The following is a 60000-nucleotide window of genomic DNA, read 5'->3' as shown; positions in this document are numbered from 1 at the left end:
CATAGACAAGTCTTTTCTGTGTTAGAGTTTTACTCGCTACAGGGTGTCTGTTGACTGTCTTTCTAGTAGCTCTGTAGCCCCATCCACGAGTAACGTTTCCACGTCAGGTATTATGTATGCTAGCAGCAACACACGGAGTTAACTCAATTATACAAACATGGGTTAAAGATTAGAGGCAACTATCGTATAACTATGAGGTGATACTGTGGCGCTGATCTTGTTTCTAAGATATATAAATTCTGGTGAGAACATGGCGTCCGTATACAAGATGGCAACTATGCGACGTCGGAGCTCCGTAAAAAAAAAGCTGTCTCTGCCGCCTGACGCTCTATTTGATACCATCTTCATATCTTTGGAGTAATTATACCGTTTTTGTTGAACAGAAATATTGTTTTCTGGCATCACTTTGACATGTTACGGGGGAAATCTGCATTTTGGTACGAGGGCGCACGCCGAGTGTAAGAGGGAGCAGCGCCCCTGTTATCCCTTTTTTTGGGGTATTATTATTTATTTGAACGTTTATAAATACTTTGTAACTGTAATCTGGTGTTTTGTTATCAAGAGTGGCTTTGAAACATATGTCCAGATGAAAGAAAGGGCAGAGACTCTGTTAAGTAAACAAAAGGTTACTAAATAACATGATTTCAGTCCACCTTATTCATATAAATGAGAAGAAACACATTACATCCAATCAGCACAAAGGAGCACCTGGTGTTACAATGACACCTGCTGGTGACCAGAGGAACTGCAGACACATACCTGAGAGTGTAACAGTCAGTGTGTGTGTGTGTGTGTGTGTGTGTGTGTGTGTGTGTCAGAGACGTGTGTGTCAGAGACTCACCGACAGCTCTGAACAGACACGCTCCGTCCTCCTTCATCTTCTTGATGACGAAGCCCTTCTTCTCCCCCAGAGATTTTTCAAACCAGTGCTCCTGCTGAACAAACACACACACATGTTATGGAAAAGCTGCCATTTCCCCTTCAAACACTAAAATGAAAACATTAAACAGATGGGGACCAAATGCAATAAACCCATTAAGTCAGACTTTAGCTGACTTGATAGAAAGTTTGTGAAAATATCATTTGATTTATATTTTTGTATTGAATCTAAGAGCCTGATTTCATTGATTTTTTATTATGTTTCCATGAAAACCTTCTTAAGTTCAACTGTAAATAGATGAAGCTGAATATAGAGTAGAAATATGGCCACTTTCTGGTTAAAACTGTAATTTCTGACCCTGAAAATGTCAGAAATTAATTCAGCCTCCTCCAATTCCACACCAAAAACCAATTCAAAACTGTCCAAATCGGCCAAGCCATTTTTTAACTGTTGTCTGCATATGCCAATTATTGCAACTTGTGCTAATTGTGGAAATTACCCAACATATGCAGGTTAGCATCCGGGAGTTTCTATGCACTAATATACATTTCTAACATTAAAGGTCACCTATTATGCAAAATCCACTTCTCCATGTCTCTTCTACATCAACATGTGTCCCCTCTTCTTCATGTCTCTTCTACATCAACATGTGTCCCCTCTTCTCCATGTCTCTTCTACATCACCATGTGTCCCCTCTTCTTCATGTCTCTTCTACATCAACATGTGTCCCCTCTTCTTCATGTCTCTTCTACATCAACATGTGTCTCCTCTTCTTCATGTCTCTTCTACATCAACATGTGTCCCCTCTTCTTCATGTCTCTTCTACATCAACATGTGTCCCCTCTTCTTCATGTCTCTTCTACATCAACATGTGTCCCCTCTTCTTCATGTCTCTTCTACATCAACATGTGTCTCCTCTTCTTCATGTCTCTTCTACATCAACATGTGTCCCCTCTTCTTCATGTCTCTTCTACATCAACATGTGTCCCCACTTCTTCATGTCTCTTCTACATCAACATGTGTCCCCTCTTCTTCATGTCTCTTCTACATCAACATGTGTCCCCCTCTTCTTCATGTCTCTTCTACATCAACATGTGTCCCCTCTTCTTCATGTCTCTTCTACATCAACATGTGTCCCCTCTTCTTCATGTCTCTTCTACATCAACATGTGTCCCCTCTTCTTCATGTCTCTTCTACATCAGCATGTGTCCCCTCTGTGGAAAGAGACTCTGAAAGTTTCAGGAACAAAGATTCTCTCTCTTTTTGTCCTGATCCATTTTTATAAAAACCTGTCTGAAAATGAGCTGATCAGATTTTGGACACTCTATGATGTCATAACGATGTTTTGGCTTGAGTAGCCATTAGCCAATCAGCAACCAAGGTAACCCCCCCCCCCCACCTTATCACCTGAATCTCCTCCTAGAGCACCATTGTGTTCTTTGTAACCAAATCTCTCTCATACCCCTTTCACACCAACGGTGTTTCAGGGCCGGTTCGGTGCTGGTGCTTGAAAAGCACCGGGTTTTCCTCTTCACACCGCAGCGGAGCAGCGTCATAGCTCCGGAATCCGGTTCGTTTCGAGCACCAAAAAGTTGTCCGTCTAGAAGCAAGAACCGCATACGTCACGCTTACGTCGGAGGAGGGCGAGATTAACCTGAGCTAACACTTAAGGCGAGTACGGCAAATAAAAGTTGTAACAAGCAGTAGTGCTGAGCAAAGTGACTAGAACGCAACCACACACTTGTTAAAAAAAACACACTTTATAAAGTCAGGCAACACTAACGTGTGATTCTGTTTATTTGTACCTTACTTTGACCATCCGTTCGCTGTTATTGATCATTGTGGAGAGCAGGCAGACGTTTTGTTTGTTATTATAGCAGCTATCGGATGGAATCAATACATGGGCTGCACAGGTTGTCATGTCCGACTATCACAAGTAGAATCATAATGAAAAATACGTCGGTAAAAAGTGCCTGTAGAAAACTGCTTAGCAAGTAGTCAGTTTAGCTTCGGTTGCTATGCTAACATCACCCATGTTATACCAGAGACACTTTCATAACAGCGTTGTGATGCCAAACAGCGTCAATTCAGACTGACACCAAACAGCGTCAATTCAGACTGACACACATTCACTTAAGGGGAACTGGGGATATGTATCAGCTGCTTGTGTGACAGTCAGACAGTGAATACTTTAGAGCCGTGTGAGCTAACCCGGAGCTAACGGGAGAATACTCCCGTTGAAGAGCAGCCGGCCAGCACTGCAGCGGTCGGTAAATGCCGCTGAAACACATTAATAAACAATGAACCACGGCACTCTGGAGAAAAGTATAAGGTTGGAGAAGTCGTTATTTAATTTAATCTGGCTTCGTATGATTAAAAGCAACGCAGTCCCCGGCCCGTTGTTGTTGTGAGGTGAGCTCCGGCGTTGGGAAGAAACTCAGCGACGTAAACTGTGACGTCATGACGCAGCAGCGGCAGCACCAGTCGGGCTCTGAGCGGTGTGAAAAGAGCCGGCGCTAAACCGAAGAACCGGTTCTGAACCAGAAAAGCTCTAGCACGGAGCTTGAACCGGAGTTGCGTTGGTGTGAAAGGGGCATCAGAGGGGCGTGGGGAGGGGCTCCTTATTTTCATCTCAAGTAACAGACAGAGAATCAGCACTTTGGAAACAGGGCTGAAACAGAGGGGATTATGGGATGCTGCAATGATCTGTTTGGTGTTTCAGCCAATCAGAGACAGGTTCTGTATATATCTGAGACCTATAATATATTGATGAAAAACAGTATAATAGGGGACCTTTAAACTCTGGGGTACTCAACATGTCCGGGTTCACAGTGCTGCATACGAGACTGTTACAATTGCGACTCGGTCTGTGTGGACACGGCTTGTATCTCACATTCGCTCTGCAACATCTTAATCCATCTTGTTTAAACAAAAATAAAAAAGTAAATTGTTTAGCAGATATTGAGAATACCCCGCTAAAATCTGCGTTTGAAAAATCTATTCTGATCATTGAAATGCTTTGTATGAAGTCATTACTGCTTCAAATGTGTGTATGCATGCACTTACCAATCAAAACAAATGTAACAGGAGATGTAAAAGCATTTTCTCATATAATCAATAACTTTGGCAAAAAGAACATAACCGATGGCAGTGAAGTTATATAGATAAATAAATGTACATTTTCAAAATCAAATAACCGGTTTTCATTAGATTGTAGAGAAATGTACGTTTATATAAACTCGTAAAGGAAAGCTTGATTGTGTATCTCAATAGCTTGTTAAATGATAAGATGGAACTAAAAAGCAACCCCCCCCCCCCCCTCCCCTCTGTTAGGCGCTACAGACATCGAACTACCAGAAACTGATGAAGAGTTAAATCACACGATCAATATCCCCATCTCTACTCTCTACCCTCCCTCCCTCCCTCCCTCCCTCCCTCCACAGCGGTGCGGACCTCGGCAGTCACTTCAGACTGACAGACAGCAGCACCTCCCACCTTACAGTCACTTCAGACCGACAGGTGTAAGCACCTCCCACCGTACAGTCACTTCAGACAGACAGGTAGCAGCACCTCCCACCTTACAGTCCCTTCAGACAGACAGGTAGCAGCACCTCCCACCTTACAGTCCCTTCAGACAGACAGGTGTAAGCACCTCCCACCTTACAGGCCCTTCAGACAGACAGGTGTAAGCACCTCCCACCGTACAGTCACTTCAGACAGACAGGTAGCAGCACCTCCCACCGTACAGTCCCTTCAGACAGACAGGTAGCAGCACCTCCCACCTTACAGTCCCTTCAGACAGACAGGTGTAAGCACCTCCCACCTTACAGTCACTTCAGACAGACAGGTGTAAGCACCTCCCACCTTACAGTCCCTTCAGACAGACAGGTGTAAGCACCTCCCACCTTACAGTCCCTTCAGACAGACAGGTGTAAGCACCTCCCACCTTACAGTCACTTCAGACAGACAGGTGTAAGCACCTCCCACCTTACAGTCCCTTCAGACAGACAGGTGTAAGCACCTCCCACCTTACAGTCACTTCAGACAGACAGGTGTAAGCACCTCCCACCTTACAGTCCCTTCAGACAGACAGGTGTAAGCACCTCCCACCTTACAGTCACTTCAGACAGACAGGTGTAAGCACCTCCCACCTTACAGTCCCTTCAGACAGACAGACAGCAGCACCTCCCACCTTACAGTCCCTTCAGACAGACAGACAGCAGCACCTCCCACCTTACAGTCCCTTCAGACAGACAGACAGCAGCACCTCCCACCTTACAGTCCCTTCAGACAGACAGACAGCAGCACCTCCCACCTTACAGTCCCTTCAGACAGACAGGTAGCAGCACCTCCCACCTTACAGTCCCTTCAGACAGACAGACAGCAGCACCTCCCACCTTACAGTCCCTTCAGACAGACAGACAGCAGCACCTCCCACCTTACAGTCCCTTCAGACAGACAGGTAGCAGCACCTCCCACCTTACAGTCCCTTCAGACAGACAGGTAGCAGCACCTCCCACCTTACAGTCCCTTCAGACAGACAGGTGTAAGCACCTCCCACCTTACAGTCCCTTCAGACAGACAGGTAGCAGCACCTCCCACCTTACAGTCCCTTCAGACAGACAGGTAGCAGCACCTCCCACCTTACAGTCCCTTCAGACAGACAGGTAGCAGCACCTCCCACCTTACAGTCCCTTCAGACAGACAGGTAGCAGCACCTCCCACCTTACAGTCCCTTCAGACAGACAGGTAGCAGCACCTCCCAGAGAGATGAACAAATGACTAAGCTGCCAGTGCCTCGAGTTTACAGCTAATTAGCCAAAAGCCAAAAACAAATAGGCATTACCGGTGAAAAGGATAAAACTAAAAACAAATAAAGAAACACATCACCTCACAACTTCCCCAGATAGTTACTTGCGTCAAGTCAGTATTTTCCCCTGAAATGTTATGTTTAAATGCAGATTAGCTTTAAATCTATAGAAGAATTCAGACGAACACCATTTATTTGTGTTTCTTTGAAGTTTTCTTTCCATTAGAGTGAAAGAAAACATGGAAGCAAAACAGACCAAAGACATGAAAAAACGATCTTTTTGCCTGTAATGTCCTTAAACAGTAACTTCATCATTTTGATTGTTGGCTGCTCATTTAATAACTATTCATTTGACTAGTTTGTTGTCTGCTCTTGTGCGTAGTGAATACTAAAGAAGACCATTGACTCTGTGTTAACTGATTATTTTGTAGAATTCTGTTGAGTATTAAACAATTGCGTGAGTGTGAGGGTATTCAAATAAATTGGTCAGTAAGTCAGAGATGTGCATCTAGCCTATATTTAACTTTTTGCTTTAAAACGTTTATAAATGATTATGGGAAGTGCCCTTTTTCTCACTTGAGCTCCCGCCCCCCAAAATGTCTGTGCACGTCCCTGCTGCCAATATAAATCTAAATATAGACACACATATATATATATATATCACATGTATACAATCCATTAATTTAGCATGTATTTTTGTTTACGCGCAATTCTTAATAAAACGTACGCAACACTTGACTTTTATTTCTATATATATATATATATATATATATATGTGTTAATCTTGGTCCTTGCTGCTTTTATACATATGTATATATACCTATGTTTTGACACAGATATATATACAGGGTAAATGCAGGAATCCTGAAGTCAAATGTAAGACCTTTGAAGACCTTTTTTAAGACCCTTTCCATACATTTTAAGACCTCATCGCCACTTTGAGTTCTAACCGGTTACATTGGCGACACACTTTACCTCACATTGACTATATACAGTATTGATTGTCCTTCTTCCTTATCTTCCAACCATTTGGACGCAGACTTGCATTTCCCCATAACGATGTTGTTTAACAACCGGCGTAAACGGACCTACGCGCGCTATCAAGCAGTGAGCGTGCGATGTCCTGTTCAGATGACGTCAAATCCAACGGGATGCCATAAATAAAACTACACAGAATCACACAACACACCTACGCAATGATTACATTCAGGCAAACTGTAGAATACAACCTCTTTGGACAATTTATATACTTATTGAAAACAAGCTACCATATGTGATACCTTGGAAAATGCCGTTTAATACTTTTTAATAGCCTTAATTTTCGCTAAATTGATTTATCAACTTGTAATACTTTTTAAGACCCCGCGGACCCCCTGGTCTATTATTGACCTTTAGTTAACTACCAGGCATGTTTTAATACATTGAGAGCAATGCAAAAAAGACGTGATGTTTGTTTACATATTGGCCAATACAAGAAGTCATTATCCTATTATACCCATTTCCATTGTGGACTATTGAGTGCATTTGCCCACATCATTTTTATTTTAAGCTTCTTTTTTGACATGTTTGTGAGTTTTGAAAGAGGACTATCACATTAATAAACATTTAAAAAACACCCTGACCAGCTACAAAAGGCACGTTATGAAAGCTCTTGACATTTATAAAAAGAAATTGGCCTTTGTTTTAAATTGCCATATTGCAAAGCACATGTGTCAAACTCAAGGCCCGGGGGCCAAATCAGGCCCTTGGTGGATTTAATTTCGGCCCGCAGGATAATTTCTAATTACTATTAGATCTGTCCCGCCGGTATATTGCACGCACACCTTCGCTCCATCCTGAGGGTCTCCTCAGCTCAGAGCCTGAGCCCAAACATTGATGAACTTGCACCCAAGATGAGATGCCAAGTATCTGGCTTGAACTAGCATCACAGAGCAGCACACTGAGTTTCAATGGATGTTTCCTTCTGCACTTTTTCTCTCACGACAACAGGGCATGTTTGTTTTTTCTTTGAGGGAAATAGTTTTTTTGAAGCTGTTGTTGGCTTGTGGAAAAATGTAATCATAAGAAATGACTCCGGAAAAGCTGCAGATAGAGCCATAAGAAATGAATGCAACTGATTATTTAATGTTGTTTTTATAGGCAATAATTTAAGCTTTGTTAGTTCCAGGTTTAATATGTGCAATAAGTTATTTCAATACGTTTTGCAATAAACATTGAACCAGTCCCCTCGACGAGTACCGATTTTTAAATTTTGGCCCACAGTGTATTTGAGTTTGACACCCCTGCTGTAAAGTAATGAGAGCTGCAGCATTCTGAACGGTGCCGAACAAAAATAAAGTTATAGTTGTGAATCCTGAAAGATAATTTACTGTTTCGTGTAATGTTCGTTTACATAATTATTGGCCAATAAAAGTGATTTATTTTTTTACATATTTAAATCACTATTGAGTGTACTGTCCCCAGTTGTATTGACTTTTGGACTATTTTGACATTCAGGATTTTGTTTGTGAGTTTTGAATGAGGACTGTCACATTAATACACATTTAAAAGCAACCTGACCAGATACAAAAGGCACGTTATGAAAGCTCTTGGCATTTTAAAAAGGGAAATTAACAATGTTACCTACTTTTTCTACTACATTTTTTACTTTTACGCCTTTTTATAGTATATTCATTGTTTTTTTAATTGGCTTTTGTTTTAAATTGACACACCATAGAGACATTAAAGCTGCATTCTATATATAAAAGTTGCCAACAAAAAAGACTATGAATCCTGAAAGCTAATACAACCTGGCATGTACTGTTTCATGTGATGTTTGTTTACATAATGGACCAATACAAGTGATTATTTTAATTTATTTAAATCCCTTTTGAGTTGAATAAATGTAACTTATTGTTTTGTAACTATTTTGACATTCAGGATTATTGAGATTTGAATGAGTACTGTCTCATTAATGAACGTGATCACTTTTTATAGTATAATAATTCTGTTTTTATTCACTTTTTTCAATGTTGTTATTTTTAATTGCCTTTTGTTTCAAATAACCATACCGTAGAGACATGTTAGCTGCATTCTAACTATGAAAGGTACCGAAAAATAAATGTCTAGTTATGAATCCTGAAAGCTAATACAGCCGTTTAGTGTTTCATGTGATCCTTGTTTATATACCAGCTGTTTAGCCACATTAGCTTAGCACAGGCTCTAGCTTCTTTCTTGCTAAGCTACCGTTAGCTCCCTACCTGCTCCACCGTCGCCGGGTCCATCGATTGCAACCGGGCCGCGTTTTCGTACTCGTCCTCGCTGTTGTTCCCGGCTCCTTCCTCGGTGTCCTGGCCGCTGGTGCCCCCCCCTGGTCCGGTAACCCCCGGTTGGCCTCCTCCGGTGAGAGCCGCCACCACCCCGGCGGAGCAGCTGCCTTGTTGTGTCTGCCTTCTCCTCTTACTGAGCCCGGGCCCGGAGCAGCAGCTGCCACCAGAGCCGCCGGAAGACACCGCTAAGGAACCGGGCACCATGGGGCTGTCTGTCGGTCCTCCGGGAGACACGGAGCCAACGGGCGGCGGCGAGGCCTGTTGCGGCCGGGTGCTCGCCTCGATGCCCCGCCGGTCTGAGGGCGGAGCGGGCGGGTAGGACCAGGGCGGCGGAGAGGCTCTCTGCCGGGCTCCGGAGCGACCGGGGTGAGCGTCCGGACCGGTCCTACTGTCATCATCCGACACACCGACCCCAGAACTGGGCTTCTTCTTCGGGAGAATCGTCATGGTGTGTGTGTGTGTGTGAGTGTGTGTGTGTGTGTGTGTGTGTGTGTGTTGGGGGGGGGGGGGGGGGTCAGAGGGCGACGAGTCCTCCCTTTCTGGATCAAACTGTTCGGTGTGTTCGCCCTCCGGCCCGGCCGTTCGGTAAGAATTACCGAGTTAAGGCGATTAAAGAACCGGAACCGATCAGAGGACCGGCGACTCGGCTTCTTTTCGACGGTTTAGAGGAACAAAAACATCTTCCCGTTTCTCTCCAGCCGTTCGTCCAGTCCGCAAAACATCAACACAATCTGACGGAGGGCCGTGACGTCACTTCCTGGTCTCTACGGGATTTTTTTTCCCCTTTTTTTTACGTCAAGCCGTTAATCAGATCTTTATTTTGATTATTTCAGAATGCATTTGGTCAACAAAGAGTCTATTTATTTAGGATTAACACTTAAATGGATTCGTAAAAGCTATTGTTTCACATTATCGTAAAATGTAAACTTTCTATGTTAATATATATTTGTTTTGTTCATTGGATATTTTTAATTATTTAACTAATATATTAAGAAAAAAGACGACATTATATTTGTTAGGGTCTTAATTAGATGGATTGTAAGATGAGGTTTATATATTCATATTTTTTATATGTAGTGCGCAATGTATGTTTATATACATCTTTTGTTTTATTTGAATTCATTCATCACATCTTTAATTTGATGATTTCTCTGATTCCTTTAGAAACAAAGACTCTATTTAATTAAGATAATACTTGATATGGATTGTGAAATACTGTTTGATTAAGTTTGTATTCGACTTATAGTACATGGTGCACATTCTATGTTTATGTATTATGAATTATAAGGATTGTAAAATACAGTTTCATTTTTCATCTTTATTTTATATCGAGTGCAACGTAAATATTTTATGTTTATATAATTATATTATACTTATACATTATATTATTCAGGATTGGAATTTTTTACTGTATTGTAAAATATATATTTGTGTTTGTTTCTTTTGAGTGATTGGCACCTCCTTGTGGTCATTTTGATTTGTTTGTGTTTCTTTGTAGCAGTGGTGTTAAGTAACATTTACTCAAGTACTGTACTTAGGTAACATTTTGAGGTACTTGTACTTTACTTGAGTATTTCCATGTTTTGCTACGTTGTACTTCCACTCCACTACAGTTCAGAGGTAAATTGTGTACTTCTACTCCACTACATGTATTTAATACCTTTAGTTACTTTACAGATCTGGATTAATGATGTGAAATATAATCAAGTCTTAAAACTTTAGTTACAATGAATACTAACTATATTTTGATGCTAATACTTTTCTACTTTTACTTGAATAACATTTTGAATGCAGGACTTTTACTGAAACAGAGTATTCCTACACTCTGGTACTTCTACTTTTACTCAAGTACAAGATCTGAGTACTTCTGATTAACAGTAGTAAGAAAGTATAGCAGTGTATGATGATCTTGTACTTGTAACTAAAGTCTGATTTAAGACTTGATTATATTTCACATCATTAATCCAGATCTGTAAAGTAACTAAAGGTATTAAATAAATGTAGGGGAGTAGAAGTACACCATTTAACTCTGAACTGTAGTGGAGTAGAAGTAAGAAGCATAACATTGAAATACTCAAGTAAAGTACAAGTACCTCCAAATTGTACTTAAGTGCACTACTAGAGAACATGTACTTAGTTACTTTACACCTCTGCCATTAATACTGTGTTTATTCTATTTTTTTTTAAATATTTGTCATATGCAAGTACTTATACTAAACCTTACACATCACTTTATTACTTCATTTGTACTTCTAGTTAAATGCTAACTGTATTTAGTTGAATCTCTTCTAATCCAATCTATTTATTATAAGATTCCAATAGAGTTGTTTGACTTCTTTTAACTTAAGTGAAGGGTTTGGACGATTCTTCCACCTCTGAGCAGAAGTATTTACTGAAATTATTTGCATACTGAATTATTTCTTGCAGGTTCAACTAAACGTCCGACTGAACCAGTTTGTGGAGAGAATAACTTGACAGGAATTTGTGAGAACATCACGTATGTGTGTGTGTGTGTGTGTGTGTGTGTGTGTGTGTGTGTGTGTGTGTGTGTGTGTGTGTGCGTGCGTGCGTGCGTGCGTGCGTGTGCGTGTTTGTGTCTTTGTGTGTGTGTGTGTGTGTGTGTGTGTGTGCGTGCGTGCGTGCGTGCGTGCGTGCGTGTGCGTGTGCATGTTTGTGTCGGGGTGGGGACGTCAGGAGAGACATTTGTGTAAAACTCAAGAGACAGATAATCACTTGGTCTCCTCAGAGCAGCGTCTACTCATCGTCTGCGTAGAAACGGTTTCTCCTGAGCAGTAAGTATAATCAGGAAAATATAGATAAAGGTCATCTGTGATTGTATATATTATATATTTAGATTCATTACTCATGCGTTAATGTAAAAAGCAGGATTTGACTGCTGTAGTTGCTTCTGTAAGAGTGCATTTGATTCCTATTAGTAGAGTAATATTGTAAGAGGGTGCTAGAGTTGTGAATATCATGTATGTAAGAAAGTCGTGGACATATACATTATGCACTTATTGCAATGAACTACAAAACAGACAAAGGAAAGGAAAGATCCCTTTGTTGATGAAGAAGGCAGTGGACAGTAATTACAAGAGTTAATCAGTTTTACTGTTACCGTGTTTGCCTGTTTTTAATGTTTATTACAGAAAAATAGCTTTTAGTATATAATTATACAAACATTGCTTCAAAATAGTTAAAATCTAGCTAGTAGAGCCTCGCAGCGGCGAAACCGTGCCACGCCACACTAATTGCGCCGCATAACCGCTTAGGTGTGCCGCATTTTCGGCTAAGTTGAGGCACCCTCCGCAAGATGAGGCCCCCTCCGCGAGGTGAGGCCCCACGCAGTCTGCATGATCGGCCTGTAGGGAGGGACGGCCCTGTCTATATCAAATAAAAGCAATTAGGGATTAGGAGAAATACATTTAAAGACTTCAACGTGGATTTATTTAGAAACTGGGATGGACATTTTCACTACTTTATGAATTTCCTAGACCAAAGGCTTAATGGATAATGAGAATAATTCAGTGCCAATAATGTTTGTTTCCTCAGATCTGAGTTGATCATTATGTTGATCTGCAGCTCTTTATATTTAATATTATTAACATGTTGACGTCTCCTGCTTTCATGCAGAGCTTCATTTATTCGTGTAACACAGAATCAGATCTGGAAGGGGAGTTGTGATATTATATTTTTGGTAAACACAGAGAAAAACAGGCTGTGTGAACAAACTTCCTCTCTGCGGTGGAAAAACGCCAAAGGCTTAAAATCTAAGTGATGCTCGTCGGGCTCTTTAATTTGAGGAATCTGTCAGAATTGCCGAAAAGTACTCATGACCTTTACAGCAGAAATGACTGCAGGTGTTTTTAACCTGTTGAGCCTGTAAGTCTAAAAAAAAATCACAGGGTTTCAAAAATATTTCAGATTGTTTGAACTTTCTGCTGCTGTTCATACTTTTCACGTGTTTTAAAAAAAGTGAATACAAAATCTGTAATGCACTATAATAATAATACTCAAATAGGTTTAATAAAGAGAACATATTATAATATTTTCAATGCAATCATTAACTGCCATAAAAGTGCTGTAAAAAACACAATAAAGTTCACGATCAAGTGTTAAGTGTGGAAGGGAAGAGGGTTTTAATATTGAAAGACAGATGACGTTTTTTGTATCACATTTTTTCTCTGATTAACCTGTTTACGGGGTTCATGTAAATGTACTGAATGGGACGTTATCTTGAGCATGACTCTAGTATGACTTTAAAATGATGTTAGCATAACTTAAGCATGATGTGCGCATGGCTTCAGCATGACATTTGCATGTAAGATGTTAGTGTGACTTTAGCTTGATGTTAGCTTACTGTAAGCAGGACATTAGCTTGATGTTAGCTTACTGTAAGCAGGACATTAGCATGATAATCACATTACTTTAGCATGACTTAAGCACAAGGTTAAATCGACATTAGCATGTTGTTATCATAACTTTAGCAGGACATTTGTATGCATGATGTTAGTGACTTTAGCTTGATGTTAGCTTAATGTTAGCAAAACATTAGCATTACTTTTGAACAAGGAAGACTTTAGCATGACTTTAACATGTTGTTATCATGACTTCAACATGACATTTTCACGCATGATGTTAGTGTGACTTTAGCTTCATGTTAGCTTAATGTTGGCAAGACATTAGCATTAGTTTTCCATGAGCAAGACTTTAGCATGATGTTGGTACGAAGTTAGCATGATGATAGCACGACTTTAGCATTACTTTAACATGATGATAGCATGATGTTAGCATGACTTTAGCGTGACTTTAACATGATTTTGGTACGAAGTTAGCATGATGTTAGCATGATGTTAGCCTGACGCTCACATGTCGGCCTGTGCCTCCTCCAGCTCTCCGTCAGCTGACTTCCTCCAACATGTTCCGCTTCCTGCTCTTCCTGGCTGCTCTCAGTCAGCTGACAGGTAAACACACCTGACCTCATCTAACTCCACCCACAACGTCTAAACTCTGAGCACAGAAAATGTTTTATATAATAAGCACTTTTATCTTGAATTACTAGAAAAACCTTTTCATGTAAATATTATTACTATAAACTTTTTGCCTATAATCTCTTAATTTCATGACATTTCTGCAAATATTTATTATATTTGGAGCTTAATCATAATCTGTTTATGACATTTTAAAATATACATTTCAAAATCTTCATACCATAAATCTTCATACCATAAATGTCCTTAACATATTATTACTTTTGGGCATAAGATTAGCACTTTTTTTTATCCTGCCCAACATTTGAAGCTCTTCCTGCTTTTTTCTGTGTCTGCAGATGGGACCCCGAGACTCTGCACTGTGTCCGGCCCGTCTGTCATCGATTTCAACGGCGATATTGCCTTTGTCCGGGATCGCTGTGCGTACACTTTGTTATCCAGATCTGGCCTCGAGGTGATGGCCATCTTTAAGGAGCGCCGCCGTGAAGACGTCAGTTTCTTAGACCAAGTGATTCTGCGTTACAACGGCGTTGACTTTAACCTCGGACAAGGCGGGATAGTACAAGTAAGTTACCTCCAAAAAGTGACACCAATGTTTGAAACATTTTCAAGAATGTGTGACTGACTGTTCCCTGTTTGGAGAATAATGGAATCATGTAACCAACGTTTTGAAGGACGTTTAGATATAAAGAGTTATCATTTATACGTTCTGCCTTGGCTCCAAAAATCATTACCTCAGTTTTATCTTTGTTTAATTGGAGAAAGTTCTGACACATCCAGTCATTGATTTTTTCAATGCACTTACTCAGTGTTTGAATTGGAGCATAGTCTCCTGGTGAAATGGTTACGTAAATGTGGGTGTCATCCGCATAGCTATGGTTGCTTAATTTGTTGTTTTTCATTATCTGAGCCAGTGGTAGCATGTAGATGTTAAAACCAGTGCAACATCTTGCAAGAAACAGCGTCTCAGGGCTTCTTAACATTTAATAAACCATGAATGTGTCATATCCACTTAACGGGAAGAAACTCAGCTATCAGACAATATTAACCATTTTCACCTAAACGAAACACAAAATAACAAAGGCTCTGAATTATCCCTGAGCGAAAAAATGCTAACGCACTTAGCACAGAACTCACGGTAAAATACCCTTATTACTTATCGGATCTGCACAAATTAAATTAAATTAAAACAGATTAAAGCTGTGATTCCACAGATTCCAGAAATATAAGTATCATCACTGAGCGACCAGAACTCGCGGCATGGGAAGCAAAACCAGACATCACACAACGTAGCTTTAGGTAGCAAAAACAGGACGTTGTCTTACCTTTTGCTGTTTCTGATCAAAAGTTGTGTTCAATGGCATTAAAACGATGACACCGCTGCTGAAGGTTAATCCAATGTGTCTGTGTCACTTTGAAATGATTGCTGATAATCCATCTTCATATTTATGTCAATAACGGAGATTTCATATTAGCTGCTACGCGAGTGTATGATAGCTTCCGGTTTGGGGCATTCTGGCTACGCATCACTCATTCACCAATGGGTAATGTTTAGATGGATTTTTAGGAACTTCCCCTCGATGCTATTGGCTCTAACGGTTTAAAAGAGGTGTCAATCATCAAAATCGACCGAAGGGGGCCAGAGATATGGAAAATGCACCCAAATGACCCCAGAAGTGGGTTTATTTTCTAAATCTCTCTAAAAAGGTCAAATGTCACTTGTTTTGCATCAATCTTGATACAGGGTACTTATTATATGTTGTAGTTTGGATTCCTAAAGCTTTTAGTCTCCGATCCCATCATTCAAGGGTGGTTTTCACTATAAGTAATGGTTTATTTTTGGACGGACACTATAATTTACATTTTTTTACTATGTACAATCTGAATTTACTTTAAAATAAAACAAATTCTATATTAGGCGCGTTCACACCAAGTACTTTGCCGTATTTAGTGCCGGCACTTAGTGCCCTGGCACTTATTACCCCAGGGCACTTAGTACAGATCGCGTTCACACCGGAATAAATTCCCTGAGGGAAGATTACGCAAATGAGCCGCTGACGTCACTTCGTCTTCTTCTGCTTTGGGTTTACTGGCAGGCCGCAAACAACTTCACGGCGTATACTGCCACCCAAAGTCCCCGGCCAGAAGTCCCCGGAGTTGGGGACTGGCTTCAGTAGAAGCTGCTGGGACTCCCAGCAGCTTCTACTGAAGCCTTCCGAGTAAATCGCCAGAACGCCGACACCTCCTCATCTCCACCGCTCCCATGTTTTATTTTGTGTTGCCATAAGTTAGTCTCTCTGCGTTTGTGCGCTGGGCGAATGCTAATGCTAATAATGCTAATGCGAGGATAATAAAATGGCGGCTCTACAAAACATTTCAGAATTGTACGGGGCGTGGTTTGCAATTCGCCCAGCCAATCAGAACTGGGGCACTTTTTTCCCCCAGGAAAGTACCATCTCTCAGCAGGCACTAAAAATGGGGGTAAAAGTTCCCGAGATTAAGTGCTCTTTTTGGTGTGAACACGACATAAGGGGTACTAACGGAACTAAAGTACGGTGAAAAGTACTCCGGTGTGAACGCGGCTATTGATTCTGACTTTTCTACATCCAACTCACAGGTGTATCATTGCTTTGAGAAAAAGATTATTAATTTAACCCTTTTAGAAGTGAAGATATAGTCAATTGTTCTGGGAATGTCATTTTCAAGCCTGAGGCCTGAAAAACAGGCTCAGGGCTCAACAGGTTAAAGAGAAGAGGCCCCAAGATGGAGCCTTGAGGAACCCCACATGTCATATTTGTCAACTCAGATGTGTATTTACCTATAGAAACAAAGTTGTTTCTGTCCTTTAAGTAGGATTCAAACCAATTTAGAACTGTTGCCGAAAGTCCCACCCAGTTTTCTAGTCGGTCTAGTAATATGTTGTGGTCAACAGTGTCAAACGCAGCACTGAGATCTAATAATACTAACACTGAAGTTCTGCCACTGTCTGTGTTTAAGTGGATGTCATTGAAGACCTTTACAAGAGCAGTCTCAGTGCTGTGGTTTGGTCGAAAGCCTGACTGGAACACATCGAAACAGTTATTTAAATGCAAGAAATTACTCAACTGTTGAAAAACAACTTTTTCAATGATTTTACCTAGAAATGGCAGGTTTGATATGGGCCTGTAATTGTTCATTACTGAAGCATCTAGATTATTCTTTTTTAAGAGCGGTTTAATGACTGCAGTTTTCAGGGCCTGTGGAAATACACCTGAGTGAAGAGACTTGTTTACTATATGAAGTAGATCTGAGGCCATGCAATTAAAAACATCCTATACAAAAGGGTGTCTAGATTTAAAGAGGTATCATGATATAAGACAGGGACAACTGGGTGTCATCGGCATACAATCGAATCCACCAAAAACAAAGACAAAAAAAAGTCTACAGAGACCTAAACATCTACAAAGACACGTAAAACAAACACATACCGGCCAACAACGTCTACAACGATTTACTAGACGTAGAACGACCAGAAAAAACACAAGAAAACAACAAAAATAACAACAAAGGAACTACAGAACAAACAAAAAAGATGCAATTCGAACACAAAGAGATACAAAAATGCAGGCTTTATTCGAATACAAAGAGGTGCCACACAACCATAAAGATATTCAAAAAACTAAAGAGAGAGGCAAAGAACGACAACAAAATTAAAACTACCACAAAGAGATTCTCAAAGACACTTAAAAAGACGTAAAAGAGGTCTCGAAAAGTGTTTCTCGCCCTTTCTAAAGTTTTGACGGGATTCCTTGTTTTGATTCTGAGACGTTTCATAAACACAGGATCAAATTCAACTTTACAAAATGTTCAACAGTGTTTGTAATCTCTGATTCTGCAGCAGGACGGCACTACGCTGACTCTGAGCTCCACCCAGAAGACTGTGCAGGGCGTGAAGCTCTCAAAGGACGTGGACGGAGTCACCGCCGAAGTGCCAATCGGCAACAACGTCACCACCATCGTGTTCGACGGCACCACCGCACAGATCCTCCTGACAGGTGCAGAAAAAAGTGTTTGATTATGAGTGACAAATATATATGTCCTCCTGATTCAAACCAGGATTATAGTGACAGGCAGAGATGGTAAAAGTACACACATCCTTTACTCAAGTAGAAGTACAGATACTCATGTTTAAAAATACTCTGGTAAAGTAGAAGTACTGACTAAACTTCTTTATTCAAGTAAAAGTAAAGAAGTATGGGCTTTGAAATGTACTGAAGTAAAAAGTACCCATAACTACCAGCTGTTTTAAAGAGTAACTGACCTCCCTTTATATTAATAGAACAATAATGTCATTGTTAGCTAATGAATGTTTCCATGCTGAACAACGGAAAAGAAGACCAGGAAATGATGGATACACGGATCGTGTTCAAATCAATAGGCACGCAATGACTCTAAATAATAATGATCACGCCACCAAACACACATTCAAACTAAAGTAACCAGCCTGTTTGGAAAATGTAAGAAGTAGAAAGTACAGGTATTTGTGTTCAAAATGTAAGAAGTAGAAAGTACAGGTATTTGTGTTCAAAATGTAAGAAGTCAAAGTAAAAAGTCGTCAGAAATAAGTAGTGGAGTAAAGTACTGATACCAGAAAAATGTACTTAAGTACAGTAACGAAGTATTTGTACTCCACTACTTCCCACCTCTGGTGACAGGAGTGCATGTGTGGAAGTGCTAACAGACCTTTTATTTTCTGGACGCAGGAACGTCTCCCTCTCGGGGATTATGCTTGGAGGCAGACAGCACTCTGAGTCTCCTGAAGGTCTCCGAGTTCAGCCCAAGCAGGTGAGAGACCAAACCTGAAAATCCACTGATTGCTTCTTCTCAACGTACTGTACCATCACTACTGTTGGGAAAATACTGAATGTACTCTTCCAATATCAGAATACACATGATAACAAAGGTATCCCAACTGTAGCTGTGTGCATGACAGGATGTATGATTACCTAGAAGAGCATCAGGACTGTTTTAGGCATATGATAGCTATGTGATTAACATGATGATTCAGCCTCTATGGAGATAGACATGTGACAAGCATGATCATTTCTGATGTGGAGCTAATCTGAACTAAACATTGAATAGGCCTACTGCTTTGTATTCCTCCATCTTGTGACTGTGTAACTCCCTCTCTTGGATATCAGCATGTGAAGGACACTGTTCAGGAACTAGTTGATGCTCTGTATGTGATGAGTGCTTCCATTCTTGAGAGGATAATAAATACATGGATCCTGAGATTGAAGCTCAAGACGGTGACGAGTGATATTTGAGTGAACAACTACCATCTCTTTGGTGTTCTGATGTTTGTTTGTCGCCCCCTAGCTGTGAGACCCTGGTCAGTGAACCCGCTGACAGCCACATCAACTGCATCATAATGACTGATAGGTGAGCAGAACACAATGATGCACACATATTTTCTAGACCTGCCTTAATTATCTATCTCATACTACGCCTATTACATTCCCTAAAATCGCATGTATATGTTTTTATGTATTTTATTTGTATTTACTTGCACATCTCCAAACATTCTCTTGCACTGTTTTATCTGTTTTATGTGTACTATGTCCTACTGTATATATAGATATGTTGGAGGAGCCTGTGACTTCAGCTTTTCATTACCATATATACACTGTAGCTAATGTGCACATGACAATAAAGCCTTGAAACTTGAAACTTAATCTCAGCACAGAAGTTAGCATTGTAGGGAACGGTGGGGACCCATGACAAAACCAATGGGATTTCCTGTGGATTTTGGAATATTGCAGAAAATATAAGATCTGTGGTGCGGTATTAATGATGCTCCGTTTTCAACAGGATCATCTCCACATATTATCACCACTTTTAGAAAAGTTGAAGCGTAAATAAGAGGAGAAAATAGCTAAACTAATGCTATAAACAAACTACAATGTTGTCACTTTCCCACCCACCCTTTCCTTTTTCTCCTACAACAACAGGTGTAATCTCCTGAAAAAGGCGCCGTTCACTTCCTGTCACAGTCTCATCGACCCGGCGCCTTATATCACCGCCTGTATCGACATGTTGTGCAAATACCCGGCGCTCGATGGACTCAACTGCCAGTTCCTTCAGGCGTACGCTGAAGCGTGCAGTGTGCAAAACAATCACACCGTAACGGACTGGAGGACAGAAACCAGATGCTGTAAGAACATCATGACCAGTTTTATCTGTTTAATACCTCCCAGTAAACTTTATTCACTTTCTAAGCAGGATGTAATTCAACTGTTCTTATCAGTATGTCAGTGTCTCTACTTTAAAGAGTCCTCTCCTGCTGATGTTCAGGTGTATATCAGTATGTAGTGTCTCTACTTTAAAGAGTCCTCTCCTGCTGATGTTCAGGTGTATATCAGTATGTAGTGTCTCTACTTTAAAGAGTCCTCTCCTGCTGATGTTCAGGTGTATATCAGTATGTAGTGTCTCTACTTTAAAGAGTCCTCTCCTGCTGATGCTCAGGTGTATATCAGTATGTAGTGTCTCTACTTTAAAGAGTCCTCTCCTGCTGATGTTCAGGTGTATATCAGTATGTAGTGTCTCTACTTTAAAGAGTCCTCTCCTGCTGATGTTCAGGTGTATATCAGTATGTAGTGTCTCTACTTTAAAGAGTCCTCTCCTGCTGATGTTCAGGTGTATATCAGTATGTAGTGTATCTACTTTAAAGAGTCCTCTCCTGCTGATGTTCAGGTGTATATCAGTATGTAGTGTCTCTACTTTAAAGAGTCCTCTCTTGCTGATGTTCAGGTGTATATCAGTATGTAGTGTCTCTACTTTAAAGAGTCCTTTCCTGCTGATGTTCAGGTGTATATCAGTATGTAGTGTCTCTACTTTAAAGAGTCCTCTCCTGCTGATGTTAAGGTGTATATCAGTATGTAGTGTATCTACTTTAAAGAGTCCTCTCCTGCTGATGTTCAGGTGTATATCAGTATGTAGTGTCTCTACTTTAAAAAGTCCTCTCTTGCTGATGTTCAGGTGTATATCAGTATGTAGTGTCTCTACTTTAAAGAGTCCTTTCCTGCTGATGTTCAGGTGTATATCAGTATGTAGTGTCTCTACTTTAAAGAGTCCTCTCCTGCTGATGTTAAGGTGTATATCAGTATGTAGTGTCTCTACTTTAAAGAGTCCTCTCCTGCTGATGTTCAGGTGTATATCAGTATGTAGTGTCTCTACTTTAAAGAGTCCTCTCCTGCTGATGTTCAGGTGTATATCAGTATTTAGTACAAGTTAAGGCAAAGAAACTTGATGTTGTTTCGTGTTTATTGTGAGTAAACTGTCTCTCTGCAGCTGCTGATGAGGAGAGTCAGGGTTTGCTCTGCAGCGCTCATGAATTTGTCGGTATGGACATCAGCGGTGACCCCAGCTGTCTCTGTCGGGCGAGTTTTGCCAACGATAACAAATGGGAAGGTGTTTTGGGTAAGACTTTTTCAACATCACAGACCTCACAATTCATGTATTCCAACTTTCTTTGGGCAAAAAACTACTAATGAGAAGGACTCAGATCTTCTCCTTAGGGAAAAGAAGCAAAAGGTCATTGTATAAATACTTAATTTTAAAGTAAACGTTTTATTTGACTTAACCTTTGTGTTGTCTTACTATCCGCTGTGCATCTTTTGTCCTCCCGTTTTGACTGTTTATGAAGCATGAAGAACAACACATAACTTTTTGTAATTTTAAGCCAACTTAAAGGTAGGGTAGGTAAGTTTGAGAAACCGGCTCGAGATCGCTAGAATTTGAAAATACACAACCGGAGAAAATCTGCCACTTCCTTACAGAGCCCCTCCTCCAACACACACGAACGTGCACATGACCAATGAGGGCACGAGATAAGTTTGTGCACAGATGGAAGGCTGACAGGCAGGTAGGCCATCCAGTTATTTTAGCAGGGCCGGCTCAAATGATTGGTCGTGCTTTTTACAGTACTACGGCTTCCACAGATGATATTTTTTTATGGATTTTTTGTCAAAGCACTTAAGATATTCATTGCTATCGGGATGTTAAGAGCATTCCATGGAATATAACAAAAAGTGTATCTCGAGCCGGTTTCTCAAACGTACCTACCCTACCTTTAATTCTGACTTATTACCACAAGTTTGACTCTTCTTTTTTTTAATTCATGGCCAAAAGAACACATTTACACACAATGTAACCTAATGTAATAGTTAATAAAATGAAAAACAATCACAAAATGTACACAAAAAAACCCACAGATGCTATAAATTTGAAATAAATCACACCTTATTCAGTCAATGGATCAGTTTTACCTGCCGAAGAACCTAGTATATGGAACCATACATGTTATTTTTGTGGCTATAAAACGATATTAATCCCTTATTCCGATATAAAAAACCTTTGGAAACAGGACTAATCTGAGACAGAACGCTTACGTTTTTTGTGAATCAGCAGATAATATTCCCTGAGATATCTTGCTTGTTTATGTTTTTTCATAATCCTGTGTCTTCGCTGTTTTTTTTCAGAAAACCCGACAGTGTGCAGCCCGAACTCTGCCTCACTCACCCTGGCTGGTTGTCTCTTGAGGGCAAGAGGTGTGGACTACCGGGTTTTACACCTGAACGACAACACCTGCAAGGGTCAGATGGACGATACGACCCACATGGTGACCTTCAGCTTTAACAGCAGCACCCCCTGTGGGACGGAGATCCTGGTGAGTGTCTCTCTTTTCCTAAAGGTGTCCAACAAAGTGTCCAACAAAGTGTCCCATACAAAGTGTCCAACAAAGTGTCCTACACAGTTTCCAACAAAGTGTAAACAAAGTGCTTTTCAGAGTCTCGAGTCTCATGTCTTTGAATTTGGCAGGCAAGTTTTGCAACTCTCCAAAAATAGAAAATCTGACAATGAATCTCCCTTCAGGCAGTTTGAAAGTCTGCTTGCAAGAAAGTCAGATTTCAAGTTTTTTTTTTTTAGATACTTGTAGATTTAGAATCGCATTATTAACACATAATCAATACATCCTACATTCAACATTTCACTTAAAGAGTCCTCTCCTGCTGATGTTCAGGTGTATATCAGTATGTACTGTCTCTACTTTAAAGAGTCCTCTCCTGCTGATGTTCAGGTGTACATCAGTATGTAGTGTCTCTACTTTAAAGAGTCCTCTCCTGCTGATGTTCAGGTGTATATCAGTATGTAGTGTCTCTACTTTAAAGAGTCCTCTCCTGCTGATGTTCAGGTGTATATCATAGTGTCTCTACTTTAAAGAGTCCTCTCCTGCTGATGTTCAGGTGTATATCAGTATGTACTGTAGTGTCTCTACTTTAAAGAGTCCTCTCCTGCTGATGTTCAGGTGTATATCAGTATGTAGTGTCTCTACTTTAAAGAGTCCTCTCCTGCTGATGTTCAGGTGTATATCAGTATGTAGTGTCTCTACTTTAAAGAGTCCTCTCCTGCTGATGTTCAGGTGTATATCAGTATGTAGTGTCTCTACTGGGACATGTCTCCATGCTTTATTGTTCAAAAAGCTCTTTATTTTTCTCATACTGCCTGTGCTGCAGCACCTCTTTTCACCCTCTGTCTGAAAACAGAGCCCAGTCTGCTCTGATTGGTTAGCTGGCCGGCTCTGTTGTGATTGGTCAACTGCTTACAAATGACCCGCCCCTTAGCCTTTCACGTACAATGTGTTGGAGCGCTAGCCAATAGGAGTGTGAGTGTTACATAGGGATGTAAACAAAGGAGTCCAATGGAGGCGTTTCAGGCAGGGAGTGTGTAGGAGAGAAACTCCCTCTGGAGGGAACACAGGGATTTTAGACTTTGCAGACCATTTACACACTACAGGAGAGGGACACCCAAACAAACATAATAGGGCCTCTTTAAGACAAATGTTCTGAGTACTGAGTCCAACGCTGTTTGGTGTTTGATGTAATGCTATATCCATACAGTCAAAAATAATTGCAGTCCGATGACAACTTTATTTAAAGCAGCTTTATTAAGCCTAAAGCCTTCAAGATTAAAGTTTCCTGCTCTTCTGACAGCATGCAGCAAATACCACTGACTGAATACCTCTCTCTCTCTGCAGACCACAGACCAAAAGATCACCTACAAAAACGTCATCAAGATAGATGACAATGTCCCGTCCAGTAGGATTTCTCGCAGTGACTTGATTAATATGAACTTCTCCTGCTACTTCAACCAGCCGACACGCAAGTCCTTGAGCTTCAAATTGAAAGGAGGGTAAGGGTATACTCATCACAAAATTCACAAGGAAAGAATTAGACAAAACCTGCAACAAGCTTGTGTGTGTGTGTGTGTGTGTGTGTGTGTGTGTGTGTGTGTGTGTGTGTGTGTGTGGGTGTGTGTGTGTGTGCATGTATTACTGGTGTTGTGGGGAGGTATATTTGGTAACACAGTCACAGGGACTCACAGTCCTTATCGGGAAAAAATGCAAGTCCTTGTAACGTTCATTTTAGGGTGAAGTCTACAGAAAGACAAGTTAAATAAATATACGTCAATGTAATGTCCTCTTAGATACACGACTGTGTGTGTATAGGTATGTATTACTGACATTGTGGGGACATATATTTGTTTACACAGTCGCATTGTGGGGACTCGCAGTCCTTTAGATAGGTAGATAGATGGATAGATAGATAGATAGATAGATAGATAGATAGATAGATAGATAGATAGATAGATAGATAGATAGATACTGGTTTAATGTAGGGTTAGGATAAGTCAAAATGAGTGGTTATGGTTAAAAAAAAGTCAAGTGAAATCGCTGTAAGTCAATGTGATATATTAAAACACAGAGGTGGGAAGTAGTGGAGTACAAATACTTTGTTACTGTACTTAAGTACATTTTTCTGGTATCAGTACTTTACTCCACTACTTATTTTTCTGATGACTTTTTACTTTTACTTCTTACATTTTTAACACAAATACCTGTACTTTCTACTTCGTACATTTTCCAAACAGGCTGGTTACTTTAGTTTGAATGTGTGTTTGGTGGCGTGATCATTATTATTTAAAGTCATTGCGTGCCTATTGATTTGAACACGATTCGTGTATCCATCATTTCCTGGGGCCTATACTACGAAGCCGGATTTCCGCTTAGCCGGCTAACTTCAGGGAAAACTCGGGCTTTCCGGTCCTACGACGCTGGTTCTCTTTTTAGCGGGCTAGATCTCCATGGTAACTTATGCTGAGTGGCTAACCTCCTCGGGAGGAGGTTAGGTTGCAGGCTAAGAGATCAACTCAGTGAAAGCACCGCCTGCTGACCAATCAGAGCTCCGTGTGCAGAGTTTAAAGCGATCAAGTCATATTACAGGATAGAGGAAATACAGAAAAACTGCCGTTGCAGGAAAGACGGCCGGCAAAAATCAACTGACTGTGTGAACGTGAAAATTAATAGAATATCCCCTCCCATCTTCAGAGCAATCTGACTATTATAACATTAGCGTTAAGAAAGCTTACTTAAATATCTGCCACAACATAAGTAACCGGATCAGAGTAACATTAAGTACAGTCCGCGGCACTGTGAGTGCAGACGTCGATGTGTCCCATTATCATTCATATCATATCACATCATAATGTATCATATATTTCCTTATTTGAGTCAGCTTCTTGAGCCGTATCTGGCCGTGCAACACTCACAGTGTCACATACTGTATGCAGAAGTATTATTTTAAGCAACACATTAAGTTGACGAAACACTCGAGTGAAATGTAATTAAAGTCAGATCCACTCGTGTCTTGGACGGGGAAGTGATATCATAAACCTGTTAATGTACGCATTCAAACACTTTTTCTTTTACCAGCTGTATTCACCTTGCAGGTGCAGCTATGTGGCTTTTATCCTGGATAAAGTGTTTAAGTCATGGATGTTTAAAGTTTAACTTCTTCATATTTGACTAATATTAAAGTTCACTTTTCATTCAGGAAGTATGACGCTGCGCTGTCAGTACGCTTGTCCATGTTTGTGATTGGTCAAATGCTCCAAATACCACCCCTTTCATGTGAACGCGCACCTAACTAGATAGGACACGGCTGGCTTGAGCGATCCACTTGATAACCAGCGTCGTAGTACAGCTTAACGAGAGCGCGTATGTTTTGGATTGGGCCAACCGGCTAACTCAAACATATCCAGGTTAGGTTGAACCAGCTTCGTAGTACAGGCCTCTGGTCTTCTCTAAAGAAGAGGGACCAATGAAAACGTTGTCATGTTGCCGTTGTTCAGCATGGAAACATTCATTAGCTAACAATGACATTATTGTTCTATTAATATAAAGGGAGGTCAGGTACTCTTTAAAACAGCTGCTAGTTATGGGTACTTTTTACTTAAGTACATTTCAAAGCCCTCTTTACTTTGACTTGAGTAAAGAAGTTTAGTCAGTACTTCTACTTTTACCAGAGTATTTTTAAACACGAGTATCTGTACTTCTACTTGAGTAAAGGATGTGTGTACTTTTGCCATCTCTGTTAAAACTTGACTGTGTGTGTGATCTGCAGCTCAGCACTGCAGCAGATTCAGTCTGGATCCTGGAACTACACCCTGTCTATGACCATGTGTACGGACATCACGTGCACTGAAGAGTTTGACTTCTCTGGCGGGGTCCAGATGGATCAGACCATCTACATGAGCATGGACGCCGTAGGGCTGGACGGAAACATCCTCACCCTCGTCGTGGAGGAAGCCTTTGCGACCGATAACACCGGAGGCATAACTCAGAGATATGACCTTATCATAGACGGGTGAGTGGTGGTCTTTTTTTTAAATGAATGTAGCTTTAGCTTAACAAGGTTACTGCTAAAGTCAAAGTCAACTTTATTGTCAATCTTTCAGTTTGTGTGTACAGACAGAGAGATCGAAATACCGTTTCCCACAATCCCGAATTGACACGATGGGCTCACAGGAACTCAGATGCACGATTCAGTTTTAACTCAAAAATATATTTTATTTATATATAAGACTAAAGTTGCAAACTTAAGGCTACAAACAAAATCACTTAAAGGTAGGGTAGGTAATTTTGAGAAACCGGCTCGAGATACACTTTTTGTTATAATCCATGGAATGCTCTTAACATCCCGATAGCAATGAATATCTTAAGTGCTTTGACAAAAAATCCATAAAAAAATGTCATCTGTGGAAGCCGTAGTACTGTAAAAAGCACGACCAATCATTTTAGCCGGCCTGGCTAAAATAACTGGATGGCCTACCTGCCTGTCAGCCTTCCATCTGTGCACAGACTTATCTCGTGCCCTCATTGGTCATGTGCGCGTTCGTGTGTGTTGGAGGAGGGGCTCTGTAAGGAAGTGGCAGATTTTTTCCGGCTGTGTATTTTCAAATTCTAGCGCACTCGAGCTGGTTTCTCCAAAATGACCTACCCCACCTTTAATAGAATAGGAAAACTTCGATAATAAACAAAAGATCACTAGGTTCTACTAGGTTGCTCAAAAGACTCACTATGATTACAGACATGGACTCGACGTGGAGACAAGACGAACTGGCACAAGACAAAGGGAGACAAGGGCTATATATACACACAGACACATTAGGTAATGGGGCACAGGTGGAAACAATCAGGGGCAGGAACAACAATCAGGCTGACAGGTGACACACAGGGGCAGGAAGTGAAGACAACTGAAACGAGAGAGTCGAGTCATTTACCAAAATAAAACGGAAGGTGACAAGACTAGGAACACAAGACATTAAACTAAAAGGATTTGAACGCTGAAACCTTACACGACTATAACAACAAATATATATAAAGATATGTACGCAAATATGTATATCCTATATATATATACACACAATCAACAGACACATTTACATATGCACACATTAAGACCTAAATAAAACACAACAATCAATATACAAAAATAACAGTCACTTCAATATCTTTGACGTGTAAGTATAATGAAAATGTATTGGTTTTTATTTTCTGCAATATTCACGAATCCAATGCAATAATCCAATGGCTTTTTATCGAAGGAACCAAGCTTGATGCTATCTTCAGGGTTATCAGTCCTTACGGGGACAAAATCCAAGTCCTTGTCAGCCTACAAAAACAAACTGCACGACTCTATTTGTAGTTTTTCAGGAGGTCAAGCTTCTGTGTTTTCTTGCAGCTGCGGGAACCCGGAGGACAATACGGTGAAGACGGTGTTTAACGAAAACGGAGGAACTATTATAGCCTTCCAGATGTTTCAGTTCAAAGGAAGCAACAGCGGCCTGGACCTGGGCTTCAGGATGAAGCTGTGTCTGACGAGCGACAAAAAGTGCATGCCGGTAAAAAAAAAAAACACAAACAGACACATTAGCTTAGCTACACCAGCTAAAGACACATCTTTTTAGATTAGCTTTTTATTAGCAACCCCCCACTTTAAATGTTCTTTTAGTCTTTATTATTAACCTACCTTTATATTGTCTGTTTGTTCTTAACAAATAATCTGGGGGAATTTCTTGTTTGTTTCTAACTTGTGATGTGTCGCCATTTTGTAAAGCACTTTGAGCTGCATGAGTTGTAAGAAAAGTGCTATATAAATAAAGCTTTATTATTATTATTATTATTATTATTATTATTATTATTATTATTATTATAATAGCAATAGCCATTAGTTTTTATTACTCTTTGTCTAATTTGGATGTCAATTGTTTTAGCTTACATATTTATTAGCATTTAGTGCAGGTTTGCCCTATTAGCAGCTCCTGTGTAACCGGAGTGATAAATGTAGAACTATGAGTGGAATACTTTGCTGACGTGTAATGTAATGAAGTACATTTACTCAAGTATTGTAGTTAAGTGCAGTTTTGAATACTTCACTTGAACATTTCAATTTTATCCCAATTCTTTAAAGGGCACCTATCATGCAAAACGCACTTTTTGATGTCTTTTATACATAAATATATGTCCCCGGTGTGTCGGGGAACTCATGCAGCGTCAGAAAATAAAACCCTCTCTCTTTTCCTCCGTACCCACATCTTTTAAAAACGGGGGTACAGCGAGCGGATACAGATTTGCTGCCGATATTACGTAATTTCAGAAACAATGCCTGACGTGTTTTTGACGTAATATGGTATTTGTTTATATTAGCATCGCTAACACTCAGAGCTAACCTGTACTGGAGAGCACATGTGTTGAAAAAGCAGGAAATAAAAAAAAAGGAACTCACCTTGTGATAAACCCGCAAGAGAAAAATAATTTGAGCTCCATACTGTTTCAGAAATAATCCTTGATGTGGTTTAGAACAGGATGGCGTTTCATCACAGCAGAATTTAACTTTATCTCCGGTTGAATTCTGATCAGGCATTAGCTCCGCCTCCTCTGACTCAGAATCAGCGTTTCTCTAACAGCTGAAATAGAGGGATATGAGGGATTTCTAAAATGCATGATCTGTTTGTATTTTGAGCAAAACACATCATAGACATGTTTTTATATATTTGTATATATCTGAGACCCATAATATATGCCTAAAAATAGCATGATAGGACACCTTTAACATTTGGGATTTAAAAAAAAGAACGTGATAAACTACATTTTTAAAGCTCATATTGTATTTTCTACTCTCCTACATTTATCTGATAGCTTTAGTTACTTCACAGACTCAGATTATTAGCTTATCCAAAATATAATCAAACCAATAAATGATATATATTATTGTAGGTTAAGAAGATATCCAGCAGCATTATATAACGTAATTAAATGAGCTCGAAAAAAATGTGTATGCAATACTTTTGGACTTTTGATTGTGACTAAGTATTTTTACAATTTAGTACTACTACTTCTACTTAAAGTAATATATATATATATATATTTCTTCCAACCCCTTTACCTTTACACTGAACAACAACCTTACAAACTGTGTGTCTGTCTTTATCTTTAGCAATGCAGCAGTAAACGCAAAAGGAAAAGGAGATCTTCAAATTCTCAAAATAAAGAAGATGAGAACGTCATCTTGGTCTCTGTGGACTGGAACTAGGTAAGACCGTAAACACAAAGGCGGTAATATATCGCTATTTTATCATGATATGAGACTAGATATTGTACTAGATTTCGGATATCGTAATAAAACCGTACTGTTATTAATTCTAGTTTCTCCCTCTTAGATCGACTGATTGATCGGCCGTTGACCTCCTGACTTTTGCTTTGCCCCCGATCAAGATTCAAGTCGTAATTGTTCGTCCTGATGCAGAGAAGAGGATTATGTTTTATGTTTACCTTTCCACTTAAACTTAATTAAGTTGCATTGCAGCCACAAGCTTAACAATACATTGAATTGATATAGCACGCTTTAAAATACAGCAAAATCTCAAGGTGCTTTACGAAAGAAAGCAGAAACAATCATTGTGCGATTTGATAATACAAGTTAAAATAGGATAAATACAATTAAAGTTTAAAAGCATAACACCTAAGAGACAAAATAAAAACACAAAATATTAGATTTTAAAGGTCACCTATCATGCTATTTTTAGGCAATAGCATAGGTCTCAGATATATAAAAATATATAAAAAACATGTCTATGAAGTGTTTTGCTCAAAATACCAAACAGATCACCCATTCTAGCCATGCCTCATATCCCTCTATTTCACTTCCTGTTTCTAAAGTGCTGATTTGGGGTATAAAGCTTTAAAAAAAATTATAATAAAGAGGGGCGGAGCTTATGCGGGAGATTCTACCCGCAGCTACGGTCTAAATACTAAAACTAAATACTGCGGTGATGACACGCCATATCATGGATTATCAAGGATTGTTTCTGAAACAGTATGGAGCTCAAAGGCTTTCTCTCTTGCCGGTTATACCACAAGGTGAGTTCCTTTTTATTTCCTGCTTCTTCACACACATGCTCTCCAGTACAGGTTAGCTCTGAGTGTTAGCGATGCTAATGTAAACACAGAACATATTACGTCCAAAACAGTCGGGCATTGTTTCTGATAGCAACGTTTCTGATAGGGCCGTGGGTCCACATTTCAGATATTACGTCATATCGGACGCAAATCTGAATCAGCTCCGTTGTTCCCCCGTTTTTAGAGATTTGGGTACGGAGGAAAAGAGAGAGGGTTTTATTTTCTGACGCTGCGTGAGTTCCCCGACACACCAGGGACACATCTTTATGTATAAAAGACATCAAAAAGTGCATTTTGCATGATAGGTCCCCTTTAAAAAAGCGAATAAGTCCACGGCTCTTCGTCTTCTTTCCGTAATTTTTTTGTTTAAAATTTGACTATTTTCAATGTACAATTTAATTGATTTAGTTTTCTTGCAACTGCAATTTCTCTTCAGTTCTTTTGTGTTTTCTTCTGAGTTTCCTTTTCTACATGTCTGAGTTTCTGTCGGAGAGCACGCAGCCTGCCGGTCTTTATAACAGTCAGTTTTATCTCAGCTGTTAATGTCACTTTAGTTTCAATCAGTGCAAAAGAAACCTCATTCTTCAGATGTAAAAGAAGCTTTGTGATGAATGTTTAGATGAGAAAAAGTCCATCTCACTGACGACGGCTGGCTGCTGCTTATGTTTGTCTAGCACCAAAAAAATAAATAAAAAATGGGGATGTGGGTAAAAGACACACGAGTTTGAGTGATCTTTTTTGTTTTCAGCACTTTCAAACAGTCTGCAGTTTGGTCATTTTGTGTCCGTCTTATAAACATTAAACTACAAGGTTTTTAAATTGGATTTTTACATTTTGGAATTATGGGGAAAAGCCACTTGTGAGTTTGCATGTTTTTTTGGTGACATCACACATCATGAGTCGACCAAGACACTCTGGGGGCCCCAAGCAGAAGGGACATGACACCTCGCTCCGGCAACACCTCCGACAGCACCCCCCCACCCGGAGCGGAGCAGCGCCACTGACATTATGAGCTTTTGATGGCGCGCTATGCATGGGGACCCCTTGCAGTAAATTAAAGGGGGTTTCATGATGTGGTTGCTGTGGACCTTCTTAATCTACCTTCTTTGGGGGCCGAGAGAGGTTTTAGTTTGAAAATGTACCTGAAATCTGAGAAAATTGTAGATTTGAATGTGTACACACATGCTATAGGAAAAGTATCTTCATAAATAGTAAATGAATATGAATAATATACACGAGTTAACAATCAGACACCAGGCTGTTGAGTGACAAAGTGTGTATTTATATTATCTTCCCCCCCCCCACACACACACATCTTTAGTTACAGTTGGTGCTCAGTGTCGAGTAATCATAATAATAATATAAGCAATAGTTGTCTTCAAATATAGAGTGATACACTTTATACAAAATACCCTGCATATTAATGTCAAGTTTAATTAAGAATAAAAGTAATTTAAGTGACATGAGGAAAGAGTGATGTCATAGTTTCTGTGATCGCCACCAGGGGGCGCCACTCTGTTTTCACACTGCAGACCTAGTATCAATGAATCAAAATGACATTATTTATCAATTTATGTACTTTTTGGAGACTCAAATGTCTTAAAGCGAAAAGTGTCAAAACAGAAAAGCTCCTCACAGTGGAGAGACCAGAGAAACATCTTTATAACATCATAAAATGTAAATATATACAGAATATATTCTTTTGAAATGCCCATAGCATCCTTTGAGTGTTTGTTGTTCCTGAAGAGTTTTGGTTGACAGACGGTTGAGGGAATATTTGGCTAAAAGTCTGAACGACAAACCTGCAAACTGACGGGTCGACACACAGAAAGACTGCTTTTTAATGCCAGAAATTCAAATTAAATTCAGTTTTTTATCCCATACATTCCTAAATAAATTCGTTTTTGTATCCAAGAAAGTCAAATGTAATTAGGTTTGTTGTCATGTTCCTATCTGACGGTTTACATCTGACTTCCTCTCAAAGAAATGCAGCTCTTTTTCATTTAATAACAAAAAAACTGTCTCATAAACATTTGGATTTATGCATTTTCTTTGAATACTTATCCTTTTACTATTTGAGCATCTGTATCTCATCCTTACAAGAAAACTATATTACCATTGTGACATCGTTAACTTATTTTTAATTAAATACATTCCTTGTAAATATGAGATAACTAATTTGCAGAATTATAAAATATACTGACAAGTCTTAATTATGAGATTTCTTGTGTGTTTTTGTCTAGTGTGAATTCCCTGTCTAAATTCTTCCTGATGGACCCGAGCAGTTTGCAGGTCGTCACACAGACGTGGTTTCGTACAAACAGTCGTAAATATGAGTGCAAAGGCATGCAGCACCACCGCCTCCACCTCCCAGTGCAACGTCTGTAACAGCTAAAAAAAACAAAAAAAACTCTGAAGTGTTACAAGTTATAAAACAGAGATTATAACTCTGCATTTTGTGAACAAACGAAAAGCTAAAAAACCTTCATTCCATCCTGCTGCAGGACTGGAAGCAGGACCACGGTGTACAGAACAGAGATAATCAAATAGAAGAGTGATGCATTCATGCTGCGCTGGTAAAGACAGCGTGTCAAGTAAAGTGAAGTTTCTGGAAGATTAAAGGTCCCGGATTCAGAGAGGAAGTTTGGTTTGAAGCTGAACTGAAAGTGACTGAGCGTGCAGACTGAAGGCTGGAGAACAGATATATATATCACTGCATTAATGTGCACACTGAAGGCGTGTCGCGATGCTTTAATGTGCAGAAACGTGAAGTGTTTTTACAGAGGAACAGTGTGAGGTCGTGGATGGAGGTGGAGCAAAAGCATACAAAACTATACGTGTATATCTTATATCTTGTATTGAGTGGTGTTTGGTAATTACGAGTATCTGGGTCTGTACTTATTTGTATTTTTGTATTCTATTATATATGTTGCATTGTTAGAGGAGCTCATTGCCATTTCTACACTGTAGCTTATGTGCACATGACAATTAAACCTTTGAATCTTTTGAATCTAAGTATCAGGTCGCCTTCCAGTGGACTTTATCTGTGTGTAATGTGTATTAAATCAAAATGATTGCAACAAAAAGATGCAATTTAAGTATTAAGCAAAAGGTATATTCTTCCAGTATCGCTCATCTAACGCTCACTGAATGAAATGCTTTGTTGTAACATAAATATGTGCAATAATACAAATTTAAAGGGCCCATGTCATGCTTTCCCGGTTATTACCCGTCCCCTTGTGTGTTATGAAGCTTTTTCTGCATGTGAACGGTCTGCAGAGTCACAAATCCTCAAAGTACACTCTGTAGCGAGTAAAACTCTAACACAGAAAATACCTGTCTATGCTGCCCCAGAACGCCTCGTTGGAGATTTCTCTTTTTCCATTGTTTACTTCTTGGGTATAGTGACGTATTTCGGGTATAGTAACGTAACGTCCGCGGAGCCGTTACGTTTGGACCAATCCGCGGACTCGGCGGGACAGTGTGAGCCGGCTCACTGGTGTGGGGTCGGCGAGACAGCGAGACACCGCGGAACTCAGCCTGAGCACACACACAAACTCCCAGCCAGGCTGCGGGTGTGTGTGTGTGTGTGTTCGGGCTGGGTTTCGCTGTGTCTCGCTGTCTCGCAGACGGCCACTGGGCTCACAGGGAGGGGGGGAGGGGGGGGGGCAGGAGCTCCAACAAGCCGTGTAGGACAGAGAGTGAATACACATACTATACAGAGATGCTGTATGAGAAACCAATGTGAGTTTGGAACATTGAACAATATACATATATTTTAGTAGACCTCAACAATGGAATTATGATCAGTAGAAATGGCCATGACACGGGACCTTTAAGTGTAGGTGTGTAAAACGGCATATCTGCATACAGTTTGATTTGTGTTTGGAGTTTTGAATTACTCGGACGTTTGACCTCCAACTAACGGTTACATTAAAATATGTAGGGAAGGTGTTAACGTCTCTGTGCAGTGTGAAATGAATAACTAGTTTGATATTAGTTACTTTAAATAGTTTTAAAGTTGAATGTTATGTAAAGAAACGACAGATTTGAATACGGGACCTTTAAGTGCCACTCTGAAAACCTTCAGTGTGAGTTTCCACGTGGAATCTGCCTGTGCTGAGTGTTAGTGCTGCATTCATGTTCATCAGATGAACTTAGTTACAATAATTAGATTTCTTTCTTTTTTTAAAACAGTGCAGCTACTGTCAGTGTGCTTGGCAGAGACAAGAGTCGAGACAAAGAGAGGAAATCTGCAGAGTAGAAAACATTTAGACTCACTAAAAAGTCTCTTCAGATGCTGCTGGAGGAAAAAAATTAAACGTCCGGTTAAAATTGAGCAGACGGCTCGAGAACCGCCCCCCGACCCACAGTTTGAGAAACAGATCAAACTCTTCTGTTAAAGTCTTCTTCTGACAGATCTCTCCAGAGCAGCTGAGGTCCAACAGATTAACAACTGAAGGTGTGAGTTCATAAGAAACCTGTGCAATGGAAACAGAAGGAAAAGAAACATTCTGGTGTTTTTATATTCGAGCAAATTAACCACAAATCCTGTTAACTTCTAAATCTGTAGGTCCAATATTTAAATCTGGTGTTCTTTTAAGGTGTTGACCTTAACGGAGAAATGTGAAGTTAAAGAGGTCTTTTTTCAGGTGTATATCAGTATGTAGTGTCTCTACTTTAAAGAGTCCTCTCCTGCTGATGTTCAGGTGTATATCAGTGTGTAGTGTCTCTACTTTAAAGAGTCCTCTCCTGCTGATGTTCAGGTGTATATCAGTATGTAGTGTCTCTACTTTAAAGAGTCCTCTCCTGCTGATGTTCAGGTGTATATCAGTATGTAGTGTCTCTACTTTAAAGAGTCCTCTCCTGCTGATGTTCAGGTGTATATCAGTATGTAGTGTCTCTACTTTAAAGAGTCCTCTCCTGCTAATGTTCAGGTGTATATCAGTATGTAGTGTCTCTACTTTAAAGAGTCCTCTCCTGCTGATGTTCAGGTGTATATCAGTATGTAGTGTCTCTACTTTAAAGAGTCCTCTCCTGCTGATGTTCAGGTGTATATCAGTATGTAGTGTCTCTACTTTAAAGAGTCCTCTCCTGCTGATGTTCAGGTGTATATCAGTATGTAGTGTCTCTACTTTAAAGAGTCCTCTCCTGCTGATGTTCAGGTGTATATCAGTATGTAGTGTCTCTACTTTAAAGAGTCCTCTCCTGATGATGTTCAGGTGTATATCAGTATGTAGTGTCTCTACTTTAAAGAGTCCTCTCCTGCTGATGTTCAGGTGTATATCAGTATGTAGTGTCTCTACTTTAAAGAGTCCTCTCCTGCTGATGTTCAGGTGTATATCAGTATGTAGTGTCTCTACTTTAAAGAGTCCTCTCCTGCTGATGTTCAGGTGTATATCAGTATGTAATGTCTCTACTTTAAAGAGTCCTCTCCTGCTGATGGTCAGGTGTATATCAGTATGTAGTGTCTCTACATGTCTCCATGCTTTAATGTTCAAAAAGCTCTTTATTTTTCTCATACTGCCTGTGCTGCAGCACCTCTTTTCACCCTCTGTCTGAAACCAGAGCCCAGTCTGCTCTGATTGGTCAGCTGGACGCTTATATAAAGTCTAGTCGACCTTCAGTAACAATTTATATATGAAAACATCTGTAAATGAACAGAGTTTGTGATGAATGAATACATAAAAACACCAGAATGCTCCTGAAAGAGTGTCTCTGCTGGTAGTCGTGTTGTGTTTGGTGTCTGAAGGCTTGTGTTGATCTCTCTTTGCCGCTCTCTCTCTCTCTCTCTCTCTCGCTCTCTCTCTCGCTCTCTCTCTCTCTTAAAACCCTCAAAAGTTTGTTTTTCTGTCGATTAAACCCCCCTCCCGCTACCACATGTACGTCTTTGTGGTGTCGATCTGTCTCCCCCCAGCTTCCTCCCCTCTCTCTCCATCCTCCTTGTCCTCCTTGTCCTTCTCGGCCTCGCTCTCCCACAGCGTGATTAATGGCGGATAGAGCTCGTTCAGAGGGATGGAGGTGGCGTGTTGCATGTATTTCTTCAGCGAGTGGCCGCAGGACTTGTGCTGTTGGACTCTGCGACCCATGTAGAAAACGAGCAGCGCCATGATGGACAGAGCGAACATCGAACCCATGACGGCGGCGAGCGCCACGCTGCTGCGCCGAGACGCCACCAACTCCACGGAGAAACCCGCCTCCTTCGTGGTGACGTTCAGACAGGAAGTGTGGACGGGGGAGGAAGAGGAAGGGGAGGAAGAGGAGGAGGGGTAGAGAGGGGCGGAGTAGACGGTGAGGCAGACGTGGTACTCTGTAGCAGGAAGGAGGTGAGTCAGGTTATACTCCTGAACATCCACTGGAACCTGAGGAGAGACAAGGGATTGTTTTATTAAATGTTTGTTTTTTTCAAATTTGTTGAAGTGTTTGGTTAAAATTTCTTTAAATGTTTTACTATTTGAAAGAAACATGGATTGTCTGTGGGGTATTTTATGAAACGTTTTGTGTTTTTTCGATGCCTTTTGAATAGTTCTTTGAGTGTGTGTGTGCTCACCTTGGCAGTGTAGCTGATCTGAGGGTTGTCGATGTGCACCGTGGCGCTGGTCCAGCGGGTCAGAGGGAGGTCCTGCTGGTTCTGACCCACAGACGAAGCTCCTCTGCTGGGAAACAACTTCCACTCCAACACCACCGACTGGGCGTGCACCAGCTGCACAGGAAACACTCATTTAGTAATCATTACCAACACCAAGATACAATATATGATCTTAAAGGTCTCCTATCATGCTATTTTGAGGCATATATTATGGGTCTCAGATATATACAAATATATAAAAACATGTGTATGATGTGTTTTGCTCAAAATATCAAACAGATCATGCATTTTAGAAATCCCTCATATCCCTCTGTTTCAGCTGTTAGAGAAACGCTGATTCTGGGTCCTTAGCTTGAAAAAAGGGTTAGAGGAGGCGGAGCTTGTGCCTGCTCAGAATTACCCGGCAGATACTCAGCTAAATGCTGCCGTGATTAAACGCCATCATGTTCCAAACCACATCAAGGATTATTTCTGAAACAGTATGCAGCTCAAAGGCTTTCTCTCTTGCCGGTTATACCACAAGGTGAGTTCCTTTTTATTTCCTGCTTCTTTACACATACTCTCTCCAGTACAGGTTAGCTCTGAGTGTTAGCGATGCTTGCTAATGTAAACACAGACCATATTACGTCTAAAACAAATTTTAGAGATTTGGGTACGGAGGAAAAGAGAGAGGGTTTATACATATTTCTGTATACAAGACATCAAAAAGTGCATTTTGCATGATAGGAGAGCTTTAAAATACTCTTATTGTTATATTTTAAACGGAGCAGGTACCTTGGCCAGCACCACCAGAGAGGCTGAAGCTCCTGAAGAGTTCCCCAGCCAGGAGGCCTCTCTACTGGGATCCCCTCCCGACCACGAGCCCCCCTGAGAGTCAACGGACACAGAGACACTCTTCGTGTCGGCGCCATCCATGTTCCACGCCACACAGGTATACACACCTGAGAGAGAGAAACGCCATGTTATCTGTTAGAGAGATCTCACTCGTCACCGGCTTGAGCTTCAAAACAGGATCCATGTATTTATGATCCTCTCCAGAATGGAAGTAGTCATCACATACAGAGCATTTGGTACAACCAGAGGTGGGAAGTAGTGGAGTACAAATACTTCGTTACTGTACTTAAGTACATTTTTCTGGTATCAGTACTTTACTCCACTACTTATTTTTCTGATGACTTTTTACTTTCTACTTCTTACATGTTGAACACAAATACCTGTACTTTCTACTTCTTACATGTTGAACCCAAATACCTGTACTTTCTACTTCTTACATGTTGAACACAAATACCTGTACTTTCTACTTCTTACATGTTGAACACAAATACCTGTACTTTCTACTTCTTACATGTTGAACTCAAATACCTGTACTTTCTACTTCTTACATTTTGAACACAAATACCTGTACTTTCTACTTCTTACATGTTGAACCCAAATACCTGTACTTTCTACTTCTTACATTTTGAACACAAATACCTGTACTTTCTACTTCTTACATGTTGAACACAAATACCTGTACTTTCTACTTCTTACATGTTGAACACAAATACCTGTACTTTCTACTTCTTACTTGTTGAACACTAATACCTGTACTTTCTACTTCTCACATTTCCCAAACAGGCTGGTTCCTTTAGTTTGAATGTGTGTTTGGTGGCGTGATCATTATTATTTAGAGTCATTGCGTGCCTATTGATTTGAACACGATCCGTGTATCCATCATTTCCTGGTCTTCTCTAAAGAAGAGGGACCAATGAAAACGTTGTCATGTTGCCGTTGTTCAGCATGGAAACATTCATTAGCTAACAATGACATTATTGTTCTATTAATATAAAGGGAGGTCAGGTACTCTTTAAAACAGCTGCTAGTTATGGGTACTTTTTACTGAAGTACATTTCAAAGCCCTCTTTACTTTTACTTGAGTAAAGAAGTTTAGTCAGTACTTCTACTTTCACCAGAGTATTTTTAAACACGAGTATCTGTACTTCTACTTTTGCCGTCTCTGGTTATGTGGTAGATCAATCAGTCTGACCTGCGTCTGAAAGCTCTGCGTGTTCGATCACCAACGCGCCGGGCTCAGACATCCGATGCTTCTTCTTCTTCTTCCTGCTTAAGCCCCGCCCCTCCTCTGATATGATTGGTGCAGCCACGGCCTCAGAGCTCACCTGAACACAGGTATAAAATAAATTAACATTCAAGTCATCAGTCTTTCCTAATAACATAACTATGTATTTAGATGATTTGGTTTTTATTTTAATATGTATATAGGTTTTAGATTATTACTATTTCAATTTTTAGAACAGTTTAAAGCAATTTAATAACACAAAATATGTCATATTATATTCAAGAATTAATTTACAACATTTCCCAACAGACAAGGAGAGGAAAGGAAGAAGAGGTGAAGGGAGAGGATAAGAGAGGATAGGAGGACAATAATAAGGAAACAAGGAAAGGAAACAAAGAAAGGAGAGAAGAGGAAAACACACACACACACACACACACACACACACACACACACACACACACACACACACACACACACACACACACACACACACACACACACACACACACACACACACACCTTGTCTCCGGTGGGCGTCACCCAGTAGAACTGTGGGGGGGGGTCGGCGTCGGCCCAGCACTCGAGCGTGATTGGCTGCCCGCCGCTGACGTTCATGGCGGGGGGGAACGCTCGGGGGGAGATGTGAGGGAGGCAGGAGTTAACCCCCCCTCCATCTCCATTTTCTCCGTCTTTTTCTCCCTCTCCTCCCCCCTCCACCACCACCTCCTTTAGCTCCCGCCCCAGCAGGTGAGGGGGGGAGGAGCACAGGGTGAGGGGGGGGTCGAGCAGCTTCAGGTGAGACTGGTTCCCCAGGTGAATCTCCCACGAGGAGAGGCAGTCGCACCGCAGGGGGTTAGTGTGGAGGGAGAGCTCCTCTAGGGAGGGGAGGGAGGAGAGGAGGGAGGAGGAGAGGAGGCTCAGCTGGTTACTGTGGAGGAGGAGGGTCCGCAGGGAGGACAGGGCACTGAGGGGGGAGGAAGGGAGGAGACAAGGGGGGGAGGGGAGGAAACAAGGGGGTTAGAGAAGGAGAGGAGATAAGGTGAGGAGGGGAGGGAACAAGGGGAGAAGAGAAGGAGAGGAGACAAGGAGTGGGAACAAGGGGAGAACATAAGGAGAGGAGACAAGGAGTGGGAACAAGGGGGTTAGAGAAGGAGATGAAACAAGGAGAGGAAGATGGGAGAGGGGAGAAGAGGAGACAAGGAGAGGGAACAAGGGGAGGAGAGGAAGATGAGACAAGGAGAGACAAGAGGAAGAGAGGACAGGAAACGTGAAGAGGAAAATAAATAAAAAGAGGAGACAATGAGAGGAGACAAGGAGAGAGAGGAGGACAAAATTAGAAAGGAAACAAGGAAAGGAAACAAAAAGAGGAAACAAAAAGAGGAGATGAAAGAAGACAGAAAAAGATAAATATTAGAAACAGGTTTACGTTACACTTTTCTTCTATCATTGTTTCTATCATTTGTTCACGTTGATCTCACCTGAAGGCCTGCGGGTCGATGTAGGACAGTTTGGGGTTGCTGCAGATTTCCAGTTTGGCGATTTCTGGAATATTCTGGAAAGCCGCTCGCTCCACAATCAGCAGCTCGTCCATGTTGTTCAGACTGAAACACAGACAGCAGTTATTAGTAATTATTGTTACCTTGGTTGGTGATTGGCTAATGGCTACTCAAGCCAAAACATCGTTATGACATCATAAAGTGGCCAAAATCTGATCAGCTCATTTTCAGACAGGTTTTTATAAAAATGGATCAGGACAAAAAGAGAGAGAATCTTTGTTCCTGAAACTTTCAGAATCTTTTTACACAGAGGGGACACATGTTGATGTAGAAGAGACATGAAGAAGAGGGGACACATGTTGATGAAGAAGAGACATGAAGAAGAGGGGACACATGTTGATGTAGAAGAGACATGAAGAAGAGGGGACACATGTTGATGTAGAAGAGACATGAAGAAGTGGGGACACATGTTGATGTAGAAGAGACATGAAGAAGAGGGGACACATGTTGATGTAGAAGAGACATGAAGAAGAGGGGACACATGTTGATGTAGAAGAGACATGAAGAAGAGGGGACACATGTTGATGTAGAAGAAACATGGAGAAGAGGATTTTGCATAATAGGTGACCTTTACCATGTCTTGTATTGAGTCCAAACTTGATCTTAACTTCTCTATTTCTTCCTCACCTGAGCTCCTCCAGGTGCAGAAGGTTCTGGAAGTCTCCCTGCTGGACCCGGCTGATGGGGTTCCTGTTCAGGTCCAGAAACTTCAGGTTAGGGAGAACGCTCAGAGCGTCCCGGGGAACAGACCTGCCGGAGAACATCAGCCAGAGAGAGACGATGTAGAGATGAAATCACATTACATTACATGAAGCTGACGCTGCTATCCAAAGCAACGTACAACTTATAATAAGTGCAAAGAAAACATGAAATCTGATTACCAGAAATGTATACTGTCCATACCAGAACAAGTCACATTTTACAACACTGAATACTAATATTGATACCCAGGTAATGAACTAAAGCTATATATAGATCCCATGTACCTTAACATTACTTTATTAGCTTTTGCATACTTGTTTTGTCAGGAAGTAAAACAGGTCATAACTCCTATTCTAAAATCCATTTATATTGCTGTGAAAACATTTCTGTTAAACTGTTTTTTCACCCAAAACGGCATTTGACAAGACTACATTGAACACATCATGATATATATACGGTTTACCTTCCCCTAATACTCATTTTGACTTAGCGTGAATGTGTCGCAACACTACTCAAAGGCACCTCTGTTCTCTTACTGCTAATAGCTAACGTTAACTAGCTTTCGCATTGCCAATTTCAACATGGGTTTGTTGTTCACAATGTGGCATTATGAGTCAATAACAGGTGCATGCCCTCTACGTGTCAAAAACACATTTCCTACCCCAGGACAATAAGACTATATTAGTCTCAAGATCTGATGGTACTACAAGGGTTGCAGCCACCTAAAAAAAGGATTTCAACTGAACACTATACTGTATTATTGAATTTTGTCAGGGACTTGGTAGTATCTCATTAAACCAGCGTCCTTCACACTCACCTGAGCTTGTTGTCGTGGGAAGGGTTACGCAAAACTGCATTTAAAAGACTACATTGAACACATCGTGATATACCGGTAGTTATGGTTTACCTTCACCTAATACTCATTTTGACTTAATCGAGCATAAATGCATTGCAACGCTACTCACGCTACCTCTGTTCTCTTACTGCTAATAGCTAACGTTAACTAGCTTTCGCATTGCCAATTTCAACATGGGTTTGTTGTTCACAATGTGGCATTATGAGTAAATAAAAGGTGCATGCCCTCTACGTGTCAAATGCATGTTTACTGTGTCCAAAACACATTTACTACCCAGGACAAAAGGACTATATTAGTCTCAAGCCCTGATGGTACTACACGTGTTGCAGCCACCTTAAAAAGATTAGTATCACCTGAGCACTACAGTATGAGAATTAGAAACCAGCGTCCTCCACACTCACCTGAGCTTGTTGTCGTAGAAGGACAGGCTCTCCAGGTAGTCGAGTCCCAGGAAGGCAGCGGACGGGACGGAGGCCAGACCCATCCCGGCCAGAACCAGGCTGTGGAGGCGGGACAAAGGCAGGAAGTTCTTCTCCTCCAGACCCAGGATGGGGTTCTCCCCGATCATCAGGATCTCCAGAGAGGGCAGGGACTCGAACCAGCGACTGTCGATGGCCACGAGGCGGTTGGAGTTCAGATGGAGCCTAGAGGAGCAGAGAATCAGACACTGATATTACTTTAGGTGGAGCATGTGGTCAGTAAATCCTTTCTTAATGGCCCTAAGGTAATCCACCTTATCCCCATTTCTAGGGGTTCTATCAGCGGTATTACTAGAATGGACTTTTTCTACCAGTTGCATCCATTTTTATGGAAGTTTGTCTTTGTTTAAGAGGAGAAACCCATTGGTTATTAAAGTGGACCTATTATGCTATTTTGGAAAAATATATTGTAGGGCCATACCTATACAAAACATGTCTGTGAAGTTTTTTTTTTCAAAATACCAAACAGATCCCCGTTGTAGCCATGCCTCATACTGCTCAGACCCCTCTTCTGCAGCCCTGTTAGAGAAACGCAGATTTTGGGTCCTTAGCTTGAAAAAAAAGAGAAGAGGAGGCGGAGCTAATGCCTGATCAGAATTCTACCAGAGAGAAAGTTAAATTCTGCTGTGATAAAACGCCATCCTGTTCTAAACCACATCAAGGATTATTTCTGAAACAGTATGGAGCTCAAATGCTTTTTCTCTTGCGGGTTTATCACAAGGTGAGTTCCTTTTTTATTTTCTGCTTTTTAAACACATGTGCTCTACACAGTACAGGTTAGCTCTGAGTGTTAGCGAGGTTTGCTAATGTAAACAAAGACAAGATTACGTCCAAAACACGTCAGGCATTATTTCTGAATGCAACTTTCTGTCCGCCGATTTGACGTCATATCAGCAGCAAATCTGGATCAGCTCCGTTGTAGCCCCGTTTTTAGAGATTTGGGTACGGAGGAAAAGAGAGAGGGTTTTATTTTCTGACGCTGCATGAGTTCCCCGACACACCGGGGACACATATTTATGTATAAAAGACATAAAAAAGTGCATTTTGCATGATAGGTGCCCTTTAATCTTATATATCAGAATTTGTCAAATAACACGTGTCATGTTTTTTGATCAAACATATCAGCACAGATAGTAAATGTACAGCCACACACACACACACACACACACTTATGATGTCTTTGTAAGAAGTTTTTCAGTGTGAGTGAAGAAGACATAAAGCTTGCAATTTGCTAAACTTGCGAGTACAAAAGAGGCCAAGGTTTTAACAGCAGAAAAATCAATCAAACATTTACCGTAATGAAGAAAATCACAATCAGCAGGCTTTTAAAAATGTGCCACTCGGTAGTTCTTATAGAAGGAGAACAAGAACAATAACAAGAGGTAGAGGAAGGTGTAGAAGAAGAAGTAGAAGGAGTTACCTGAGCAGGTTGGAGAGTCCAGCGAAGGCCTTGGGTCCGATGGAGGAGATGTGGTTGTGGTTGATGTAAAGTTCCTCCAGACTGGACAGGTTCCTCAGACTGAAGTCCTCCAGCTCCTGGATCAGGTTCTCCTCCAGGTACAGAGTCACCAGGCGGCCCAGAGTGGACAGGCCCATCGAGCTCACCTGCAAACAGAGAAACCAGCACTTTATTGGGATGACATCCTTGACAGAGGCTAACAAACGGTTGATGTATTTTGTAAGCTGATAACCCGTGACTAAGTGGTATATTTCATATTACTTTCAATGCATTAAAACAACAGTAAAGAACAACAGATAAACTTAATGTTGGGGAAATACTGAATGTCCTCTTCCAATATGAGAGTAACATGATAACAAAGGTATCCCAACTGTAGCTGTGAACATGACAGGATGTATGATTACCTAGAAGAGCATCAGGACTGTTTTAGGCATATGATAGCTATGTGATTAACATGATGATTCAGCCTCTATGGAGATAGACATATGACAAGCATGATCATTTCTGACGTGGAGCTAATCTGAACTAAACATTGAATACTCATATTTAAATATTTAAAAATGAAAAACTAAAAATACTTCTCGGGGAATATAAAGAGAGCTGCATCGTTGCAGGACAGTTTGTCTCTGCCTGCCACAGTTTGAGGGAATCGGAATGAGCAGATACGCCAGCTCTCACATCTTATATATCTTATGTATATCATATTCTATTTTTGTATTAATGTATTATATGAATGAAATGAATCTGTATTCCTTGGGGAAAAAAACATGTTCTTAGCAGTTTGTTTATAACTGTTTGTTTGTTTATTTGTGTGTATTTTTGTATAGATGTTGCAACTATACAGAGCTTTGGCAATACTGTATGTAAATATGGTCATTGCTAATAAAGCTATTGAATTGAATTGAATTGAATTGAATACTGCTTTCTATTCCTCCATCTTGTGACTGTGTAACTCCCTCTCTTGGATATCAGCATGTGAAGGACACTGTTCAGGAACTAGTTGATGCTCTGTATGTGATGACTACTTCCAGATTTTGAGGAAAAAGTCAGGATTTTGAATTTTTTTGGAAAAAGTCAGAATTTTTAGATTTTGGGGAAAAGTCAGAATTTTGAGATTTTGAGGAAAAAATCAGAATGTTGACATTTTTAGGAAAAAGTCAGAATGTTGACATTTTTAGGAAAAAGTCAAGAATGTTGACACTTTTTGGAAAAAGTCCGAATTTTGAGATTTTGGGGAAAAGTCCGAATTTTGAGATTTTGAGGAAAAAGTCAGAATGTTGACATTTTTAGGAAAAAGTCAGAATGTTGACATTTTGAGAAAAAACTCAGTATTGTGTACATGACAGGATGTATGATTACCTAGAACAGGGGTGTCAAACTCAAATACACAGTGGGCCAAAAAAATGGGTACTAGTCGAGGGCCGGACTGGTTCAATGTTTATTGCAAAACGTATTGAAATGAACTTATTGCACATATTAAACCTGGAACTAACAAAGCTTAAATTATTGCCTATAAAAACAACATTAAATAATCAGTTACATTCATTTCTTATGGCTCTATCGACTCTATCTTGGCATCTCATCTTGGGTGCAAGTTCATCAATGTTTGGGGTCAGGCTCTGAGCTGAGGAGACCCTCAGGATTGAGTGAAGGTGTGCGTGCAATATACCGGCGGGCCAGATCTAATAGTAATTAAAAATTATCCTGCGGGCCGAAATTAAATCCACCAAGGGCCTGATTTGGCCCCCGAGCCTTGAGTTTGACACATGTGACCTAGAAGAACCGGTATTCCTCCATCTTGTGACTGTGTAACTCCCTCTCTTGGATATCAGCATGTGAAGGACACTGTTCAGGAACTAGTTGATGCTCTGTATGTGATGACTACTTCCATTCTGGAGAGGATCACAAATACATGGATCCTGAGATTGAAGCTCAAGCCGGTGACGAGTGATATTTTTCTAACACTTAACAATAAACCCAAATAGTGAAGACAAAACTGCAGGAAGTTTGCTTGAAATCAGGCCGTACTGTATGATGGAAACTTACGCTAAATCACACAAAAGGTAGACCACGTGAAACTATATAAATAAAACCAGTAAAGGTGTGTGTTACCTGTGTGAAGTGGTTCTGAGACAGGTCCAGCTCTGTGAGGTTGTACAGACTCTGCAGCTCAGTGGTGATCGAGGAGATGTTGTTACTCTGCAGCAGCATCACCTGGAACACGTCAACAACACGTCAACAACACGTCAACAACACGTCAACAACACGTCTACAACACGCCAACAACATGTCAACAACACGTCTACAGCTTGGAGAAGTTTAAAGGATATAGGCGTATATTAATTAAATGAAGGTTATTATTAAAGGTCTCCTATTATACTATTTTTAGGCATATATTATAGGTCTCAGATATATATAAAACATGTCCAATACCAAACAGATCATGCATTTTAGACATCCCTCATGTCCCTCTATTCCAGCCCTTTTAATGATTAAACGCCATCATGTTCCAAACCACATCAAGGATTATTTCTGAAACAGTATGACGCTCAAATGCTTTTTCTCTCTCAGGTTTACCACAAGGTGAGTTCCTTTCTTTATTTCCTGCTTCTTTACACATGCTCTCTCCAGTACAGGTTAGCTCTGAGTGTTAGCGATGCTTGCTAATGTAAACACGTCCAAAACACGCCGTGCATTGTTTCTGATAGCAACGTTTCTGATAGGCCGTGGGTCTAAAGCCAGCCCACATTTCAGACATGACGTCATATCGGACGCAAATCTGGATCATCCCCGTTTTTAGAGATTTGGGTACGGAGGAAAAGAGAGAGGGTTTTATTTTCTGACGCTGTGACACACCCTGACACACCAGGGACACATATTTATGTATAAAAGACATCGAAAAGTGCATTTTGCATGATAGGACACCTTTAAAGTGTTCCTCACCTGTGTGTCCGCGGAGACGTTGGCTGGTATTCGGTGCAGATGGAGTTCATTGCAGTCTACCGTCTTGGCCTGGTGATACACACTCTGCGGGGTGTACCAGGGCCGCGTCTCACACACACACTGCAGAGGACACAGCACAGCGCCACCTGCAGGACACACACACACACACACACATCAAACCTTACAATACAGCTTTATTTATGAAGCACTTTAAAACCTCCAGACCAAAGTGCTGTACAGTCAAATAAACAAACAAACGTACACAAATCACACAGCTCATCTCACACACCGTAAAACAAGACACACACACACACACACACACACACACAATCTACAAGACGTCAAAAAATGCTAAACGCTAAATCTTCATATGTCTATCTGTGTGTCGTCGATTAAACAGATTTTTTTTTTACCTTGACTGGCCCCGCCCTCTTCGTCACAAACTGACGATGTCACCAGGGAGACGAGGAGAGTGAGAAGAACTGCAAATCCCATGGTGCACTGGGGCCGGAGCAGACAGGAAGTGCCGGTTAAATCGTGGCGACAGTTTCCTTCAAGAGGGTCACATCTACAGCTGGATGGAAACAGACAGGAAGTGATGTCATTAACTGAAACACAGAATGTATACACTTTATTTAAAGGTTATATATGTCATGCAAAGCTAATCATAATGTCAAAAGTACAAGTTTAATTACACGTAATAAACAGGATACATTTACCATTGGATTCATGGTCAACTAATGCTGTCGTAATACTGTCAAACTGTATGATAGAGTATTTTATAGAACACGTTTAATCGTTTTTAATTGTGTTTAATATATATATAGAAGAATTTAAACTTTTGATAACTTCTGATTGATCTCTTTGAATCATTTTGGATATCTCCTAAACTCTGCAACTCAAAACAAGCTAGATTGAAAATGTGTATTTTGTATTCATTTTTTGTGGGGTGTACTGTCCCTTTAAGGCACATTTTAGTCTTTTGTAGTCTTCAAGTCAGGCGAGGGTTAACCTCAGAGTCGATTTCAGCGCACGCACACACACACACACACACACACACACACACACACACACACACACACACACACACACACACACACACACACACACACACACACACACACACACACACACACACACACACACACACAGTAAATCTTCACACAGCTCATTAGCTCTTGTTGCAGCACCCATCATCACACACACCAGCAACACTGTGAGCGAGCAGGAACCCCGGGGGACAAGTATAATCAAATCAAAGTCTCTCACACACACACACACACACACACACACACACACACACACACACACACACACACACACACACAGCCACCTTGCCTCTGCTGCCATGGCAACCTGCCAGGAAGTGACATAGTAGTCTGGAGCGACCTCTGAGCGGCTCTGTGATTGGCTGACACAATCTCCATCCAGTGTTTGAGTCTGAACTCATTCATAAGTTTGCAGCCGATAGTCATGATGATGAACAGTCAGCATATATACATCTGATATTTAATTATATTATTTTACATCAGTAGAACATTATTTATCATTTTTAACGTTCCATTTGGACCGACTGTGAATAGATTAAAGGAAACAAAAATACAAGCGACGCGCCAATATTCTTATCTTAGTAGAATTACGTTTTTTGTGTTAATTTGGGAAATTATAATATTATTATTTTGGTTAAATGTCCTGTAATTTAAAAAATAAAAGCTTTTAAAACAGTATCAGTATCAGACTGAGTGAAGCATCTGCACAGCTGGCCGGTCGGACACACACACACACACACACACGCACGCACGCACACACACACACACACACACACACACACACACACACACACACACACACACACACAACACACACACACACACACACACACACACACACACACACACACACACACACACACACACACACACACACACACACACACACACACACACACACACACACACACTAATCTACCTGCTGTCCTCCCTGAAGGGGCGTGCACGTGTCCATCGGTGTGCACGTGACTTCAGACAGAGCTTCTCCCAAAGCATCATGGGAAATGCTCAGAGTAAATCTAACCTCAAACACTTCAAGAGATTTTAGACACAGTATTAAATTCTATTTTTAACAACATCCTTTTTCTCACCTGAGGTATATTTCCAAAGTCAAAGCAGGTTTCAAAATGAAAACAATATATGGAAGATGTTTATTAAGCACAGTGTTTCGACTAATTTACCAAAAATCTTGAGTTAACGGTTGGGAAAACTGTGATTTTTCATGTTATCTTAAAATATCTGAGTGGTTCTTTTCGATATCTGCGTATAGTGTGTTTATACAAGATTTAAAGACATGATAAATATTTGATATCATGCTAAATATAATCTTTTGAGACAGTAGGTTCAGCGATAAATTCTCATTTATGTTTTTTTACAGACAAGAAATGTGTTGGTGGAAAGATAACTACAGTCACATTTAACCCTCCTGTTGTGTCCGGGTCAAATCTGACCGATTCAATACTTTCATCAATCATAACTTTTTAGTTTTACATTCGATTGCATTAAGGCTTTATGATATCCTTCACAGTAGACATTTGAACATATACAATTGCTGATCACCACTTTCATTGGATTTTGGATGATTTAGTCAACTTTGTAACACCCATGGTAGGGCTGTGCAATTAATCGTATTTTAATCGCAATTACAATTTTGGCCTGCCACAATTACGAAAACAACATAATCGAAAAAAACGATTATTTTGCTTTGCTAGGTTGTGACAGTGCACTGCAACATATTTGATCAAATTTGTTTGTATTTATATATGTTTAGTAGCTTGTTGAAGTGCGCTCCAAAATATTTGTTGATCTTGTTTATTGGTATTTATTATTTTGATATTATTTATTTAAATGTAAATATAAATGTATCATTTATTTAATTTATTTTAGTATTGGTTTTTCAGTTGAATTATACGCTCAGGGAAATCAACAGTTAAAAAGATACTGTTCAAATTATTATTTGTATTTAAAAGTTCAATAAATGGATGTTTTCAAAGTCAATGAATAATCGCATTTAATAATCGTGATTATGATTTTTGCCATAATCGCACAGCCCTAACCCATGGTGTTCCCGGTCAAACATGACCGCCATAAAGAAAAGGACACCTATTTGACACATTTCCCGCTCTTATGTGCCCATCCCCCCACATGGATCACACCTGGCACACTCAATACATGTTCAGTGTCTATTCTTTGTATATATACTGCAGTTGTTCATGTATACCAGTAGTCTGATACAATATTTACAGTTTGAAAGGGTGTTAAATGAAATGTGGTGATGATTAATGGTTTTTGTGTTAATGTAATAGCAGTTAAAACAGGACCGGTCAAATTTGACCGCGTACACCAAAGTAAGGGGGGGGGGGGAAACTAACACAGGAGGGTTAAACAAACAAAAAGGAAAGTAATTGCAAATATTTAACAAATAATAAAAATATATTCTAAATAAAAATACAATATTGTGTAAAAAAAACCAAATATAAATATTATTAAAAATGTTTTTAAATATATAATTGAATAATACAATGTGTAAAAAATACTTTAAAAAACAACAACAAAAAAACTCCTTAGTTTTAAACATATGTTCGGTTTGTCTGATTTAAGGTGATTACTTTTGTTTAGAAGAGAGAATTAGGCAATAAATAAAAACATGTATAGATTACATTACATGATAATAATAATGTTTTTACTATTTTTAAACGCATTTTGGCTGTGCAGTATTACAGGTGGTAGTATTTTGTTGAATTGTTAGAGATATTTGTCCACAGAACAGAAGAGTGTGTTTGCAGAGGTATTGTGCGTTTATATAATGCATGTGTAAATGTAATGTGTTTGTCTATAGGAGGAGATAAGCATCTGTGTGAGTGAGGGGTTTAGATTATGATTAATTGACCTAGGGGGAAATGTGTTTTCACAGCTGGTGCGCAACAGATACACATAGATATATAAATAGCAACACATCCACTCTACATACAGAAAGCAACACACACACAACAACAAGCACTTATGGAAACCTGATATAGATTAAAAAACAGTTTAATCCTCCCACAAACACTGAATGAGAAACCGGCTGACAGCAGCAGCTCTCTCCAAGTTCCCACTCTCCCAGATTGACCCTGAACGCAGCGCAGCGACAGATGTTGAAACATGTGAACCTCCTTCTTCTTGTTCTCAACAGACTGAAGGAGGTTTGTCTCTTTGCTCCGACATCTAAACACCTCCTCCTCCTCCTCTTCCTCCTCCCCCTCTTCCTCCTCCCCCCGATGCTGCTGCTGAGCAGATGGAATATTGATGAGCTGTTATTAATTATTTAACGAGCTGTGAGCGCCTCGTTAAGTGTCCTGCTGAAGACGCTGTGATTGGAGGAGAGATGCTTAATTAACTCTGAGCAGACACACACACACACACACACACACACACACACACACACACACACACACACACACACACACACACACACACACAGGTGGGCGGAGATATCATTATAGAACAAACACACACTCTTAATGAGCTCTCTTTAGTCTTTAGAGTAACAACAAGGACTCAGCCAGAGATGGAGGAAGTCGGTAAAAAGTACTAATATTACAAATACTAAGGTGTAGAAACAGGTACGAGTATTAGCTTCAAAACATACTTACTAAGTACCAAAACTAAATGTGATAAATGTAAGCAGTATTCATAATAAGCCTTATACACACACAGTAAAGGTGGGACCTTTAAAAAACATCCGTCATGTTCTCAGATGCAAGTAGATTTATTTTGTGGTACGTAAAGTTGTTTTATGATAACCCTAACCCTACTAACCCTAAACCCTAAACCCCTAACCCTAACCCTAAACCCTAACCCTAAACCCTAAACCCTAAACCTAAACCCCTAACCCTAAACCCTAACCCTACTAACCCTAAACCCTAAACATAACCCCTAACCCTAACCCTAACCCTAACCCCTAAACCCTAACCCTAACCCCTAAACCCTAAACCCTAATCCTAATCCTAACCCTAACCCTAACCTAACCCTACTAACCCTAAACCTAAACCCTAACCCTAAACCCTAACCCTACTAACCCTAAACCCTAAACCTTAACCCTAAACCCTAAACATAACCCCTAACCCTAAACCCTAACCCTAACCTAACCCTACTAACCCTAAACCTAAACCCTAACCATAACCCTAAACCCTAACCCTACTAACCCTAAACCTTAACCCTAAACCCTAAACATAACCCCTAACCCTAACCCCTAACCATAACCTAACCCTACTAACCCTAAACCTAAACCCTAACCATAACCCTAAACCTACTAACCCTAAACCCTAAACCTTAACCCTAAACCCTAAACATAACCCCTAACCCTAACCCTACTAACCCTAACCCCTAAACCCTAAACCCTAACCCTTTAGATCATTTCAGTTAGAGTTTCAGCACCAATCCTAAACACGGCACTCCAAAGAAAACTTCCCTTAAATCTGAAAGCCCAGCCTCCACTTATTCTTGATTTATTATATAACGTAATCGTATTAAAGTCCAGATCTCTGCTAACAGGTAACAGGCAGGGTTCTAATTGTGATTATTAAAATGTACACTTATTTTTCACTTTTCCATTTTGTGTTTTAGGTGATCCAAGATGAGGAGATTTCTGAACTGACTGTTTTGTTTGTTTCCTCTCTGAAAGAAAGGAGGCTAGGAGAGAAGATGAGAGATGAACAAGAGAGCAAGAGAAGAGACAAGGAGAGGAAACAAAGAAGGAGGAGAAGAGAGGAAAAGGAGGCAAAAGAGGAGAAGGTTGGAGATAAGGAGAGGACGCAAGAAGGATAACAAGTGGAGACAAGTTGAGGAGACGAGAGAGGAGGCTAGGAGAGAAGATGATAGATGAACAAGAGAGGGGACAAATGAGGAAGAGAGGATAAAAGGAGAAGAGGCAAGGAGAGGAGATGAGGAGAAGAGATAAGGAAAGGAAAGAGAGGAGACATCTCTCTCCTGTCTCTCTCTCTCCTGTCTGTCTGTCTGTCTGGTGTCTGTCTCTCTCCTTTGTTTCCCTCTCTGAATCATCTGTGAATCCACCGTCTTTCCCCCAGAATATTTGATATGTTCTCTCCCCTCCTCCCCTCCCCTCCCCCCCTCAGGCCAAAGAGAGGACAGTCAGAGACGAGGAAACAGAAACTAATTTAAAAGTCAAATCACTTCATCATCTCTGTCTCATTCAAAATGTTGGTTGCCCAAGACGCTTTTTAAATATCTCTGAGGGCAGGGCAAGTTAAATCTGCACATACAGTACAGAACAATCTCATATCATAGAACCAGATCTTCTGCACATAGTGGCGTGTGTTTTGTTTCACATGTCTGGGAGCCACATCATCTTATTATAAGAAAACAAATACATTTTGTTCAGAATCACAGCGCTCATTTTAATCCTCCTGCTGCAAGCCTCGATTTGGGGAAGATTTATTTTAATTTGCGTTGTGTTTTAAGACGTGGTAACGTGTTGGCACCTGTCGGCCATCGTGAGTATCAGCATCAAAATGTGCTTGAAGATAAAAAAAGTCAATGTAATCATTTATGTTGTATTATTGTTGTATTAAGAGTGAAGTAAAGAGGAGATAAGGAGTGGGTAGTGTTCGGGAATAATTCTCCTGGAATCCTAGATATCTAACCTTTTTGCCCTTTGACGTTTATGGCCAACCCTGACGTCTGTTATCTCCTGAAGGGGCTGCTTCAGCCATATGTTGTTGGCAAAACGCATAGGATTAACGCAAACGCAATCGCCAAAAAGCTTCCGTCCACACGCAATATACACCGGATAGTGTCTTGCCACACGAGACAGCTCCGTTTAGATCCAACCGCTGGAAAAGCTGCAGTACATATGCCGAGCCTGTACGTGGCGCTGTAACTTCCTCCACAAAAGCAGCAACTTCCTCCACAAAAGCAGCGAAGAAGAATGGTTGTCATGGCTGCACTTCTGTTTATTCTCCGCGGTGGGGGCCGAGGGAACCGGCCAGAGTTTTTCGCCGGTCAACGTGTGTTAAAGTTTAAATCTTCCGGACAAAATTATAAAAGTGCCGGTCAAAGGTCTTCTTTGTTATTTATTGAGCTTTGAAATGAACAAATGAATAACGACTCTATATAATGATATATAATAATAAAATACACGGAGCCTGTCTCTTTTTCCTCTCTTCTGACAGCGTCAGTGTCTGTCTCATGCAGCAGCTGATCCAGTAATGATGACTCGACAGTAAAAATAAACATATTTATAACTAGTTTAGGTAGTTTGAGAGGTAATTAAAATAGCTAAGGGTGATGATCTGACTTGAAGTGTGTGTTTTGCTCCCGCTGCATCACAGCGGGAGGAGCTGCATGTCTCCATCCTGTCAGATTAGACTTCACTCGCGTTTATGTCCATATCGATATAAAGATAAATAATCTGAATTCAGTGTGCAGTGTACTTTTGCGGGGGTGAGCAGCAGAGGCAGGGAGAGGCGGGGCTATTGCGTCGTCATTATCAGAAAAGGATGACCGTATAGGCTACCACACGGAGCCGTTCCCAGATCTATCCACCTTTGGACCCGTTGTCGTTTGCAGGGTCCGTTTCTACCGTTCCGTTACGGCATCGTGTAGCTTAAAGGGCTATACGCTAGAGAAATATGCGGATACAACCCGTTTTCGTTCCCGTGGGGCCTGGGCCTGAGTCTATCTCCTCAGAGATGTTGATTACTCTCTGTGAACCAGTTAAAAGGTCTAGCAAGAGAGAGGCGCTTCAGAATTGACGTGGCAACTCTCCCGTGCAGTCAGATCGTGACTGTGTGAATTGTGATGTGAATCCTCCGGCCGAAACTCCTAAATAAACCATCAGTGTTTGACATCAAAGCTCCTGCTCATCCCGTGTCTCCTTCCTGAGTCGGTGACTCCCACTGCATTGCTACACAGAAGTTTCCCCCACAGGTAGAACCGAGGAAAGGTAACAAGAGAGGAGACAAGGACATGAGAAAAGTAGACAAAAGAGACAAAGAAAGGTGAAAGGAGAGGAGACAAGAAGATGTGATGAGGAAAGGAAAAAAGGGGAGGAGACAGTCTCTATGAGGAGATTGTTCAGTTGTTTACAAGATAAACAACAACAAACTTTATCCATTGATGACCACCATGTAATTACAAGTGCTGACCACCAGCGCACACTATAGACTTCAAACTCAGCAGACCCAGTGGTTCAGTCCTCAGAGGCCTGAACTACGAAGCCTGTTCAACCTAACCTGGATATGTTTGAGTTACCCGGCTTACCTAATCCAAAACAAACGTGATCTCGCTAAGCGGTCCTACGACGCTGGTTATCAACTCGTTGACTCAAGCCAGCTTTGCCCTATCTAGTTAAGTGCACGTTCACATAAAAGGGGCGGGGTTAGCAACATTTGACCAATCACAAACATGGAGAAGCGTACTGACAGCGCAGCGCGTCATACTTCCTGAATGAAAAGTGAACTTTAATATTAGTCAAATATGAAGAAGTTAAACTTTAAACATCCATGACTTAAACACTTTATCCAGGATCAAAGCCACATAGCTGCACCTGCAAGGTGAATACAGCTGGTAAAAGAAAAAGTGTTTGAATGCGTACATTAACAGGTTTATGAAATCACACTGCCCCGTCCAAGACAACGATCTGACTTTAATTACATTTGACTCGAGTGTTTCGTTAACTTAATGTGTTGCTTAAAATAATACTTCTGCATACAGTATGTGACACTGAGTGTTGCACGGCCAGATACGGCTCAAGAAGCTGACTCAAATAAGGAAATATATGATACATTATGATGTGATATGATGTGAATGATAATGGGACACATCGACATCTGCACTCACAGTGCCGCGGACTGTACTTAATGTTACTCTGATCCGGTTACTTATGTCGTGGCAGATATTTAAGTAAGCTTTCTTAACGCTAATCTTATAATAGTCAGATTGCTCTGAAGATGGGAGGGGATATTCTATTCATTTTCACGTTCACACAGTCGGTGATTTTTGCCGGCCGTCTTTCTGTATTTCCTTTCTCCTGTAATATGACTTGATCACTTTAAACTCTGCACAATGAGCTCTGATTGGTCAGCAGGCAGTGCTTTCACTGAGTTGATCTCTTAGCCTGCAACCTAACCTGCTCCCGAGGAGGCTAGCCGTTCAGCATAAGTTACCATGGAGATCTAGCCCGCTAAAAAGAGAACCAGCGTCGTAGCACCGGAAACCCAGAGTTTTCCCTGAAGTTAGCCGGCTAAGACAAAATCCGGCTTCGTCGTACAGGCCTCTGGGGACATTTAACTCTGACTGTTGACAAACAAACAAGTAAACATGAGGTCATCCAGACATCAAAATATGCTTGAAGTTAAAAAAAGTAAAAGTACTCATTGAGCACATGGACAATTTCACAATAATGCTAAGCTACACATACTGCCGATTAGCTCTTTAACTTCCCTAAAGGACCAACTATCTTATCCTATAATCAACTATTGGTTGATCATTGATTTTGTATTAACAATCTGAATAACTTACTTACTGACTTGTTTACATTTGTTACTGCCTTGACCGTATTGTTCTTGTATCTGTAGGTAATGTTGTATTGTTTCGTACTGTTCAATGTATCATAGGTCCAATTTAGTCACTTTATATATTACAGGTTTTAGCTTGTATTGTACAAAATGATAATTATACTGTCTGGGAATGCTTTGAATTTGGCTGTACTCTGTGTAGTGACAATAAAGGAATCTGAATCTTCACATTTAACCTTCTTTAATTCTGGTTGATGTTTTCTTGGATTTCTCCAACCCATGGTGTTGTGATTCATCTGCTCGAGTGTAACCATGACCTGGTTGTGTTTCTACTCTAACTGTTAGAATGGTTCACCTGAGAGGAGGCGTTAATGAGGTGAGGAGGTAAGGATGTGAAGGAGGTGAAGGAGGTGAAGGAGCTCCTTACATAACGCTGAGCGGCTGTTGCTGTGGAAACATCCTGAGAGTGAAACAAAGTGAGGAAACTCTGCGACCTACTTTATCAACTTTCAGTTATTACACAACATTTACTGATCCTGCTGACGGTCTTCATCTCAGACTCTCAGGAGAGGAGAGGAGAGGAGAGGAGAGGAGAGGAGAGGAGAGAGGAGAGAGGAGAGAGGAGAGAGGAGAGGAGAGATGAAATGAGAAAGAAGGAGAGGAGAGGAGATGAGGGATAGAGAGAGGAAGAGACACAAGGATACAAGATTGTATAGGCTAGGAGAGAGACAAGAGAGGAAGCAAGGTAGGAGATAAAGAGAGAACCAAAAAGGATTACAAGTGGAGAGAGGAGAAGTTTAGTAGACAAGAAGGATACAGTTGAAAGACAGTGAGAGAAGACAATTAAAGGAGACAAGGAGACAAAGTAGAAGACAGTAAAGAAAATGAGGTGAGGAGACAAGGGATAAGATGAGAAAGGAGACAAGAGAGGAGAAGAGAACAGATGAGGGAGGACAGGCAGGAGAGGAACCAAGAGAGGACAAAAAGAGGAGACAAGGATATATGGAGAGGAGACAATAATAGGATACTAGGAGATAAGGCAAGGAGGGAACACAATAGGGGATATAGGAGAGTAGACAAGAGAGGAGGCAAACGAGGAGACAAGAGTGTAAATACAGATGAGGATATAAGGAGTAGATGGAAACGAGGAAAGGAAACAAGAGAAGACACAAGGAAATTAGAAAAGTAGACGAGAGAGACAAAGAAAGGAGACATGATTGAAGATAATAGGGAGACAAGAGAGGAAAAGAAACAAGGAGAGGGGACGGTCTCTAAGTGGAGATTTTTCAATTGTTTACAAGATAAACAACAACACCCTTTATCCATTGATGACCAGCATGTGATCAACAGTCCTGACCACCAGCGCAAACTATAGACTTCAAACCAACGACCCAGTGGTTCAGTCCTCTGGGGACATTTAGCTCTGACTGTTGACAAACAAACAAGTAAACATGATACTGTCGGATACCTCGGTGTCTGGACAGTTAGGACTGAAGACTGCAAACTGCATGATGGGTAATGTCAGTAGGGACCGATGTTACATGAATGGAGCTGACAGACTCAGAGCATTGAATGTAAAGCAGGCACAGATTGAACAGCTTCTGACATGCCAACCAGGGAAACACTGTGGTGACGTGCACACGGGATACACATGGTATACCCTTAAAGTAGAGCTTTTGATAGGAATAGCATTGTTGTTGTTTACTTCATATAATGTTGTTGTAGGCTTTATTTACAGGGTAAAGTAATCAGAGTAACTATTAAGATAGAGACAACAATCTAAAAAATAATGTTTTTAGCCATTATATTGAGCCATTATATGGTCATACTGGTATAAGAGTAATACAACAATACCAGTTTAGTAAGTGAAAGAGTCCTAAAATATTTGAAATACTTAGTTTGTGCCCTAAAAATGTAAGTGTTTATACTAAACGTTGTGCTTTGTTATCCTATAGTAAAACAATAAACTCTAACAGCATGTTCTCTAATCATAACTTGAATTTAATTACATTTTAAACCATGGTCTGTAAAACCTGCCGGATGATGCATTCAGAGACAGTCGTACTTATGGCACTCCTATAGTCGGGTAATAATATCCTAACAATCGTGCAGCAGCATTGTTTGTCACAGCGAACTCAAAAGTGTTTTAAACCCTATACAAATGCTTATAATAAGAACAATTGTTAACATTAATATACAAAATAATCCTTCCGGAGCACCGTGCGGACCGGTGGGGAGCTGGAGGACAGACGCCCATGTTTCTCACCTTGTTCCTCCGGAGCTCCGAGTCGCAGCGGGACCTCAGCGGGACCTCAGGTCGGAAACAGTCGCTCCTGGCCGGGCACAGTCCGGCGGAATCCTCGGTGTACGGTGTGGAAGTAGTACAATGTTTTTCTGGTTCTTTCAGGTTCTTTGTGTGATCCAGATGAGCTTTTTATCCGAAGCATCCCTCCCTCTCTCTCTCTCTCTCCCCCCCTGTCTTCTGTCAGGTCTGCAGCAGCTGACACCCCATCAGCCAATCAGGTTTGTAGGCCACCGGGAGATGGACCAATCAGAGCCCGGATGCTGCACAGAGGTGATGGAGGGAGGGGGGGGATGACATGACGTAATGCTCCAGATTCTTGTAATGACTCTCTGTGAGTCTGCGATTCTCTGCCTACACTTTCCTGTCTGTCTCTCTCCTGTCTGTCTCTCTGTGTCTGTCTTCTCTGTCTGTCTCTCTCCTGTCTCTCTCTCCTGTCTCTCTCTGCTTCTGTCTCTCTCCTGTCTGTCTCTCTCCTGTCTGTCTCTCTCCTGTCTGTCTCTCTGCTGTCTGTCTCTCTCCTGTCTGTCTCTCTCCTGTCTGTCTCTCTGCTCTGTCTGTCTGTCTCTCTGTCTGTCTGTCTCTCCTGTCTGTCTGTCTGTCTGTCTCTCCTGTCTGTCTGTCTGTCTCTCTCTCCTGTCTGTCTCTCTGCTGTCTGTCT

The 60000-nt window shown here is 40.8% G+C and overlaps 3 protein-coding genes across 8 annotated transcripts in view; 1 reads left to right on the top strand and 2 right to left on the bottom strand.

The window, feature by feature from the left end:
* Nucleotides 1–9732, bottom strand: part of otud5a (OTU deubiquitinase 5a) — a 27883-nt gene extending 18151 nt beyond the window's left edge. For 3 of the 6 annotated variants that reach the window (XM_034132155.1, XM_034132158.1, XM_034132157.1), the window contains exons 1-2: nt 8930–9732; nt 842–935 (exon numbers count right to left, since the gene is read on the bottom strand). In XM_034132155.1, the coding sequence (XP_033988046.1) occupies nt 842–935; nt 8930–9445 (610 nt within the window). In that variant the 5' untranslated portion in view covers nt 9446–9732. The remainder of the gene's footprint in view (nt 1–841; nt 936–8929) is intronic. The other 3 variants (XM_034132159.1, XM_034132160.1, XM_034132156.1) reach the window with 2 other exon arrangements.
* A 4184-nt stretch (nt 9733–13916) lies between these two features.
* On the top strand, nt 13917–30399 carry LOC117483860. Its single transcript, XM_034132190.1, has 13 exons — nt 13917–13962; nt 14328–14554; nt 17867–18023; nt 18732–18813; nt 19348–19410; nt 19980–20182; nt 21319–21447; nt 22509–22696; nt 24065–24219; nt 26490–26732; nt 28110–28269; nt 29865–29960; nt 30088–30399. Exons 1-12 carry the CDS (start codon nt 13917–13919, stop codon nt 29958–29960), a joined length of 1749 nt encoding a protein of 582 aa, XP_033988081.1. The 3' UTR covers nt 30088–30399.
* A 6180-nt stretch (nt 30400–36579) lies between these two features.
* Nucleotides 36580–48944, bottom strand: si:ch211-180f4.1 (leucine-rich repeat neuronal protein 1). The gene is made up of 13 exons (XM_034132189.1): nt 48803–48944; nt 47883–48077; nt 47470–47615; nt 46639–46740; nt 44488–44672; nt 42990–43232; nt 41658–41780; nt 40953–41075; nt 39994–40438; nt 39442–39574; nt 38190–38356; nt 37377–37529; nt 36580–37188 (listed from the first exon to the last, which is right to left on the bottom strand). The coding sequence occupies exons 1-13, from the start codon at nt 48942–48944 to the stop codon at nt 36700–36702; spliced, it is 2646 nt and encodes an 881-aa protein (XP_033988080.1). The 3' UTR covers nt 36580–36699.
* Between the last annotated feature and the right edge of the window lie 11056 nt (nt 48945–60000).

This window comes from Trematomus bernacchii, unplaced genomic scaffold, assembly GCF_902827165.1.
Source record: "Trematomus bernacchii unplaced genomic scaffold, fTreBer1.1, whole genome shotgun sequence".
NCBI classification, from domain to species: Eukaryota; Metazoa; Chordata; class Actinopteri; order Perciformes; family Nototheniidae; genus Trematomus; species Trematomus bernacchii.
Note: the sequence above shows the minus strand (reverse complement) of the source record. Positions and strands in the feature narration are given on the sequence as shown.

Bases quoted from the DNA above. Each gene is read 5' to 3' on its own strand.
- LOC117483860 (XM_034132190.1), top strand. From the start codon at position 13,917: ATGTTCCGCTTCCTGCTCTTCCTGGCTGCTCTCAGTCAGCTGACAG. The intron at 13,963-14,327 runs GTAAACACACCT...CTGTGTCTGCAG, and splicing joins TGCTCTCAGTCAGCTGACAG to ATGGGACCCCGAGACTCTGC. The intron at 18,024-18,731 runs GTGCAGAAAAAA...TTCTGGACGCAG, and splicing joins CGCACAGATCCTCCTGACAG to GAACGTCTCCCTCTCGGGGA.
- si:ch211-180f4.1 (XM_034132189.1), bottom strand. From the start codon at position 48,944: ATGACTATCGGCTGCAAACTTATGAATGAGTTCAGACTCAAACACTGG. The intron at 38,357-39,441 runs GTCAGACTGATT...TCTCTCTCTCAG, and splicing joins CGCAGAGCTTTCAGACGCAG to GTGTGTATACCTGTGTGGCG. The intron at 37,530-38,189 runs GTACCTGCTCCG...TTTCCTGTGCAG, and splicing joins CTCTGGTGGTGCTGGCCAAG to CTGGTGCACGCCCAGTCGGT.